Source organism: Manihot esculenta, chromosome 9 (assembly GCF_001659605.2).
Source record: "Manihot esculenta cultivar AM560-2 chromosome 9, M.esculenta_v8, whole genome shotgun sequence".
NCBI lineage: Eukaryota > Viridiplantae > Streptophyta > Magnoliopsida > Malpighiales > Euphorbiaceae > Manihot > Manihot esculenta.
Genome location: NC_035169.2, coordinates 28,291,175 through 28,362,891, shown reverse-complemented (window position 1 = coordinate 28,362,891; position 71,717 = coordinate 28,291,175). Strand labels below are relative to the sequence as shown.

Here is a 71,717-nt window from a genome sequence, read left to right as displayed (position 1 = left end):
CTGCTCAAATTCAATCATTTTCAGCTCCCTGGAACTGTCAGGGAAAGCCCATCCTGCAAACTCATTTGCAAACTCCTCCCATGATAGGCTGTCCAACCTCGGGTTCACATAATTCTTGAACCACTCTCGGGCCTTCTTGCATTTTAGTGTGAACCCAGCCATCTGAATGGCTCTACTGTCATCAGCTCCTATCTCATCTGTAATTGTTTTGACCCTCTCATGGTACACAAATGGGTCATCACCGGTTTCAAACTGGGGAGCACCCAGCTTCATGTAGTCGGTCATCTTGACATTGCTCCCTCCAGATGAGCTAGGTTTAGGCATTTGGGTTTCTGGGACAGTAGGTGCTGTTGGTGGTGGAGGAGGTGCAGCATCCCCCGGGGTAGGGTTTACTGTACCTGGATAGAAGGATGGGGGTGGATACATGGGGTACTGTGGGTACGGTGGGTAGAAAGGTGGGTATGGCATCTGAGAGTGATAAGGGTTAAAACAGGGGTAATCCGATGTACCTCCCATCGAATACCCGGGATTATGTGAAAAGGGTGGGTAATAAGGTGGCTGAACAAATCCCGAGGCCTGAGTGCCTCCTTGGGACTCTCCCATTCCCTCTTCCGACATACTTACTCCGAGGCTACCATCCCTCCTCTGATCCACATCCATCTGATCTCCCCCATCCTCTGACATTTCCCCTTGCACTGTCCCCCTCACTGATCTACTTCTACCCAGATCCAAAGACCTTCTAGGGTCTCTTACTCCTCTTTCTCTGCTAGACCTACTTGACATTGCCCTAGGCAATGCAGGAGGACGGGCATCAGTGCCCTCGTCTTGGGGTGGTACTCCAGTCAATCGCGCAGATCGACGAGTTCCTCTCATCCTGTTTACTGAAAAACAGCACACATCACATAAACATTAACATCAAATGGTTCATGTGCAAACACATGAACCCGCATCACATACATCACATACATAGCATATCATTAATGCACATGCATATAATCATGGCATTTCACATCATCATTCAAGACAGGACTCCACATCCTATCCTAGTGGACATGATCTTCCTATTGTGCTTGACCTTCTATAACCTCTATGAGCCCGACACTCTAGGTCCGACCATATGAACCTAGGGCTCTGATACCAATCTGTAACGACCCGGAAATTGGACCGCTACCGGCGCTAGAATCCAGATCGGCTTAAGGCCGCCGGGACCCGTAGCAAGCCAAACATACATCCTGTGAACCTGTTTAATCCCATACATGATCAACAACATACATAAAAATTTTGAACTTTTCTTTCATTCATTCATTCATTCACCAAACTCAACCTGTCCATGCACTACACATAACATAACCATAAACATTGACCCCTCTTTGGGATCCTATCAATGCCCCACTGGGTGACATAACATGTATTGAATTGGTTTACATAAACATCATAAAACATCTAAGATCATGTATTAAAAGGGATAACAACATTCTATGGTCAAGCACACCTCTAACATCCATGAACATCATTACATTACTTTTCTATACTGTACTTACACATGACTGTACTAAACATAACATCTTAACATTATTCATGTCCACACTATCTATTACATAACCAAGACTTCATTACTCTTGCTGACCTCCTGGTCTACCCTGTACCTACAAACCTGGGGGTTAAGGGAGAGGGGTGAGCTACTAGAGCCCAGTGAGCATAATGATAAAACATTTTATTTAAACATTTGGTATCATGGAATGCATCACATCACAACTAATCACATCAAGGATGAATTTGTCACCCATAGCCCTCTAAGTGGTCCAACTGTGCCAGGGGCGTAGAATGGGCCTCACTGGTCTTTCTCTTACATAACATATCATAACATAACATTCCAACTGTGCCAGGGGCATAGAATGGGCCTCGCTGGCCTTTCTCTCACATAGTGCCAGGGGCGTAGAATGGGCCTCACTAGTCTTCCGTACCGTATCATATCATACCATATCATATCATGGGAGGGCTAAAGGATCATTCAACATTCATCCACATCATCAACATATTATGCAATGCAACATATTCATGAATTCTAATGCAAACAACCTAATATATCTCATGGCATTCATGATGTGTGAATCATGTTAAGAATTAATTTATTTACTTAAAAACATAAAGAGTTTATTCCACTCACCTCTGGTTAGCTCTGACAGACACAGAAGCAGCTGAACTCACTGCTGGGGTCCTCGGTTCCTCGGGTCTGGACCTACACAGGTGGACTCAAATGAGGGACCTAACAAACATAAACATGACTCTAAAATACTCCCCAAAAATCCCCTAAAAACACCTCAAAACATCCATGGAAAACATGCAAAGGAAGGCTGAACAGGGCACTTTCGGCGGTAGGTTCAGCGGCCGAAAGTCCCTCCAGAGCCGAAAGTCAGGCAGGTTCGGCGGCCGAAACTCCCAGACAGAGACGAAACTCATGCATGTTCGGCGGCACTTTCGGCGGCCGAAACTGCCCTCCAAAGACGAAAGTCCTCTTTCGGGGGCAAGCTTCGGCAGCGGAAGGCTGCCTCCACAAGCGGGTTCGGCGGCCGAAAGTCCATTCGGCGGCCGAATCTGAGTTTCTCCAAAGTGGCAGAAACTCAACTCCAACATGCACAAACGCCTCCCAAACCTTTCAAACATGCATAAACCTGATCTACAACATGCATACTCAAGCATACAAGCTCCTAGGGGCTTCAAACTATCTTAAACCCCAACTACAACACATCAAGCAACCACAAACATCATACATTGCTCAAAAACTTAACATAACCCATAAAACCAACCAAAACCTAAACATGCATTTCTACCCCATAGATCAACTTAAAACTTGTTTAAAACATACAGTGAGCTCAAAATTGGCCCTTACCTCTTGAAGATCGAGAGGAAAACGACCCTAGCTCGGAGATGGGAGAGATTGAGTTTCTTGAACTTCAAAAGCTCCAAAACTTGCTTTATACTCAAAAATCTTCAAAACAAAGTGAAAACCTGTGAAAATCGTGAAAGATTTGAAGGAAGAAACTCAAGAATTGGTGAGGGACGATGGAGAGCTCACCTTGGCCGAAAATGGGGAGAAAAGTTTGCCCATTTCGGCTAAGGGACCCCTTTATAGATGGCTGGCCAGGCCACATTCGAGAGTCGAACGTGCCTCCGCATGCATGCCATGTTCAGCGGCCGAACCTGGTTTCCCTCACTTATGCCTTCGGGGGCCTAAGGCACACCCGAAACACATGCATGTTCGGCGGCCGAACCTGCATCTTCCTCCAAGGCTATTTTCATGCAAAAACTCATTTCTTATTTGATTAAAACCATAAAATACATTAAAACATTTTATGAAAACATGGTTTTACCCTTCTAAAGGTCTCCGACACCCGAGATTCCACCGGACGGTAGGAATTCCGGTTTCGGAGTCTAGCCAGGTATTACAACCTGGATCACTTTGTTATTGTGTTCATAGATGATATCTTAGTGTATTCCAGGAATGCAGAGGAGCATGCCCATCATCTGAGGTTAGTTCTGCAGACCTTGAGGGAACACGGCTTGTATGTCAAGTTCTCCAAGTGTGAGTTCTGGCTGAGGAGCATTTCATTCTTGGGGCATGTTGTGTCAGAAAATGGAATCGAAGTGGACCCCAAGAAGGTGGAAGCCGTAGCTAACTGGCCTAGACCCACTACAATGACAGAGATTAAGAGCTTCTTGGGTTTGGCAGGTTACTACAGGAGGTTCGTTCAGGACTTCTCTAAGATTACAGCTCCTATGACCAGACTGACTAAGAAGAACCAGAAGTTTGTATGGACTGACCAGTGTGAAGAGAGCTTTGAAGAGCTAAAGAAGAGGTTGACGTCGGCACCAGTGTTAGCTCTGCCAACTAGTAATGAAGACTTCACGGTTTTCTGTGATGCGTCTCGTGTGGGACTGGGTTGTGTGCTGATGCAGAATGAAAGGGTGATTGCTTATGCTTCTAGGCAGCTGAAGAAGCATGAGTTGAATTACCCTACACATGACCTAGAAATGGCAGTTGTAATCTTTGCACTGAAGATGTGGAGGCACTACCTTTATGGGGTAAAATGTTAGATCTTCACAGATCATAAGAGCCTACAGTACATCCTGAGTCAGAGAGAGCTGAATTTGAGGCAGAGAAGATGGGTAGAACTGCTTATTCACTATGATTGCAAGATCCAGTACCATCCGGGTAAGGCGAATATTGTGGCAGACGCCTTAAGCCGGAAATCACTTGGCAGTTTGTCCCATATTTCAACAGAGAGAAGACCAGTGGTGAGGCAGTTCTTCGAGCTCATTAATGAAGGTCTACAGTTAGAGTTGTTTGGTACAGGTGCTTTGATAGCCCAGATGAGAGTGGCACCCGTGTTTCTGGAGCAGGTGGCTCAAAAACAGCACGAGGACCCAGAGTTAGTGAAAATTGCTAGGACTGTTCAGTCAGACAAGAATGAAGAGTTCAAATTTGACAGCAAGGGGATCCTCCGCTATGGGAATAGATTGTGTGTACCAGATGACGTGGGTTTAAAAGGAGACATTATGAGGGAGGCTCATAATGCCAGATACAGTGTTCACCCTGGAGCCACCAAAATGTATCAAGATCTGAAGAGAGTGTATTGGTGGCCAGCTATGAAAAGAGAAGTGGCACAGTTCGTGTCAGCCTGCGAAATATGTCAGAGGGTGAAGCTGGAACATCAGAAGCCGGTTGGAATGCTTAACCCACTACCTATTCCAGAGTGGAAATGGGAGAATATAGCTATGGACTTCGTGGTGGGGCTACTGGCGGCGTCCAACAGATTGGACTCCATATGGGTGATTATGGACAGATTGGACTCCATATGGGTGATTGTGGACAGATTGACCAAATCTGCTCACTTCATCCCTGTCAGGAGTGGCTATTCTGTGGACAAGTTGGCGCAGGTATATGTTGATGAGATCGTCAGGTTGCTTGGGGTTCCTGTTTCAATAGTGTCGGATAGAGGGCCCCAATTCACCTCCAGGTTTTAGCGGAGTCTGTAGAACGCTATGGGTACCAGGTTGGATTTCAGCACTGCTTTCCATCCACAAACTGACGGACAGTCAAAGAGGACCATCCAGACTATAGAAGATATGCTCAGAATGTGTGTGCTAGATTTTGGCAGTTCTTGGAGGCAGCATCTACCTTTGGTGGAGTTTGCTTACATTAACAGCCATCATGCTAGCATAGGGATGGCTCCATATGAGGCTTTGTATGGAAGGAAGTGCAGGTCGCCTGTCTGTTGGGAAGAAGTTGGAGAAAAGGCCTTAGCAGGGCCTGAGCTAGTAGAGATCACCAGCAGAGTGGTGCCCATAATCAGAGAAAGGATCAAGACTGCTGTGAGCAGGCAAAAGAGTTATGCAGATATCCGCAGAAGGCAAGTAGAGTTTCAGGAGGGGGATTTGGTATTGCTCAAAGTGTCTCCAATGAAAGGGGTGATTCGGTTCGGGAAGAAAGGTAAGCTAGCTCCACGGTACATCGGCCCCTTTGAAATCTTGCAAAAGATCGGGAATGTATCGTACAAGTTGGACTTACCTGCTTCAATGGAGAGAATCCATCCGGTTTTTCGTGTTTTTATGTTGAGAAATTCGTGTCAAATCTGGGCAAGGTTCTTGGTAAACCTGATGTGGAGATCCAAGGAGATCTCACCTATGTTGAGCAGCCAGTGTGGATCATAGACACCCAGATCAGAAAGCTAAGGAACAAGGAAATCCAGATGGTGAAAGTCCTTTGGAATCACCACAACATCGAAGAGTGTACCTGGGAGACACGGGTGTAATACCCGGCTAGATTTCGGCATCGAAATCCCTATCTTCCGGCGGAATCTCCGTTGAAATCTGGAATTCTGAAGATGCCAGAGTCTTCTAGAGGGGTAAAATGTGTTTCTAAAATGTTTTCATATGGTTTCATAGTTTTAAATGGAAAAGAAATGAATTTTGAAAAGAAAAGACCAAGGAGGCATTTGCCAGGTTCGGCCGCCGAAAGCGAAGTTCGGCAGCCGCACATGGGAAGGTTTTGGGAGCGCTTTTGGCCTTCAAAAGCTTTGTTTGAACGAACCAAGGTTCGGCCACTGAACCTCAAGTTCGGCCGTCGAACATGCATGAGTTTAGAGGGCACGTTAGGCTGCCGAAGGTCGTTGACCAGGCCACCTATAAAGAGCCCTCAGATCGGAAATGGGCGAGTTTTCTCCCCATTCTCAAGCTCAGGTGAGTTTATACTCTCCTTTGGTCGTTTTCATGCTTTCTCTACCCATCCCTCAAGTTTTCATGAGTTCTATCCTTGTTTTGAAGTTTTGAAGCTTAAATAGGAGTTTTGGGAGCTTGGAGGCTTTTGGAGCTTGGATCCTCCACACCTCCGAGTTAGAGATCGCACCAACCCTCGATCTTCAAGAGGTAAGTGTAGATCTTTGCTTCCTTTGTGTTTTAATGAAGTTTTAAGTAAGTTTAATGATGTTTTGTTGGTTGAGTATGGGTAGATATGCATGTTAGGGTTGATGTGGGTTTTATGCCCAATGTATGTTATGTGATGTTTGTGTTGAGGAATTTATGTTAGTTTATGCTCCTTTATGCATGTGGGAGAGTGTATGCATGATTCGGAGAGAGCAAGTGAGATTTTGAGTAGTTTTGATGGATTTGGCTTATATGGGCCATAAGCTATTTATGTATGCTTTATGATGTTCTTTGTTGGAGTTTAAGCTTGTTTAAGCTCCTTTGTGCATGGTTAAGGGTTTATGCATGTTTTTAAAAGGTTGGGTGCTTGTTTGGGGTGTTTGGTAAGGTTTTGGAGGCTGGTATGCACGAGAGGCTGAGTTCTGATGAACTCAGGTTCGATCGCCGAACCTGCCTGTGGATGCATGGTTTGGCCGCCTAACCTTGCCCCCGAAAGTTGTGTTTCGGATCTGGAGCAGACTTTCGGCCGCCGAAGGTGATGTTCGGCCGCCAAAGGTGATGTTCGGCCGCCGAAGGTGATGTTCGGCCGCCGAAGGTCCTTGACTTTCAGATCTGGAGTGAGGCTTCGGCCGCCGAACCTGCATGGCTTTCGGTTCTGGAAGGGACCTTCGGCCGCCGAAAGTACCGCCGAAAATGCCCTGTCCAGCCCTTTCATGGGCATTTTCTATGCATGCTTTGAGGTTGTTTTAAGGGGTTTTTGGGGAGTTGCTTATGAGTTGTTTAGAGTGTGTTTGGCACCTCATTAGAGTCCACCTGTATAGGATTGGACCCGAGGGATCGAGGAGGCCATCAGTGTTAGCTGTTGCAGAGTCAGTCCAGCGTCTGCCAGAGGTGAGTAGAACTAAACTTAATCTTTTATTTTACGAAATCAAATGCCTAAAGCATGTTCATGCATCATGTTTATATGTAATAGGTTGATTGCACTAGTTACACGAATATGACGCATTGCATTATTTACTGTTGATGTGGATGGACCAAGGCGACCCCAATAGCCCTAGATATGTTATGTTAATGAAGTCCTGAGGAGCCTGAAGGGCCGGGCATAATGAAGTCCTGAGGAGCCCGAAGGGCCGGGCATAATGAAGTCCTGAGGAGCCCGAAGGGCCGGGCATAATGAAGTCCTGAGGAGCCCGAAGGGCCGGGCATAATGAAGTCCTGAGGAGCCCGAAGGGCCGGGCACTATGATATGTTACAGACAGAGGGAGTTTTGGTGGTCATGTCCATCCGTTATGTGAAATGTTTGTGCTGTGACGCATTTCATGAAAGCATATAATTAATGAACTGTTTTTCTGTTTCTACTCACTGGGCTTTTTAGCTCACCCCTCTCCCCTAACCCCAGTTTTGCAGGTCAGAGGTAGTCCAGGAAGACGTAACGACCCGAAAACCGGACCGCTATAAGCGCTAGGATCCAGATCGGCTTAAGGCCGCCGGGACCCGTAGCAAGCCTGACATTCATCCTGTAAACCTGTTTAATCCCATACATGATCAATGTAATACCCGGCTAGACTCCGATATCGGAATTCCTACCGTCCGGTGGAATCTCGGGTGTCGGAGACCTCTAGAAGGGGTAAAACCATGTTTTTATAAAATGTTTTAAGGTGTTTTATGTTTTTAATCAAGAAAGAAATGAGTTTTTGCATGAAAATAGCCTTGGAGGAAAACTCAGGTTCGGCCGCCGAACCTCAAGTTCGGCCGCCGAACATGCATGCCTTCGGGAGCGCTTTTAGGCCCCCAAAAGCATAAGTGAGGGAAGTCCAGGTTCGGCTGCCGAACCTCATGTTCGGCCGCCGAACATGGCATGCATGCGGAGGCACGTTCGGCTCCCGAATGTGGCCTGGCCAGCCACCTATAAAGGGGTCCCTTAGCCGAAAACGGGTGAGCTTTTTCCCCATTTTCGGCCAAGGTGAGCTCTCCACCGCCCCTCACCGATCTTGAGTTTCTTTCTTCAAATCTTTCACGATTTTCACTAGTTTTCACCTTGTTTTGAAGATTTTTGAGCAAAAGGACAAGTTTTGATCTTGGAGACCCAAGGAGCTAAAATCTCTCCCAACTCCAAGTTAGATCGCCTCTACTCTCGATCTTCAAGAGGTAAGATTCGATGTCTAGCTTATGTTGTGTTTTAAACAAGTTTTATACAAGTTTACGAAGTAGAAATGCATGTTTAGGTTGTTTTGAGTTTATGGGTTTAATGTGTGTTCATGAGCAATGTGGGTATGTTTGATGTGTTGTAGTGGGGTTTAGGCTAGTTTGAGACCCCTATGAACTTGTATGCTTGATTGAGTATTGATTGAGAGTGTTGTAGAATAGGTTTATGCATGTTTGAAAGGTTTGGGAGGCATTTGTGCATGTTGGAGCTGAGTTTCTGCCACTTTGGAGAAACTCAGGTTCGGCCGCCGAAGGAACTTTTGGCCGCCGAACCCGCTTATGGAGGCAGCCTTCGGCTACCGAAGCCTGCCCCTGAAAGAGGACTTTCGTCTCTAGATGGCAGTTTCAGCCGCCGAAAGTGCCGCCGAAGATGCATGAGTTTCGTCTCAGTCTGGGAGTTTCGGCCGCCAAACCTGCCTGACTTTCGGCTCTGGAGGGACTTTCGGCCGCCGAACCTGCCGCCGAAAGTGCCCTGTCTAGCCTTCCTTTGCATGTTTTTCTATGATTATTTCATGATGTTTTAGGGGGTTTTTGGAGAGTAGTTTAGAGTTATGTTCATGTATGTTTGGTCCCTCATTTGAGTCCACCTGTGTAGGTTCGGACCTGAGGAACCGAGGACCACAGCAGTGAGTCAACTGCTCCAGTGTCTGGTCAGAGCTATCCAGAGGTGAGTGGAAAAACTTATTACGTTTTAAAGCAAATAACGGACATTTCAGCATGATTCACGCATCATTTATGCCATGAGAAATACTAGGTTGTTTGCATTAGAATTCACGAATATGTTGCATTGCATACTTTGTTGTTGATGTGGATGAACGTTGGATGATCCATAGCCCTCGATCTATGATGTGACGATGTGATATGTACGGTATGGAATGTAAGACCAGTGGGACCCATTCTACGTTCGCTGGCACTATGTAAGAGAAAGACCAGGACCCATTCTACGTTCTGGCACTACTGGATATGTAGAGGGCTACTGGTGACAAGTTCATGTTTAATGTGATATGTTTGTGATGTGATGCATTCCATGAGAGCATGAAATGTTAATATAATGTTTTTTTTATTATTCTGCTCACTGGGCTTTATAGCTCACCCCTCTCCCTTAACCCCCAGGCTTGCAGGTACCGGGTAGACCAGGAGGTCAGCAAGAGTAATGAAGTCTTGGTTATGTAATAGATAGCGTGGACATGAAAAATGTTGAGATGTGATGTATAAGTACAGTATGGAAATGTAATGTAATGATGTTTATGGATGTTAGAGGTGTGCTTGACCATAGAGTATTGTTATCCCTTTAAATACATGATCTCAGATGTTTATGATGTTTATGTAAACCAACTCAACACGTGTTATGTCACCCATTGGGGCATTGATGAGATCCCAAAGAGGGGTCAATGTTTATGGTTACGTTTATGTTTAGTGCATGCACAGGTTGAATTTGGTGTATGAGAGAATGAATGAAAGAAAAGTTTTAATTTTTTTATGTATGTTGTTGATCATGTATGGGATTAAACAGGTTCACAGGATGTATGCTAGGCTTGCTACGGGTCCCGGCAGCCTTAAGCCGATCTGGATCCTAGCGCCGGTAGTGGTCCAGTTTTTGGGTTGTTACAGAATGGTATCAGAGCCCTAGGTTCATATGGTCGGACCTAGAGTGTCGGGCTCATAGATGTTATAGAAGGTCAAGCACAATAGGAAGATCATGTCCACTAGGATAGGATGTTGAGTCCTGTCTTGTATGATGATGTGAAATGCCAGGAGTGCGTGCATGAGCATTAATGCTATGATATGTATGCTATGTATGTGATGCGGGTTCATGTGTTTCCACATGAACCATATGATGCTGATGTTTTTAGTATTGTGTACTGTTTTTCAGAAAACAGGATGAGAGGAACTCGTCGATCTGCACGATTGACTGGAGTGCCACCTAAGGATGAGGGCACGAGCGCCCGTCCCCCTGCATTGCCTAGGGCAATGTCATGTAGATCAAGCAGAGAAAGAGTGTCAAGGGACCCTAGAAGATCTTTTGATGCTAGCAGATGGGGGACAGATAGAGGAGGAAGTTCTTCAGATGTGAGGGAGGTTATAGAAGAGGACCAGAGGAGGGATGAGAATCTGGATGTCAGCATGTCGGAAGAAGGGACAGGGGAGTCACAGGGAGGCGCTCAGGCCTCGGGGTACGGTTTTCCACCCCATTATCCACCCTTCCCACAGGATTCAGGGTATCCGATGGGAGGCACATCGGATTACTCTAGCTTTAACCCCTACCCTACCTACATGCCTTATCCACCTTTCTATCCATCTTACCCGCAGTACCCAACTTATCCACCCTCACCCTTCTATCCTACCCCGGCAAACCCCACCTCGGGGAATGCTGCACCCCCACCTCCACCACCTACAGAACCAGCAGCCCCAGTTACTCAACCTTCTAGACCTAGCTCAGCCGGTGGGAGTAAAGTGAAGATGACAGATTACCTTAAGCTGGATGCTCCCAAATACAAGTCAGGGGATGACCCCTTTGAGTACCTGAGGGTAGTGAAGACGATAACTGATGAGCTAGGGGCAGATGACAGCAGGGCCATTCAGATGGCAGGGTTCACTTTAAAGTGCAAAAAGGCACGGGAATGGTTCAAGTGTTATGTGGACCCAAGACTAGACGGCATGACATGGGAGGAATTTGCAAATGAGTTTGCTGGATGGGCTTTTCCAGACAGTTCCAGAGAACTGAAGATGATCGAGTTTGAGCAGCTGAGGCAGACAGAACACATGAGTATAGAGGAGTACACGGATAAATTCTTGGAGCTATTGCCTTTTTCAGGGCAAGCTCTAGATACAGACTCGAAGAAAGCCAAGAGATATGTTATGAAACTGCATTCTAGGTACTCCTCTTTGATTCAGTCAGTTGAGAGGGAAAGTTTCCACACTGTGGTGGATATGGCTAGAAGGATGGAGGCGAGTGCTATAGTTGAGGGGTCAGTGAAGCAGTCAGTGACCCAGTCTTCAGGAGTTAAGACTCCAGGCAGAGGAGGGCCAGGTCCCTCTTCTTAGAGCTCAGGTAGCAAGAGGTGGAGTAACACCACCAAGAAGCCGAAGAAGAACAAGTTCTGGAGTAAGTTGAAATCCGGTCTGGGATTAGGCGGTGGCTCGAGCTCAGGCTCAGATGGTACAGAATGCCTAAGGTGTGGGAAGCCACACAAGGGAGTGTGTCAGGCTGGGACTAATGCATGTTTCAGATGTGGACAGGAGGGACACGTGGCTCGGGAGTGTCCTAGAGCACCTTTTATGGGCCAGCCCCAACAGACAGCTTCTGGTAGTGTGGCACAGCCAGCGGCTCCAGCCACAACTCAGGGCAGTGGCAGAGGTAGAGGGAGAGGGGCAGCCTCTTCTTCTGGTTCCCGAGGTGAAGGTCCGTCAGCTCTAGCCAGGATCTTCACCATGACACAGCAGGAGGCTAACACATCCAACACCGTGGTGTCAGGTAATCTCATCATTGGGTGTTCTGATGTGTATGCATTAATGGACCCGGGTGCATCTCATTCTTTTATTGTTCCGAGAGTCGTTGAGAGGTTAGGTCTGATGGTCTCTGGGTTAGAGTGTCCCCTATGGGTCAGTGGACCCAAGTGTGACCCGTCAGTGGCAGAGTCAGTCTGCCAGTACAGTCCAGTTTTTGTTGAGGGAAGATGCCTCTCCGCCGACCTTGTGGTTCTAGATTTGACAGACTTTGACGTCATTCTAGGAATGGATTGGCTATCTACCCATGGTGCTACTTTGGACTGCAGAGACAAGGTAGTCAGGTTCAGAGATCAGAACGGGTCAGAGGTCGTCTTCAGAGGAGACAAGAGGGGTACACCTAGAGGTCTGATATCAGCTCTTCAGGCTCGTAGGTTGCTTAGGAAGGGATGTCAGGGGTATTTGGCTCATGTGAGAGAGCTAGATAGTCAGGTCAGGGAGCCGGCCTCAGTGCCAATTGTCAGAGAATTTCAGGATGTTTTGCCAGAGGAGCTTCCAGGACTACCACCTGCTAGGGAGATAGAGTTTGAAATCGAATTGATGCTTGGAACTAGACCGATCTCTATTCCTCCCTACAGGATGGCTCCAGTTGAGTTGAAGGAATTGAAAGAATAATTGCAAAAACTGGTAGAAAAGGGTTTCATCCGACAGAGTACCTCACCTTGGGGTGCTCCAATCTTGTTTGTGAAAAAGAAGGATGGATCCCTTAGACTTTGTATCGACTACAGGCAGTTGAACAAAGTCACTACCAAGAACAGGTACCCTCTGCCAAGGATCGATGATCTATTCGACCAGCTAGCAGGAGTGGGTTGTATCTCCAAAATAGATCTGAGATCTGGGTACCATCAGCTGAGGATAAGAGAGGCAGACGTGCCAAAGACAGCTTTCAGGACCAGATATGGGCATTTTGAGTTCCTTGTAATGTCGTTCGGGTTAACCAATGCCCCTGCAGCATTCATGGATCTCATGAACAGAGTGTTTAGCCAATACCTGGATCACTTTGTTATTGTCTTCATAGATGATATCTTAGTGTATTCCAGGAACGCAGAGGAGCATGCCCATCATCTGAGGTTGGTTCTGCAGACCTTGAGGGAACATGGCTTGTATGCTAAGTTCTCCAAGTGTGAGTTCTGGCTAAGGAGCATTTCATTCTTGGGGCATGTAGTGTTAGAGGATGGGATAGAGGTGGACCCCAAGAAGATAGAAGCTGTGGCTAACTGGCCTAGACCCACTTCAGTGATAGAGATTAGAAGTTTCTTGGGTTTGGCAGGTTACTACAGGAGGTTCGTTCAGGACTTTTTGAAAATTGCAGCTCCTCTGACCAGACTAACCAGGAAGAATCAGAAGTTTGTGTGGACTGACCAGTGCGAAGGGAGTTTTGAAGAGCTTAAGAAGAGGTTAACGTCAGCACCAGTGTTAGCTTTGCCAGCTAACAGTGAGGATTTCACAGTTTTCTGTGATGCATCCCGAGTGGGTTTGGGTTGTGTGTTAATGCAGAATGAAAGGGTGATTGCTTATGCTTCTAGACAGCTGAAGAAGCATGAGTTGAATTACCCCACACATGACCTGGAAATGGCAGCAGTAATCTTTGCACTCAAAATGAGGAGGCACTACCTCTATGGGGTTAAATGTGAGATCTTCACAGATCATAAAAGCCTACAGTACATCCTGAGTCAAAGAGATTTGAACTTGAGACAGAGAAGATGGGTAGAGCTACTGAGTGACTATGATTGCAAAATACAGTACCATCCGGGTAAGGCGAATGTCGTGGCAGACGCTTTAAGCTGGAAATCACTTGGCAGTTTATCCCACATATCAACAGAGAGGAGGCCAGTAGTAAGGGAGTTCTTCGAGCTCATGAATGAAGGTCTACAGTTGGAGTTGTCTGGTACAGGTGCTTTGGTAGCCCAGATGAGAGTGGCACCCGTGTTTCTGGAGCAGGTGGCTCAGAAACAGCAGGAGGACCCAGAGTTAGTGAAGATTGTCAGGACTGTTCAGTCAGGCAAAGATAGTGAGTTCAGATTCGACAACAAGGGGATCCTCTGCTATGGGAGCAGACTATGTGTACCAGATGACACAGGGCTAAAGGGAGACATTATGAGAGAGGCTCATAATGCAAGATACATCGTTCACCCCGGAGCCACCAAAATGTATCAAGATTTGAAGAAGGTCTATTGGTGGCCAGCTATGAAGAGAGAAGTGGCACAGTTCGTGTCAGCCTGCGAAGTGTGTCAGAGGGTGAAGCTGGAACATCAGAAGCCGGCTGGAATGCTTAACCCGCTACCTATTCTAGAGTGGAAATGGGAGAATATAGCTATGGACTTCGTAGTGGGGTTACCGGCGACGTCCAACAGATTGGACTCCATATGGGTGATTGTGGACAGACTCACCAAATCTGCTCACTTCATCCCTGTTAGGAGTGGCTATTCTGTGGACAAGTTGGCGCAGGTGTATGTTGAGGAGATCGTCAGGCTGCATGGGGTTCCTGTCTCAATAGTATCCGATAGAGGACCCCAGTTCACCTCCAGATTTTGGCGGAGTCTGCAGAATGCCATGGGTACCAGGTTGGATTTTAGCACTGCTTTCCATCCACAGACGGACGGACAATCAGAAAGGACCATCCAGACAATAGAGGATATGCTCAGAATGTGTGTGCTGGACTTTGGCGGTTCTTGGAGGCAACATCTACCTTTGGTGGAGTTCGCCTACAATAACAGCCATCATGCTAGCATCGGGATGGCTCCATATGAAGCTTTGTATGGGAGGAAGTGCAGATCACCTGTTTGCTGGGAAGAAGTTGGAGAAAAGGCCTTGGCAGGGCCTGAGCTAGTAGAGATCACCAGTAGGGTGGTACCCATAATCAGAAAAAGGATCAAGACTGCTGCAAGCAGACAGAAGAGTTATGCAGACATCTGCAGAAGGCAAGTAGAGTTTCAGGAAGGGGATCTAGTATTGCTCAAGGTGTCTCCTATGAAAGGAGTGGTTCGCTTTGGGAAGAAAGGTAAACTAGCCCCACGATACATCGGACCCTTTGAAATCTTGCAAAAGATTGGGAATGTGTCGTACAAGCTGGATTTACCTGCTTCAATGGAAAGAATCCATCCGGTTTTCCATGTTTCCATGTTGAGGAAGTTTGTGTCAGATCCAGGCAAGGTTCTTAGTGAGCCTGATATGGAGATCCAAGAAGATCTCACTTATGTTGAGCAGCCAGTACGGATCATAGACACCCAGATCAGGAAGCTGAGAAACAAGGAAATCCCGATGGTGAAAGTCCTGTGGAACCACCACAATTTGGAAGAATGCACTTGGGAGACACGGGAGTCCATGCTCCAGCAGTACCCTTATCTCTTCTGAGGTTAGTTTTATGTGTGTTTTATATGTATGTTATGTTGTGTGCCTTGCATGTGCTAGTTGAGGAACATTCGGGGACGAATGTTCTTAAGAGGGGGAGAATGTAATACCCGGCTAGACTCCGCTATCGGAATTCCTACCGTCCGGTGGAATCTCGAGTGTCGGAGACCTCTAGAAGGGATAAAACCATGTTTTTATAAAATGTTTTAAGGTGTTTTATGTTTTTAATCAAGAAAGAAATGAGTTTTTGCATGAAAATAGCCTTGGAGGAAAACTCAGGTTTGGCCTCCGAACCTCAAGTTCGGCCGCCGAACATGCATGCCTTCGGGAGCGCTTTTAGGCCCCCGAAAGCATAAGTGAGGGAAGTCCAGGTTCGGCCGCCGAACCTCATGTTCGGCCGCCGAACATGGCATGCATGCGGAGGCACGTTCGGCTCCCGAATGTGGCCTGGCCAGCCACCTATAAAGGGGTCCCTTAGCCGAAAATGGGCGAGCTTTTTCCCCATTTTCGGCCAAGGTGAGTCTCCGCCTCCACTCACCGATCTTGAGTTTCTTTCTTCAAATCTTTCACGATTTTCACTAGTTTTCACCTTGTTTTGAAGATTTTTGAGCAAAAGGACAAGTTTTGAGCTTGGAGACCCAAGGAGCTAAAATCTCTCCCAACTCCAAGTTAGATCGCCTCTACTCTCGATCTTCAAGAGATAAGAGTCGATCTCTAGCTTATGTTGTGTTTTAAACAAGTTTTATACAAGTTTATGAAGTAGAAATGCATGTTTAGGTTGTTTTGAGTTTATGGGTTTAATGTGTGTTCATGAGCAATGTGGGTATGTTTGATGTGTTGTAGTGGGGTTTAGGCTAGTTTGAGACCCCTATGAACTTGTATGCTTGATTGAGTATTGATTGAGAGTGTTGTAGAATAGGTTTATGCATGTTTGAAAGGTTTGGGAGGCATTTGTGCATGTTGGAGCTGAGTTTCTGCCACTTTGGAGAAACTCAGGTTCGGCCGCCGAAGGAACTTTCGGCCGCCGAACCCGCTTGTGGAGGCAGCCTTCGGCTGCCGAAGCCTGCCCTCGAAAGAGGACTTTCGTCTCTAGAGGGCAGTTTCGGCCGCCGAAAGTGCCGCCGAACATGCATGAGTTTCGTCTCTGTCTGGGAGTTTCGGCCGCCGAAGGTGCCGCCGAACCTGCCTGACTTTATGCTCTGGAGGGACTTTCGGCTGCCGAACCTGCCGCCGAAAGTGCCCTGTCCAGCCTTCCTTTGCATGTTTTTCTATGATTATTTCATGATGTTTTAGGGGATTTTTGGGGAGTAGTTTAGAGTTATGTTCATGTATGTTTGGTCCCTCATTTGAGTCCACCTGTGTAGGTTCGGACTTGAGGAACCGAGGACCACAGCAGTGAGTCAGCTGCTCCAGTGTCTGGTTAGAGCTATCCAGAGGTGAGTGGAATAACTTATTACATTTTAAAGCAAATAACAGACATTTTAGCATGATTCACGCATCATTTATGCCATGAGAAATACTAGGTTGTTTGCATTAGAATTCACAAATATGTTGCATTGCATACTTTGTTGTTGATGTGGATGAACGTTGGATGATCCATAGCCCTCGATCTATGATGTGACGATGTGATATGTACGGTATGGAATGTAAGACCAGTGGGACCCATTCTACGTTCGCTGGCACTATGTAAGAGAAAGACCAAGACCTATTCTACGTTATGGCACATTGGAATGTTATGTTATGCTATGTAAGAGAAAGACCAGGACCCATTCTACGTTCTGGCACTATTGGATATGTAGAGGGCTACTGGTGACAAGTTCATCCTTAATGTGATATGTTTGTGATGTGATGCATTCCATGAGAGCATGAAATGTTAATATTATGTTTTTTTTTTATTATTCTGCTCACTGGGCTTTATAGCTCACCCCTCTCCCTTAACCCCCAGGCTTGCAGGTACCGGGTAGACCAGGAGGTCAGCAAGAGTAATGAAGTCTTGGTTATGTAATAGATAGCGTGGACATGAAAAATGTTGAGATGTTATGTATAAGTACAGTATAGAAATATAATGTAATGATGTTTATGGATGTTAGAGGTGTGCTTGACCATAGAGTATTGTTATCCCTTTAAATACATGATCTCAGATGTTTATGATGTTTATGTAAACCAACTCAACACATGTTATGTCACCCATTGGGGCATTGATGAGATCCCAAAGAGGGGTCAATGTTTATGGTTACGTTTATGTTTAGTGCATGCACAGGTTGAATTTGGTGTATGAGAGAATGAATGAAAGAAAAGTTTTAATTTTTTTTTTTATGTATGTTGTTGATCATGTATGGGATTAAACAGGTTCACAGGCCTTAAGCCGATCTGGATCCTAGCGCCGGTAGCGGTCCGGTTTCCGGGTCGTTACAATCAACAATTACAAAAAAAAATTTTAAAACTTTCTCATTTGGTCATTCATTGATTCATGCTTTCATTGATTCATGCTTTCATTCATTCATTCCTTCATCAAGCTTAACCTGTGCATGCACAAATCATAACATAAAACTCCCGACTGGAGTCCTCATCAATTACTCCAATGGGGTAACATAACATATATTAAGCTTGGTTTACGATAATCATCATTTAACATTTAAGATCATGTACCACAAGGGGATTAACAATCATATTATGGTAAAGCACAACTCTAAACTTCCGTAAGCAACATTACATTACATTTCTATACTATACTTTTACATTTCATCATATTCATGTCCACAACTAGCTATTACAATAACATAACTTTACTCCTGCTGACCTCCTGGTCTACCCTGTACCTGCAAACCTGGGGGGTTAAGGGAGAGGGGTGAGCTATAAAGCCCAGTGAGCAGAATAATAACATATTCAATTATATTTTATGCTTTCATGAAATGCAACACAGCACAAACAAATCACATCAAGGATGGACTTGTCACCAATAGTCCTCTATATAGTCCAATCGTGCCAGGGGCGTAGAATGGGCCTCACTGGTATTTCTCTTAACATAACATAACATAACATAACATTCCATAGTGCCAGGGGCGTAGAATGGGCCTCACTGGTCTTTCTCTTAACATGGTGCCAGGGGCGTAGAATGGGCCTCACTAGTCTTCCGTACCGTATCATCATCATACCATAACATACGAGGACTAAAGGATCATTCAACATCCATCCACATCATCATCAAGTTATGCAATGCAACATATTCGTGAATTCTAATGCAAACAACCTAATATATCTCATGGCATACGTGATGCATGTATCATGCTCAAAATTTATTTATTTATTTGCTTTGAAACGTAATAAGTTATTCCACTCACCTCTGGCTGAAGCTCTAATGACTCTGAAGCAGCTATCTCACTGCTGAGGTCCTCGGTTCCTCGGGTCCGAACCTACACAGGTGGACTCAAATGAGGGACCAAACATCCATGAACATGACTCTAAAATACTCCCCAAAAACCCCCTAAAACACCTTAAAACAATCATAGAAATCATGCAAAGGAGGGCTGAACAGGGCACTTTCGGCGGCAGGTTCGGTGGCCGAAAGGCCCTCCAAAGCCGAAAGTCATGCACCTTCGGCGGCACTTTCGGCGGCCGAAGGTTCCCTCCAGAGACGAAACTCATGCATGTTCGACGGCACCTTCGGCGGCCGAAACTCCCTTCCAGAGTCGAAAGTCCTCTTTCGGTGGCAGGGTTCGGCAGCCAAAAGTTGGCCTCCACAGGTAGGTTCGGCGGCCGAAAGTCTCTTCGGCTGCCGAATCTGAGTTCTTCCCAAAGGGCAGAAACTCAGCTCCAACATGCACAAAAGCCTCCCATCTCAATCAAACATGCATTTACCTACTCTACAACATGCATACTCAAGCACACAAGCTCCTAGGGGATTCAAACTATCTTAAACCCCAACTACAACACATCAAACATACATATTCAACATACATTGCTCAAAACTCAACATAAAAACTCATAAACTCAAAATAACCTAAACATGCATCTCTACCCCATAGATCATCATGAAACTCAACTAAAACATGAAAAGAAGTATGGATCTACTCTTACCTCTTGAAGAACGAGAGGAGAGACGATCTAACTCGGAGATGGGGGAGATCTCACTCCTTGGGTCTCCTAGTTCCAAACTTGCTCTTTTGTTCAAATATCTTCAAAACAAAGGTGAAAACTCGTGAAAATCATGAAAACTCGAAGGAAGAAGCTCGAAAACAACAAGGGACGGCGGAGAGCTCACCTTGGCCGAAAATGGGGAGAAAAGCTCGCCCGTTTCGGACAAGGGACCCCTTTATAGGTGGCTGGCCAGGCCACTTTCGGGGGCCTAACGTGCCTCTGCATGCATGCCATGTTCGGCGGCCAAACATAAGGTTCGAAGGCCGAACCTGGACTTCCCTCACTTATGCCTTCGGGGGCCTAAAGCACACCCGAAGCGCATGCATGTTCGGCAGCCGAACTTGAGGTTCGGCGGCCGAACCCGAGTCTTCTTCACAAGGCTATTTTCATTAAAAACTTAATTTCTTTCTTGCTTAAAACCATAAAATACATTAAAACATTTTATGAAAACATGATTTTATCCTTCTAGGGGTTTCCGACATCCGAGATTCCACCGGACGGTACGAATTCCGATATTGGAGTATAGCCGGGTATTACCACCGAAAGTGCCCTGTCCAGCCCTTTCATAGGCATTTTCTATGCATGCTTTGAGGTTGTTTTAAGGGGTTTTTGGGGAGTTGCTTATGAGTTGTTTAGAGTGTGTTTGGCACCTCATTCGAGTCCACCTGTGTAGGATTGGACCCGAGGGACCGAGGAGGCCATCAGTGTTAGCTGTTGCAGAGTCAGTCCAGCGTCTGCCAGAGGTGAGTAGAACTAAACTTAATCTTTTATTTTACGAAATCAAATGCCTAAAGCATGTTCATGCATCATGTTTATATGTAATAGGTTGATTGCACTAGTTACATGAATATGACGCATTGCATTATTTACTGTTGATGTGGATGGACCAAGGCGACCCCAATAGCCCTAGATATGTTATGTTAATGAAGTCCTGAGGAGCCCGAAGGGCTAGGCATAATGAAGTCCTAAGAGCCCGAAGGGCCGGGCATAATGAAGTCCTGAGGAGCCCGAAGGGCCGGGCACTATGATATGTTACAGACAGAGGGAGTTTTGGTGGTCATGTCCATCCGTTATGTGAAATGTTTATGCTGTGACGCATTTCATGAAAGCATATAATTAATGAACTGTTTTTCTGTTTCTACTCACTGGGCTTTTTAGCTCACCCCTCTCCCCTAACCCCAGTTTTGCATGTCAGAGGTAGTCCAGGAAGATGTCAAGGGTAAAAGTCTTGTTAATGTAATAGATTAGTACTTTTAGTGTGGACATGTATTGTAAATTGATATAATGTATTGTAAGATAATGAAATGTAATGCAATGCAAGTATAGTAGAGTTGTGTTATGGATTAGTGTTGTGCTTGGCCCTAAGACTTGGTTAGTCCCTGTTTAGTACATGATGTATGTTATGGTTTAATGTTGAGTTGTGTTTGAACTAAACTTGTGGCATGTGTTGTTTTCCACGCTAGAGTATTTGATGAGGACTCTAGTGGAGGTCTTATGTTTGTGGTTTGATGGATGCACAGGTTAGGTTCTAGTTCTTTGGATGTGATCCAAGCTTGATGTATGTAATGTTGACCCAGCTAGAGTTTTGATGAGGGCTCTAGTAGGGGGTTCTTTATGTTTCCAGTTATGTCGCATACAGGTCAAGCTCGATCTATACATCATATGTTACAGTTTTTATGTTAATGTTTTGATCATGTATGGGATTTGACCAGGTGATAGGATGTATGTTAGGCTTGCTACGGGTCCCGGCGGCCTTAAGCCGATCTGGATCCTAGCGCCGGTAGCGGTTCGGGCCGTTACAGAGGGATATCGGTTTCCGGGTCATTACAGAGTGGTATCAGAGCCCCAGGTTCACATGGTCGGACCTATAGGGTATGGAGAGCCCTAGGTTCATATGGTCGGACCTATAGTGTGTCGGGCTCATAGAGGTCATAGAAGGGCAAGCACAATAGGCAAAATCATGTCCACTAGGATAGGATGTAGAGTCTTGTCTTGTATGATGATGATGTGAAATGCCATGATTTTATGCATGTGCATTAATGTTATGCTATGTATACTATGTATGTGATGAATGTATGTTGCAGGTTCATGTGTTTTCATATGAACCGTATGATGCTAATGATTGTTTGTTTGATTGTGTGTTGTTCTTCAGAGGAGCCAGAATGTGAGGTGCCCGTCGATCTGTGGAATCGACTGGAGTTCCATCTGAGAGGGAAGGTATGGATACCTTTCCCCCTGCTCTGCCAAGAGCGCAGTCATGGGGAGTCAGCAGATGGGGAACATCAAGGGACCCTGGAAGGTCTTTTGATTTAAGCAGAGAAAGAATGGCTCTAAGAAGGATGTCAGCTAGTGTGAGGGAAGTAGAGTTGGAGGTTCAGAGAAGAGATGTCAGTTTAGGAGTCAGAGTGCCAGAAGAAGGTATGGGAGTTTTTCTGGAGGATGCTCAGACTCAGGATTCCAGAATTTCAGGTTCAGGAGGGATTGATCCCTCCACTCTGAGTATAGCCTCCACGAAAAGTAAGAGGTGGGGCAGAACCCTGAGAGGGAAGAGAAAGAAGTTCTGGAAGAATTTGAAGTCTAGTCTGGGATTAGGTGGTGGTTTGAGCTCTGGCTCAGGCAGTTCAAGATGCTTGAGGTGCGGTAGGCTGCACAAGGGAGTCTGTCTGGTGGGGACAATGGCATGTTTCAGATGCAGGCAGGAGGGGCACATAGCATGTGAGTGTCCTACTGCGCCTGGGTGGCTCATCCCCAGCGAACAGCTTCAGGTAGAGCGGCTCAGCCAGCAGCTCCAGCCCTGTTGCAGGACAGTGGTCGAGGCAGAGGGAGAGGGTCAGCCTTTCTTTCTGAAGGTTCCCGTGGAGAAGGTCCGTCAACTCCAGCTCGGATCTTCACCCAAGCTCAGCAGGAGGCAAACATATTGAACATGGTGGTGTCAGGTACGCTCACTTTTGAATGTTCTGATGTGTATGTTTTGTGAACCCTGGTGTTTCTCTTTCTTTAGTTGCTCTAGGAGCCGTCGAGAGGTTGAGTTGATAACTTCTGGGCTAGAGTGTCCTTTTTGGGTTAGTAGACCTGAGTGTGATCCACCTGTGGCAGAGTCAGTCTGCCGGTTCAGTTCAGTATTAGTTGAGGGTAGATGCCTTCCACCCGACCTTAAGGTCCTAGACTTGACTGTCCGGACGTCAATCGAGGGATGGATTGGTTTTTCTACTCATGGTACTACCTGGGTCTGCAGAGACAAGGTAGTCAGATTCTGAGGACGGGATGGGCCAGAGGTGGTCTTCTGAGGGGACAGTAGGGATGCCTAGAGTTTTGATATCAGCCTGTCAGGTTCGTAGGGTGCGTAGGAGGGGTTGTCAGAGGGTTCTAGCTCTTGTTTGAGAGTTTAGTAGTCGGGTGGGGGAACCAGCCTCAGTGCCAGTTGTTAGAGAGAGGTAGTAGTCAGAGTAGGGGCGAGACTTGGTAGACAAGGGGTTTTATCCGACCTAGTACCTCACCCTGGATTATTCCAGTGTGGTGGTGGGAAAAGAAGGATGAATCCTTGAGACTTTGTAGCGACTGTAAGCGGTTAAACAAGGTCACTACCAAGGGTAGGTATTCTCATGCAGGATTGATGATCTATTGGACCAGCTCTTAGGAGCCGGTTGTTTTCCAAGATAGATCTGAGATCCGGGTACTACCCGTCGAGGGTTAGGAATGAAGTCAGTTAGTAGAGAAGAGAAAGGGGAAAGGATCAGAGAAGCGCAGCGGAAGACCCGGGAGTTCTTACTCCAGCAGTGCCTGTGTCTCTCTTTAGAGAGAGGTTTTTAGGCTTTGCTTGCTTGTTTGCTTGCTTGTTTATGTATGATTGATGCTATGATTTTCTGAATGCCTGTTTGTTGTGGAACATTCGAGGATGAATGTTCTTAAAGGGGGGAAGAATGTAATATCCGGCTAGATTTCGGCATCGGAATCCCTACCTTCCGGTGGAATCTCCGTTGGAATCTGGAATTCTGAAGATGCCAGAGTCTTCTAGAGGGGTAAAATGTGTTTCTAAAATGTTTTCACATGATTTCATGGTTTTAAATGGAAAAGAAATGAATTTTGAAAAGAAAAGACCAAGGAGGCATTTACCAGGTTCGGCCGCCCAACATGGGAAGGTTTTGGGAGCGCTTTTGGCCTCCGAAAGCTTTGTTTGAACGAACCAAGGTTCGCCCGCCGAACATGCATGAGTTTAGAGGGCACGTTAGGCTGCCGAAGGTCGTTGACCAGGCCACCTATAAAGAGCCCTCAGATCGGAAATGGGCGAGTTTTCTCCCTATTCTCGAGCTCAGGTGAGTTTATACTCTCCTTTGGTCGTTTTCATGCTTTCTCTACCCATCCCTCAAGTTTTCATGAGTTCTACCCTTGTTTTGAAGTTTTGAAGCTTAAATAGGAGTTTTGGGAGCTTGGAGGCTTTTGGAGCTTGGATCCTCCACACCTCCGACTTAGAGATCGCACCAACCCTCGATCTTCAAGAGGTAAGTGTAGATCTTTGCTTCCTTTGTGTTTTAATGAAGTTTTAAGTAAGTTTAATGATGTTTTGTTGGTTGAGTATGGGTAGATATGCATGTTAGGGTTGATGTGGGTTTTATGCCCAATGTATGTTATGTGATGTTTGTGTTGAGGAGTTTATGTTAGTTTATGCTCCTTTATGCATGTGGGAGAGTGTATGCATGATTGGGAGAGAGCAAGTGAGATTTTGAGTAGTTTTGATGGGTTTGGCTTATGTGGGTCATAAGCTATTTATGTATGCTTTATGATGTTCTTTGTTGGAGTTTAAGCTCCTTTGTGCATGGTTAAGGGTTTATGCATGTTTTTAAAAGGTTGGGTGCTTGTTTGGGGTGTTTGGTAAGGTTTTGGAGGATGGTATGCACGAGAGGCTGAGTTCTGATGAACTCAGGTTCGGCCGCCAAAGGTAGTTTCGGTCGCCGAACCTGCCTGTGGATGCATGGTTTGGCCGCCTAACCTTGCCCCCGAAAGTTGTGTTTCGGATCTGGAGCAAACTTTCGGCTGCCAAAGGTGATGTTCGGCCGCCGAAGGTGCTTGACTTTCGAATCTGAAGTGAGGCTTCGGCCGCCGAACCTGCATGGCTTTTGGTTCTGGAAGGGACCTTCGGTCGCCGAAAGTGCCGCCGAAAGTGCCCTGTCCAGCCCTTTCATGGGCATTTTCTATGCATGCTTTGAGGTTGTTTTAAGGGGATTTTAGGGAGTTGCTTATGAGTTGTTTAGAGTGTGTTTGGCACCTCATTCGAGTCCACCTGTGTAGGATTGGACCCGATGGACCGAGGAGGCCATCAGTGTTAGCTGTTGCAGAGTCAGTCCAGCGTCTGCCAGAGGTGAGTAGAACTAAACTTAATCTTTTATTTTATGAAATCAAATGCCTAAAGCATGTTCATGCATCATGTTTATATGTAATAGGTTGATTGCACTAGTTACACGAATATGACGCATTACATTATTTACTGTTGATGTGGATGGACCAAAGTGACCCCAATAGCCCTAGATATGTTATGTAAATGAAGTCCTGAGGAGCCCAAAGGGCCGGGCATAATGAAGTCCTGAGGAGCCCGAAGGGCAGGGCATAATGAAGTCCTGAGGAGCCCGAAGGGCCGGGCACTATGATATGTTACAGACAGAGGGAGTTTTGGTGGTCATGTCCATCCGTTATGTGAAATGTTTGTACTGTGACGCATTTCATGAAAGCATATAATTAATTAACTGTTTTTCTGTTTCTACTCACTGGGCTTTTTAGCTCACCCCTCTCCCCTAACCCCAGTTTTGCAGATCAGAGGTAGTCCAGGAATACGTCAAGGGTAAAAGTCTTGTTAATGTAATAGATTAGTACTTTTAGTGTGGACATGTATTGTAAATTGATATATGTATTGTAAGATAATGAAATGTAATGTAATGCAAGTATAGTAGAGTTGTGTTATGGATTAGTGCTGTGCTTGGCCCTAAGACTTGGTTAGTCCCTGTTTAGTTCATGATGTATGTTATGGTTTAATGTTGAGTTGTGTTTGAACTAAACTTGTGGCATGTGTTGTTTACCACGCTAGAGTATTTGATGAGGACTCTAGTGGAGGTCTTATGCTTGTGGTTTGATGCATGCACAGGTTAGGTTCTAGTTCTTTGGATGTGATCCAAGCTTGATGTATGTAATGTTGACCCAGCTAGAGTTTTAATGAGGGCTCTAGTAGGGGGTTCTTTATGTTTCCAGTTATGTCGCATACAGGTCAAGCTCGGTCTATACATCATATGTTACAATTTTTATGTTAATGTTTTGATCATGTATGGGATTTGACTAGGTGATAGGATGTATGTTAGGCTTGCTACGGGTCCCGGCGGCCTTAAGCCGATCTGGATCCTAGCACCGGTAGTGGTTTGGGCCGTTACAGAGGGATATCGGTTTCCGGGTCGTTACAACGGGAGTCCATGCTCCAGCAATATCCTCATCTCTTCTAAGGTGAGTGTTTTGTGTGTTTGGTATGTATGTTCATGTTTTATGTTATGCATGTAATAGTTTGAGGAATATTCGGGGACGAATGTTCTTAAGGGGGGAGAATGTAATACCCGGCTAGACTCCAGTATCGGAATTCCTACCGTCCGGTGGAATCTCGGATGTCGGAGACCTCTAGAAGGGTAAAATCATATTTTCATAAAATGTTTTAATGTATTTTATGTTTTTAAGCAAGAAAGAAATTGAGTTTTGAATGAAAAAGACTATAGAGGCATTTCCAGGTTCGGCCGCCGAACATTGGATGGTTTAGGGGGGCAAGTTAGGCTTCCGAAAGAGGCAAAGGTTCGGCCGCCGAACTTACATGAGTTTTGGAGGCACTTTAGGCTGCCGAAGGGTGGTCTGGCCAGCCCCTATATAAGGGCTCCATGGCTGAAACGGGCGAGTTTTCTCCCCATCTTCGGCCAACGGTGAGTCCATGCTCTCCCATTGTTATTTTTGATGTCTTTCCTCCAATCTTTCATGTTTTAACAAGTTTTATTTTGGTTTGAAGATATTTGAACAAAAAGAGTGAAGTTTTAGAGCTTGGAGGTTCAAAGAGCTAGATCTCTCCCATCTCCGAGCTGGATCGTCTTCCCTCTCGATCTTCAAGAGGTAAGAGTAGATCCATACTTCCTTTCATGTTTTAGTTGAGTTTCATGAAGTTTCTTGGGACAGAAATGCATGTATAGCTTTATGTTGTGTTTATGAGCAATGTGGGTTGTTTATGGATGTTTGATGTGTTGTAGTTGGGGTTTAGGATAGTTTGAAACCCCTAGGAGCTTATGTATGGGTATATGCATGTTGTAGAAGTGTGGTGTTTGAGTTGAATGGCTTGGGAGGCTTTGTGCATGTTAAAGGCTGGGTTCTGCCACTTTGGGAGGACCCAGGTTCGGCAGCCGAAGCCCCTTTCGGCCGCCGAACCTGCTTGTGGTAGCATGAATTGGCTGCCGGACCCTGCCCCCGAAAGTGGACTTTTAGCTCTGGAAGGGAGTTTCGGCCGCCGAAGGTGCCGCCGAACATGCATGAGTTTCGTTTCTGAAGGGAACCTTCGGCCGCCGAAAGTGCCGCCGAAGGTGCATGACTTTCGGCTCTGGAGGGACTTTCGGCCGCCGAATCTGCCGCCGAAAGTGCTCTGTTCAGCCTTCCTTTGCATGTTTTCTATGATTGTTTTAAGTTGTTTTAGGGGATTTTTGGGGAGTATTTTAGAGTCATGTTCTTGAGTGTTTGGTCCCTCATTTGAGTCCACCTGTGTAGGTTCGGACCCGAGGAACCGAGGACCCCAGCAGTGAGCTAGCAGCTTTAGAGTCAGCCAGAGGTGAGTAGAATAAACCTTTATGTTTTAACTTAATGAAAGTTTTAGCATGATTCACGCATCATGAATACCATGTGATATGTATATATTAGGTTGTTGCATTAGAATTCACGAATATGTTGCATTGTATAATTTGTTGTTGATGTTGATGAATATTGAATGATCTTTTAGCCCTCATATGGAATGATATGATATGATGATGATACGGTATGGAAGTCTAGGAAGACCCATTCTACGTCCCTGGCACCTTGGAATGTTATGATATGTTATGTAAGAGAAAGACCAGGACCCATTCTACGTTCTAGCACTAATGGAAATGTAGAGGGCTATTGGTGATAAGTTCATCCTTAATGTGATTTGGTTGTGATGTGATGCATTCCATTATAGCATATGATTTAAATGTTTTATTATTCTGCTCACTGGGCTCTAGTAGCTCACCCCATTTCCCTAATCCCCCAGGTATGCAGGTACAGAATAGGCCAGGAAGTCAAGAAGAGTAAAGTTAAGTCTATGTAATAGTTAGATGTGGACATGATATATTGTAAAGTATTAAACAGTTATGTAATGTAATGATGAGTATTGAGGTTTAGAATTGTGCTTGACCCTAGTATGTTGTTAATCCATTTTTGGTTACATGATCTTTTAATGAAATGTTTTATGATGTTTAAGTTTAACCAAACTTTTATGATATTATGTTACCCCATTGGAGCATTGATGAGGACTCCAATGTGGGGTTGATGACTATGATCATTAGTTGTGCATGCACAGGTTAAGTTGGTAATTGAATGAGAAAAGTTCAAATTTTTACGTATATGTTAATCATGTATGGGGTTAAACAGGTTTACAGATTGTATGTTTGGCTTGCTACGGGTCCCGGCGGCCTTAAGCCGATCTGGATCCTAGAGCCGGTAGCGGTCCGATTTTCGGGTCGTTACATCTTCTTTTTTATAGATTAACCAATCTGTCTCAACTCCATTTCAGCCACATTATCTGGTTCCGTTGTTGTTTGATTAAAATCGATCTTCTATTCACTTTCTTTTAAAAAAGACACTTTTTTTCTTCGATTCTCTAAATGGCTGATAGTTCAAGAGCTATTGCTAAGACTGCTACCAACAAAGGGACCACTATTTCTTACACCCCTAACAATGGATAAAACACACCCTCTATGATCAATGAAACAGATCTCAACAATCTGAATAATGAATAAATGCTCCAGTACATCAAAAGGCTGCAGGCCACTCTCGAGCAATATAAGTCTCGTGAGGAGGCCTTATTTATGGCTCCTAAGATAAGGGAGGAAGCCTCCATTGAGACCCCAAGAACTCGGATGGAAGCAATCCAAATGCAATCCAAAGGGAAGGCCAAGCTAAAGGATGAGAAATCATCAAACGAGGCTTCAAAGGATGTTGATTGGAAGCTGGTCTGAGCTGTGCAAAGGTACTAGAAGGAGCGGGAGGAGGATTATGGCCTGGACGATGCTTTGCCCCTGTCATAAGAGATCCTAGTAGAAACTTACCCTACCAAGTTCAAACTGCAAAGCTTGGACAAATATGAGTGAACAGTAGACTTCAAGAGTCACTTAGTGATCTTCAGAACAACGATGCAACTTCAAGGTGTCAACAACTTTATGCTGTGTCGAGTGTTTCCGTCCACACTAATAGGTTTGGCTTAGAAATGATACCAACATCTGAGCCTAGGTTCTATTCAAAGCTTTACTCAATTTGCTATGATGTTTAAGTCTAGATTTATCACCTGCATACCTCCTAAACAGCTCTTCTCTGACTTGAGGAAGATCCATCAATAAGAGGGTGAGTCTTTAAGGAGTTTTATCTCATGTTTCAATGTTGAAGCGATACAGGTGGAAGAGTTAAATCACGAAATAGCGTGTGAGGCATTGAAAAAGGGAATTCGCAGTATTAAGTTCATGGACTCTTTGATCAAGAATCTTGCCGCTAGTTATTAGCAGCTAATGGATACAAGAGGACGAGTCAAAAGTAAACACAAAAGCCAGAGAGGTGAGGGCATGAAGGAGACTATAGGAACTATCCAATGTCCCAAGGAAGGGACGACCGAGGTAAGTTCAGAAACTATACCCCACTATATGACTCATAAACATACATACTTATGTGGACCAGAAAAAATAGCAAAGAGGTCAAATGGCCCGCCAAGCTTAACCCGGACAAATCAGGCATGCAAGACAGAACAAAGTATTGCCAATTTCATGAGGATACACACTGTAGAAGAATGTCGACAGCTAAAAGATAAAATTGAGAGACTAATAAGGGAGGCACACTTTGAAAGTTTACTATAAAAATAGAGAAGAAAAGAGGTCACGACCTGAGGTAAGAGCACTAGTCAATCCTGATGAAAATGAACCCATAGGGGTTATTTACGTAATTATAGGAGAATCAAGTGGCAATAAGGGTCTATAAAAAGATTTCACAGATATTCAACTCCTTAGTCAAAGTCTGAGTTTTGAAATTGGTCAAGTTAGATGACCAAATCTTTTAATTATTCTTGAAAGAATATTTGTAATTTATAGAAATATTATCAATAAAACTATGATTTATTCTTCAAAATTTTTTGGTATTTAAATCAGAAATATTAGATGGATGAAAGCATGGAGATAAGAAAAAGGCCACAAGGCGGGTAACCACCAGACAAGCTACAAGGTGGGTATTCAACAGGCTTATGATCGGGTGTTAGTCCTGTTAAATTAAGGTATTTTATACAAAGGCTACAAGACGGGTATTTGCCAAACTGATGACCGGGTGTTAGTCCCATTAGCTAAGGCATTTTATGCCAAGGTCACAAGGCGGGTATCCACCAGGCCGATGCCCAGGTATTAGTCCCGTTAAATTAAGACATTTTATATCAAGACCACAAGGCGAGTATTCGCTAGACTGATGGCCAGGTGTTAGTCCCCTATAATAAAAAAATTCTAAGGCATTTTTATACCAAGGCCGTAAGGCGGGTATCTGCCAGGCCCATAATCAAGTGTTAGTCCCATTTAATAAAAATTTTTCTATGGCATTTTTATGCTAAGACCGCAAGGCGGGTATCTGCCAGGGCCATAATCCAGTGATAGTTCCATATAATAAGAATTTTTCTAAGACATTTTTATGCCAAGGCCACAAAGCAGGTATCCGCCAGGCCCATAACCGAATGATAGTCTGATTTAATAAAATCTTTAAACTCTATTTTCATGACCATGTGTTAAGTCTAGTTGAAAAACTTTTTAAGGTATTTTATGCTAAGGCCACAAGACGAATATTCACTAGGCTGATGGCCGGGTGTTAAGTTCTGCTAATAATTTCATTTAAGTTATCTTATGACAAAATGCATATACTACCAGGTATTTGACTGGGTGTTAACTCCGCTTAGCAATTTTTTCCAAGTTATTTAAGTCTTATTTGGAGATAATTGGAGAAGGGTTATGGTCGAGTACCGATCCTACAAACTTGATAAAAATAAAGATAAGATGAAAATATTTTTTTTATTGAGAAAATATTACAAGGCAAGAGGGATGTCATCAGTCGCCTCCTCCCGAGCTTCTATTACATCTTTATCTATAAATATTATATTAGAAGCCAAGTTAGAGAGATTGTCTTCGGTTGGCCTTTCCTCGTCTTGCCCATCTTCGTCCTCGTCCTCATCGTCCTCCTCCTTTGGGAAGATGTCATCAATCTAAGCGAAGTCCTCAGTAGGAAAGCGCTTTACTAACTCCTTCTTCACTGAGTCTTGTCCTTCAATGAACATCTCTCCTCTTCAAGCCACTGTCTTTTGAAGTTCGGCTTCCAACTGAGCAATCCTATTAGATGTAATACCCGGCTAGACTCCGGTACCGGAATTCCTACCGTCCGGTGGAATCTCAGGTGTCAGAGACCTCTAGAAGGGTAAAATCATGTTTGTATAAAATGTTTTAATGTGTTTTATGTTTTTAATCAAGAAAGAAATGAGTTTTTGCATGAAAACAACCTTGGAGGAAAACTCGGGTTCGGCCACCGAACCTCAAGTTCGGCAGCCGAACATGCATGCGTTTCGGGTGTGCCTTAGGCCCCCGAAAGCATAAGTGAGGGAAACCAGGTTCGGCCGCCGAACCTTATGTTCGGCCACCAAACATGGCATGCATGCGGAGGCACTTTCGGCTCCCGAACGTGGCCTGGCCAGCCACCTATAAAGGGGTCCCTTAGCCGAAAACGGGCGAGCTTTTCTCTCCATTTTCGGCCAAGGTGAGCTCTCTGCCATCCCTCGCCGGTTTTGAGTTCCTTCCTTCAAATCTTTCTCGATTTTCATTAGTTTTACCCTTGTTTTGAAGATTTTGAGCATTTGAGCAAGTTTTGGAGCTTGGAGGTTCAAGGAACTCTCTCTCTCCCATTTTCCGAGCTAGGGTCGTTCTCCTCTCGATCTTCAAGAGGTAAGGGCTGATCTTGAGCTTGTGGCATGTTTTAAGCAAGTTTTAAGTAGATCTATGGGGTAGAATGCATGTTTAGCTTATGGTTAGGTTTATGGGTTTATGTTATGTTTTTGGACAATGTGGATGTTTGATGTGTTGTAGATGGGGTTTATGATAGTTTGAAGCCCCTAGGAACTTGTATGCTTGAGTATGTATGTTGTAGATTAGGAAAAATGCATGTTGGAATGGTTTTGGGGAGGCAAATGTGCATGAGGAACCAAGTTTCTGCCCTTTGGCAGAAACCAGGTTCGGCAGCCGAAGGACTTTCGGCCGCCGAACCTGCCTGGGAGGCCAGCCTTTCGGCTGCCGAAGCCTGCCCCCGAAAGAGGACTTTCGTCTCTGGAGGGCAGTTTCGGCCGTCGAAAGTGCCACCGAACATGCATGAGTTTCGTCTCTGTCTGGGAGTTTCGGCCGCCGAAGGTGCCGCCGAACCTGCCTGACTTTCGGCTCTGGAGGGACTTTCGGCCGCCGAACCTGCCACCGAAAGTGCCCTATCCAGCCTTCCTTTGCATGTTTTTCTTTGGTTGTTTCATGATGTTCTAGGGGGTTTTTGGGGAGTAGTTTAGAGTTATGTTCATGTATGTTTGGTCCCTCATTTGAGTCCACCTGTGTAGGTTCGGACCCGAGGAACCGAGGACCCCAGCAGTGAGTCAGCTGCTCCAGTGTCTGGTCAGAGCTACCCAGAGGTGAGTGGAATAACTCATTACGTTTTTAAAGCAAATAAATGGACATTTTAGCATGATTCACGCATCATTAATGCCATGAGATATACTAGGTGGTTGCATTAGAATTCACGAATATGTTGCATTGCATACTCTACTGTTGTTGCTTGTGGATGAATGTTGGATGATCCATAGCCCTCGATCTATGATGTGATGATGTGATAGGTACGGTACGGAATGTAAGACCAGTGGGACCCATTCTACGTTCGCTGGCACTATGTAAGAGAAAGACCAGGACCCATTCTACATTCTGGCACATTGGAATGTTATGTTATGCCATGTAAGAGAAAGACCAGGACCCATTCTACGTTCTGGCACAGTTGGACTATGTAGAGGGCTATTGGTGACAACTTCATCCTTGATGTGATATGATTGTGATGTGATGCATTCCACGTTATCATATGTTTTAAATGTTTTATTATTCTGCTCACTGGGCTCTAGTAGCTCACCCCTCTCCCTAATCCCCCAGGTTTGCAGGTACAGGGTAGACCAGGAGGTCAGCAAGAGTAATGAAGTCATTTGTATGTAATAGATAGAATGTGGACATGATAAATTGTAAAATTATGAATAGTTATGTAATGTAATGATATTGAGGATTAGAGGTTGTGCTTGACCTATGTGTAAGGTATCCCTTTTAATACATGATCCTAGATCTTTTATGATGTTTATGTAAACCAACTCAACATATGTTGTATCGCCCATTGGGGCATTGATGAGATCCCACAGAGGGGTCATGGTTATGATTATGATTATGTTTTGTGCATGCACAGGTTGAGTTTGGTGTATGAATGAAAGGAAAAGTTTTAATTTTTATGTATATTGTTGATCATGTATGGGATTAAATAGGTTTACAGGTTGCATGTCAGGCTTGCTACGGGTCTCGGCTGCCTTAAGCCGACCTGGATCCTAGCGCCGGTAGCGGTCCGATTTTTGGGTCATTACAGAATGGTATCAGAGCCCTAGGTTCATAGGATTGGACCTAGAGTGTCGGGCTCATAGATGTTCTAGAAGGTCAAGCACAATAGGGAAGATCATGTCCACTAGGATAGGATGTGGAGTCCTGTCTTGTATGATGATGTGAAATGCCATGATTATATACATGTGCATTGATGCTATGATATAAATGATATGTATGTGATGCGGGTTCATGTGTGCTCACATGAACCATATGATGCTAATGTTTATGTGATGTGTACTGTTTTTCAGAAAATAGGATGAGAGGAACCCGTCGATCTGCAAGATTGACTGGAGTACCACCTGAGGATGAGGGCACAAGCGCCCGTCCTCCTGCATTGCCTAGGGCAATGTCATGTAGATCAAGCAGAGAAAGAGCGTCAAGGGACCCTAGAAGGTCTTTTGATGCTAGCAGAAGGGGGACAGATAGAGGAGGAAGTTCTTCAGATGTGAGGGAGGTTATGGAAGAGGATCAGAGGAGGGATGGGAATCTGGATGTCAGCATGGCAGAAGAAGGGACAGGGAAGTCACAGGGAGGCGCTCAAGCCTCGGGATACGATTTTCTACCCCATTATCCACCCTTCCCACAGGGTTTAGGGTATCCAATGGGAGGCACATCGGATTACTCCAGGTTTAACCCCTACCCTACCTACATGCCTTATCCACCTTTCTATACACCTTACACTCAGTACCCAGCTTATCCACCCTCACCCTTCTATCCTAACCCGGCAAACCCCACCTCGGGGAATGCTGCACCCCCACCTCCACCACCTACAGAACCAGCAGCCCCAGTTGCTCAACCTTCTAGACCTAGTTCAGCCGATGGGAGCAAAGTGAAGATGACAGATTACCTTAAGCTGGATGCTCCCAAATACAAGTCAGGGGATGATCCCTTTGAGTACCTGAGAGTAGTGAAGACGATAACTGATGAACTAGGGGCAGATGACAGCAGGGCCATCCAGATGGCAGGGTTCACTTTAAAGTGCAAGAAGGCACGGGAATGGTTCAAGTGTTATGTGGACCCAAGAATAGACGGCATGACATGGGAGGAATTTGCAAATGAGTTCGCTGGATGGGCTTTTCCAGACAGTTCTAGAGAACTGAAGATGATTGAGTTTGAGCAGCTGAGGCAGACAGAGCACATGAGTATAGAGGAGTACACGGATAAATTCTTGGAGCTATTGCCTTTTTCAGGGCAAGCTCTAGATACAGATTCGAAGAAAGCCAAGAGATATGTTATGAATCTGCATTCTAGGTACTCCTCTTTGATTCAGTCAGTTGAGAGGGAAAGTTTCCACACTGTGGTGGATATGGCTCGAAGAATGGAGGCGAGTGCTATAGTTGAGGGGTCAATGAAGCAGTCAGTGACCCAGTCTTCAGGGGTTAAGACCCCAGGCAGAGGGCCAGGTCCCTCTTCTCAGAGCTCAGGTAGCAAGAGGTGGAATAACACCACCAAGAAGCCGAAGAAGAACAAGTTCTGGAGTAAGTTGAAATCCGGTCTGGGATTAGGCGGTGGCTCGAGCTCAGGCTCAGACGGTACAGAATGCCTACGGTGTGGGAGGCCACACAAGGGAGTGTGTCGAGCTGGGACTAATGTATGCTTCAGATGTGGACAGGAGGGACACATGGCTCGGGAGTGTCCTAGAGCACCTTTTTTGGGCCAGCCCCAGCAGACAGCTTCTAGTAGTGTGGCACAGCCAGCAGCTCCAGCCACAACTCAGGGCAGTGGCAGAGGTAGATGGAGAGGGGCAGCCTCTTCTTCTGTTCCCGAGGTGAAGGTCCATCAGCTCTAGCCAGGATCTTCACCATGACACAGCAGGAGGCTAACACATCCAACACCGTGGTGTCAGGTAATCTCATCATTGGGTGTTATGATGTGTATGCATTAATGGACCCGGGTGCATCTCATTCATTTATTGCTCCGAGAGCCATTGAGAGGTTGGGTCTGATAGTCTCTGGGTTAGAGTGTCCCCTATGGGTCAGTGGACCCAAGTGTGACCCGTCAGTGGCAGAGTCAGTCTGCCAGTACAGTCCAGTTTTTGTTGAGGGAAGATGCCTCTCCGCCGATCTTGTGGTTCTAGATTTGATAGACTTTGACGTCATTCTAGGGATGGATTGGCTATCTACCCATGGTGCTACCTTGGACTGCAGAGACAAGGTAGTCAGGTTCAGAGATCAGAACGGGTCAGAGGTCGTCTTCAGAGGAGACAAGAGGGGTACACCTAGAGGTCTGATATGAGCTCTTCAGGCTCGTAGGTTGCTTAGGAAGGGATGTCAGGGGTTTTTGGCTCATGTGAGAGAGCTTAGTAGTCAGGTTAGGGAGCCAGCCTCAGTGCCAGTTGTCAGAGAATTTCAAGATGTTTTTCCAGACGAGCTTCCAGGTTTACCACCTGCTAGGGAGATAGAGTTCGAGATAAAGTTGATGCCTGGAACTAGACCGATCTCTATCCCTCCCTACAGGATGGCTCCAGCCGAGTTGAAGAAGTTGAAAGAGCAGTTACAAGAGCTGGTAGAAAAGGGCTTCATCCGACCGAGTACCTCACCTTGGGGTGCTCCAGTCTTGTTTGTGAGAAAGAAGGATGGATCCCTCAGACTTTGTATCGACTACAGGCAGTTGAACAAAGTCACTACCAAGAACAGGTACCCTCTGCCAAGGATCGATGATCTATTCGACCAGCTAGCAGGAGCGGGTTGTTTCTCTAAAATAGATCTGAGATCGGGGTACCATCAGCTAAGGATAAGGGAGGAAGACGTGCCAAAGACAGCTTTCAGGACCAGATATGGGCATTTTGAGTTCCTTGTAATGCCGTTCGGGTTAACCAACGCCCCTACAGCATTCATGGATCTCATGAATAGAGTGTTTAGCCAATACCTGGATCACTTTGTTATTATCTTCATAGATGATATCTTGGTGTATTCCAGGAACGCAGAGGAGCATGCCCATCATCTGAGGTTGGTTCTGCAGACCTTGAGGGAACATGGCTTGTATGCCAAGTTCTCTAAGTGTGAATTCTGGCTGAGGAGCATTTCATTCTTGGGGCATGTAGTGTCAGAAAATGGAATAGAGGTGGACCCCAAGAAGGTAGAAGCTGTGGCTAACTGGCCTAGACCCACTTCAGTGACAGAAATCAGGAGTTTCTTGGGTTTGGCAGGTTACTACAGGAGGTTTGTATAGGATTTCTCAAAGATTGCAGCTCCTCTAACTAGGTTAACCAGGAAGAATCAGAAGTTTGTGTGGACCGACCAGTGCGAAGAGAGTTATGAAGAGCTTAAGAGGAGGTTGACTTCAGCACCAGTGTTAGCCCTGTCATTTAGCAATGAAGACTTCTTAGTGTATTGTAATGCGTCCCGTGTGGGACTGGGTTGTGTGTTAATGCAGAATGAAAGGGTGATTGCTTATGCTTCTAGACAGCTGAAGAAGCATGAGTTGAATTACCCCACACATGACCTGGAGATGGCAGTAGTAATCTTTACACTCAAGATGTGGAGGCACTACCTCTATGGGGTTAAATGTGAGATCTTTACAGATCATAAGAGCTTGCAGTACATCCTGAGTCAAAGATATTTGAACTTGAGACAGAGAAGGTGGGTGGAGCTGCTGAGTGACTATGATTGCAAGATTCAGTACCATCCGGGTAAGGCGAATGTTGTGGCAGACGCCTTAAGCCGGAAATCGCTTGGCAGTCTATCCCACATATCGACAGAGAGGAGGCCAGTGGTGAAGGAGTTTTACAAGCTCATTGAGGAAGGTCTACAGTTGGAGTTGTCTGGTACAGGTGCTTTGGTAGCCCAGATGAGAGTGGCGCCCGTGTTTCTGGAGCAAGTGGCTCAGAAACAGCATGAGGACCCAGAATTAGTAAAGATTGCCAGGACTGTTCAGTCAGGCAAAGATAGTGAGTTTAGATTCGACAGCAAGGGGATCCTCCGCTATGGGAGCAGACTATGTGTACCAGATGACATAGGGCTAAAAGGAGACATTATGAGAGAGGCTCATAATGTAAGATACAGCGTTCACCCCGGAGCCACCAAGATGTATCAAGATTTGAAGAAAGTTTATTGGTGGCCAGCTATGAAGAAAGAAGTGGCACAGTTTGTGTCAGCCTGCGAAGTGTGTCAGAGGGTAAAGCTGGAACATCAGAAGCCGGCTGGAATGCTTAACCCGCTACCTATTCCAGAGTGGAAATGGGAGAATATAGCTATGGACTTCGTAGTGGGGTTACCGGCGATGTCCAACAGATTGGACTCCATATGGGTGATTGTGGACAGACTCACCAAATCTGCTCACTTCATCCCTGTCAGGAGTGGCTATTCTGTAGACAAGTTGGCGCAGGTGTATGTTGATGAGATCGTCAGGCTGCATGGGGTTCCTATTTCAATAGTGTCTGATAGAGGGCCCCAGTTCACCTCCAGGTTTTGGCGGAGTTTGCAGAATGCCATGGGTACCAGGTTGGATTTTAGCACTGCTTTCCATCCACAGACGGACGGACAATCAGAAAGGACCATCCAGACGATAGAGGATATGCTTAGAATGGCGGTTCTTGGAGGCAGCATCTACCCTTGGTGGAGTTTGCCTACAATAACAGCCATCATGCTAGCATCGGGATGGCTCCATATGAGGCTTTGTATGGGAGGAAGTGCAGATCACCTGTTTGCTGGGAAGAGGTTGGAGAAAAGGCCTTGGCAGGGCCTGAGCTAGTAGAGATCACCAGCAGGGTGGTACCCATAATCAGAGAAAGGATCAAGACGGCTGCAAGCAGACAGAAGAGTTATGCAGACATCCGCAGAAGGCAAGTAGACTTTCAGGAGGGGGATCTGGTATTGCTCAAGGTGTCTCCTATGAAAGGAGTGGTTCGCTTTGGAAAGAAAGGTAAACTAGCCCCACGATACATCGGACCCTTTGAAATCTTGCAAAGGATTGGGAATGTATCGTAAAAGCTGGATTTACCTGCTTCAATGGAAAGAATCCATCCGGTTTTCCATGTTTCCATGTTGAGGAAGTTTGTGTCAGATCCGGGCAAGGTTCTTAGTGAGCCTGATGTGGAGATCCAAGAAGATCTCACTTATGTTGAGCAGCCAGTACGGATCATAGACACCCAGATCAGGAAGCTGAGAAACAAGGAAATCTCGATGGTGAAAGTCCTGTGGAACCACCACAATTTGGAAGAATGCACTTGGGAGACACGGGAGTCCATGCTCCAGCAATACCCTTATCTTTTCTAAGGTTAGTCTCTTATGTGTTTTATGTGTATGTTATGTTGTATGCCTTGCATGTATTAGTTGAGGAACATTCGAGGACGAATGTTCTTAAGGGGGGCGAGAATGTAATACTCGGTAGACTCCGGTACCGGAATTCCTACCGTCCGGTGGAATCTCGGGTGTCGGAGACCTCTAGAAGGGTAAAATCATGTTTGTATAAAATGTTTTAATGTGTTTTATGTTTTTAATCAAGAAAGAAATGAGTTTTTGCATGAAAACAACCTTCGAGGAAAACTCAGGTTCGGCCGCCGAACATGCATGCGTTTCAGGTGTGCCTTAGGCCCCCGAAAGCATAAGTGAGGGAAACCAGGTTCGGCCGCCGAACCTTATGTTCGGCCGCCGAACATGGCATGCATGCGGAGGCACTTTCGGCTCCCGAACGTGGCCTGGCCAGCCACTTATAAAGGGGTCCCTTAGCCGAAAACGGGCGAGCTTTTCTCCCCATTTTCGGCCAAGGTGAGCTCTCCGCCATCCCTCGCCAGTTTTGAGTTCCTTCCTTCAAATCTTTCTCGATTTTCATTAGTTTTACCCTTGTTTTGAAGATTTTGAGCATTTGAGCAAGTTTTGGAGCTTGGAGGTTCAAGGAACTCTCTCTCTCCCATTTTCCGAGCTAGGGTCGTTCTCCTCTCGATCTTCAAGAGGTAAGGGCCGATCTTGAGCTTGTTGCATGTTTTAAGCAAGTTTTAAGTAGATCTATGGGGTAGAATGCATGTTTAGCTTATGGTTAGGTTTATGGGTTTATGTTATGTTTTTGGACAATGTGGATGTTTGATGTGTTGTAGATGGGGTTTATGATAGTTTGAAGCCCCTAGGAACTTGTATGCTTGAGTATGTATGTTGTAGATTAGGAAAAATGCATGTTGGAATGGTTTTGGGGAGGCAAATGTGCATGAGGAACCAAGTTTCTTCCCTTTGGCAGAAACCAGGTTCGGCAGCCAAAGGACTTTTGGCCGCCGAACCTGCCTGGGAGGCTAGCCTTTCGGCTGCCGAAGCCTGCCCCCGAAAGAGGACTTTCGTCTCTGGAGGGCAGTTTCAGCCGCCGAAAGTGCTGCCGAACATGCATGAGTTTCGTCTCTGTCTGGGAGTTTCGGCCGCCGAACCTGCCTGACTTTCGGCTCTAGAGGGACTTTCGGCCGCCGAACCTGCCACCGAAAGTGCCCTGTCCAGCCTTCCTTTGCATGTTTTTCTATGGTTGTTTCATGATGTTCTAGGGGGTTTTTGGGGAGTAGTTTAGAGTTATGTTCATGTATGTTTGGTCCCTCATTTGAGTCCACCTGTGTAGGTTCGGACCCGAGGAACCGAGGACCCCAGCAGTGAGTCAGCTGCTCCAGTGTCTGGTCAGAGCTACCCAGAGGTGAGTGGAATAATTCATTACGTTTTTAAAGCAAATAAATGGACATTTTAGCATGATTCACGCATCATTAATGCCATGAGATATACTAGGTGGTTGCATTAGAATTCACGAATATGTTGCATTGCATACTCTACTGTTGTTGCTTGTGGATGAATGTTGGATGATCCATAGCCCTCGATCTATGATGTGACGATGTGATAGGTACGGTACGGAATGTAAGACCAGTGGGACCCATTCTACGTTTGCTGGCACTATGTAAGAGAAAGACCAGGACCCATTCTACGTTCTGGCACATTGGAATGTTATGTTATGCCATGTAAGAGAAAGACCAGGACCCATTCTACGTTCTGGCACAGTTGGACTATGTAGAGGGCTATTGGTGACAACTTCATCCTTGATGTGATATGATTATGATGTGATGCATTCCACGTTATCATATGTTTTAAATGTTTTATTATTCTGCTCACTGGGCTCTAGTAGCTCACCCCTCTCCCTAATCCCCCAGGTTTGCAGGTACATGGTAGACCAGGAGGTCAGCAAGAGTAATGAAGTCATTTGTATGTAATAGATAGAATGTGGACATGATAAATTGTAAAATTATGAATAGTTATGTAATGTAATGATATTGAGGATTAGAGGTTGTGCTTGACCTATGTGTAAGGTATCCCTTTTAATACATGATCCTAGATCTTTTATGATGTTTATGTAAACCAACTCAACATATGTTGTATCGCCCATTGGGGCATTGATGAGATCCCACAGAGGGGTCATGGTTATGATTATGATTATGTTTTGTGCATGCACAGGTTGAGTTTGGTGTATGAATGAAAGGAAAAGTTTTAATTTTTATGTATGTTGTTGATCATGTATGGGATTAAACAGGTTTACAGGTTGCATGTCAGGCTTGCTACGGGTCCCGGCGGCCTTAAGCCGACCTGGATCCTAGCGCTGGCAGCGGTTCAATTTTCGGGTCATTACAGAGGTGGTCTGATTCTCCTGCGCCTGAGCCTAAAGCTCCTGGACTTGGAACTGAAGTATGGCCATTCGGTCCTTGGCAACTTTTGCTTGATTCTCAAGGGCGGACTTTGAAGTGTTAGCCTCGTCCAGGTCTGTCTGGAGTTTATCAATGGACTCTAGTGTCTCCTTTATAATGTTCTCTACCTTTTTAACCCGAGCCTTTAGTCTCGAGCATTCCTCCTATAGGAGACTTTTTTCTGTCTCCTTTGCCTTGAAGTCTTGCCTTAGAGCTTTGTTACGCTTCTTGGCCATGTAAGCACAGAGGGTACTCTCCATTGCGGAATGGATGATATTGTCATAGAGTTCGTCTGTCTCAACCTCATTCAAGCAATGAAGGTTCCCAGGCCTCAGAGCAATCTTTACAATGAGGACTGATAGGTGAGGCTCCTCGAGAAAGGAGGTCGCCCGAGTTAGCACCAAGGCTAAATGTTAGATGCCTCGAGGCCATACGGCTCCAGCACTAGCCTTTTCCTGTTGAGGATCAGCTTTAACAAGGACTGCTATAGGACGGCCCTATAAAGAAAACTCAGGCTAAGTAGAGGTGGTATCCTCGGTTGCAGGTGGAGGAGGGAGAGAAGGAAGCATGATAATCTCCTCTGCCCGGCGAGCTCATTTTAGAGGTAGACTGGTGGTTCCAGCAATAACTTTGCCCTTACAGGTAGCGTGTGCCGCCTCAGCAAATTTGTTCCTTGTTTTGACCATATCTAGATAGAATAAAAGGTGAGTAAGTAAGGCAGTTTTAAAAGTGAGAGGAGTTAGAAAGAAAAATACCCTGCTCACTAGCATGGGATATGTTTTCCTAAAGGTTTAGAAGGCGAGGCAGGTGAGGAGTCCAAGCTTGGTCCGCCTGAATATGGCTCTGCCAGGACAAAATGGCATTCCTCACTACCACAGTGATATCAATCCTGTGTTTAGGCCATCATCTAGAGGAGGTCCAAAGACTCTTCCTCATCCCGTTGTGGTTGGATCCCATTTTTTCGAAGCTCTACATATGCATTTCAGTCAGGCTAGAGCCTGCCAAAATCCTTGAATACCGTGTGATGCAGGATGAAGAATTTATTCTTCTAACGTTTGAGGGAAGAAGGTATCCCACTAAAGAACTAAAATTCTTCATTCTTCTCGGTACCTAGCTGGTACAGTTGAGAGAACAACGCAATACTCGACTCGATATTGTTATTGAAGCAGAGGAAACAGAAAGCCACTAGAATCCTCTAACTGTTGAGATGTAGTTGGGTGACTACAAGCTTGTGAAAACAGAGGACTTCAGCAAAGAACAAATCCATAGGAAACCGAAGATTTGCCTTCAGTTGCTCTTCGTAAATGATTATTGTGTCTTTCGCAGGAATTTGATTGTCCACTCGAACACGCGAGTTGTAGGCGTAAACCTGGAAGATCTCTCGAGAGATTTGGTAGTAATCGTGAAGGCAGTCTACATCCTTCTTGGTTAGCACAGAAGGAATTTCATTCATCAGGATGCTTTCGTTGTCGTGGACCACTCTCAGCAAGACGATGGGAGTAGAAGTGCAAATAAGGCTACCGGAGGAGGAGTTTGAGGTTGGACTTCCACCAGAGAAAGAGGAAGAGGAAGAAGAGGAAGAGTTCCTATTCATTTTTATGTGAGAAAGCATGATTAGGAATTACCTTGAATAAAGAAAAGTGGGAATAAAAAGTTGAGTGATCGAGTCTTTTTTAAAGTATAGAGATAAGTTGTGAGCAAAAGTGTGAATCGAAGGAGAAGAAGGATTTTTTATATTATGATTTCGATGATAGATTTTGAATGCGGTTCGAGAAACAAAGCAATCATCATTTATGACTAAGAACAGAAGAAGCGACACGAGTATAGAAAGTCAATCCAGATATGCCACGTATCCAAGATCGTGAAGACAATTATAATTTTCGAATATAAAGAATCGAAAACCAGTTGGGAACCTCTGATGCGACATAATAATCACCCAAAATAAATCATGAGCTGTCATTATAAGACAGAGCTATGTGGCAAAGGTATATGCAGTCCCACCCATAGAAAGAAAAATTCGGACACTGTAGCGCTCGGTTCTTCACAAAACCTACCCTCTCTTAAATAGGACGAAACTTCACGGAAAGTTATCATTAGTGGACACAATCCAACAGAGCTCCATTATACCTATAATCACGGGATCTTTATCTACTAATTGGTGCCAGTTGAATTTTCAGGAGATTTGATAACCAACTCCACCTTCTTACAGTATAAAAATCAATGTGCATAGAGATCAAAATATGCATTCTTACACAACCATTCTAAGTTCTAAGCAATTTATTACATTCGTCCATTTTGCCAATTTACTTACTTGAGCGTCGGAGTGATTGCCGTAGGTGCCAACCACCTCATGTCTTTATTTTTTTTTTTTATATAGATTGATCAATTACAGCTCAACTCCATTTCAGCCACATCAATTATATTATTCACAAATAAGCTCAGAAATTTTTATTAAAAATTAAATATTATAAATATTTAAGAATACATCTTTACAATTTTTCAAATTTACCCCTAAATATTATAGTTATTTATAAATAGCCATTATATTTTATAAATTGATCCCTTAAATATTATGATTATTTTTTTAAGATCCTTTAGCATTGTATGAACATGTGTCCAATATAAGATTTTGTTTGTAAATAATTATAATATATAAGATTAGTTTGTAAAATTATAAGGATTATTTGTAAATAATTAAAAGATGTAGTAATTAATTTGTAAAATATATGGATCAATTTGCAGTCTTATTCATAAATAGTTATAATATGAGGATTAATTTGTAAAATTATAGAAATTGCTTGTTAATAATTAAATTTTGTAGAATTAATTTATAAAATATAAGGACTTACTTGTAAATATATATTATTTAGGATCAGTTTGTAAAATTCTTGGTACTTATTTGTAAATTATTAAAATATTTCAGAATAATTTAGAAAAGCATAAGGGCATATTTGTAAATAAATATTTTATCAACTTGTAAAATTATAATTCTTATTTATAAATAGTAAAATATTTACGGTTAAATTTATAATAATATTAAAATAAATTAAAAAATACCAAATTTAAATTAAGAGACTACACCTATAAATTTAATTAAATTTGAGGAATTTTATTATTTTAAATGAAAATATATACTAGAGTACATTTTGTTATGTTAAATAAATTTAACAATAAATTGCTTTAATTTTGACGGTAAGAATGAAATTATAAGTTTTTTTAAATATAAAAAATTTAGTTGTAAAATTTTAAAAATATAAAAACTAAGTTTCTTGGTCCTTTTGTGCCTCCATACTCTTACCTTTTACTCTTTTTTAAACCTAATTTCTTTTTTTTTCATTTTTTATGAAAAACGATCTGCGTCAATTGACTATCAATGAAGAAGAAGATATTGTTGTCCCTATTAAGAGCTCCAAAGATATTCTGATCGTCACTTATGATTTATGTATGGTAGGGATGTTTTTCACATACAATCCAATCAATTTTTAGAATATGCATATCTCTTGGCAAATTTATGACATCCTTTCGATGGGTATCTATTATGGAATTAGAGGTAAAAAGATATTTGTTCTCTTCCTTAAACCTAATTTCTTCTTTCCTTTTTTTCATAAAAGATGATTTGCTTCAATTGACTATCGATGAAGAAGAAGATGTTGTTGTCCCTATTAAAAGCTCCAAAAATATTCCGATTGTCACTTATGATTTCTGTATGGTAGGGATGTTTTTCATATATAATCCAAATAATTTTCAGAATATGAATATCTCTTTGGCAAATTTATAGCATCCTTTAGAGAGGTATCTATTGTGGAATTAGAGGTAAAAAGATATATGTTTCGGTTTTTTAATAATGTTGATTTTGAAAATATAGTGAATTGGCCCCTTGATTGTACAATCGATTTCTGCTTGTTTGGAAGGAGATACAAGGTAATGAAAATCCTCTCCATATCCCTCTAACTCATTCTGATTTTTGGGTTCTGATTAAAGACCTCCCTTCTGTTATTATAACGAGACGTTTGCTAAATTGGTTGGGGATTTTGAGCTTGATGAGAAGAGTGCAGTCCGAATAAATGATAGATGCTAAAAAAAGGCCAAGAAACACTAAATATAACATTGTTACAGGTTTTCCTTTCTCTCAACAAGATGTCTCTAACAACACCCCTACGAATGTTAATTTGACAAGCAACAGTGAAGCGGTCCATCCCGTCAAAGGTCGAGATAGCTGAAAGTAATGATCGTCCTGTGTTGGAACTGCCGAGAACTCGGCAATTCTCGGACAGTTAATGGATTAAAGGATTTGATTACTAGTTATAAGCCGGACATTTTATTTTTGATGAAAACAAAAACTCTTAGTTCTCGTATGAAATTTTTTTGTAATTTTTTACATTTTGATGGTTGCTTCTCAATCAATAGACAAGGATTGGGAGGAGGCCTTTCGTTAATGTGGAAGAGTTATGTGTCTGTTTCTGGGGTTGGCTTTTCTTCAAATTTTATTGATTTGGTTGTTTCGGAATGTAATGTTCAATTGAGGTTTACTGGTGGTTTCCGGAATCGCAACGATGACGTCAATCTTGGAATCTTATTCGAACTTTATCTTGTACAAACTCTTTTCCGTGACTTTGTTCGGGAGACTTTAATGATTTATACTCGAGAGATGAGAAATAAGGAGGAGCATATTTGCCAAATTATTTTATGTAAGGGTTTAGACAGACACTTGAGTAGCATATTTGTCAAATTATCTTATGCAGGGGTTTGATTTTAAATGATTATAAATCTTTGTTGGACTTTAGAACTGATATTTTTGTTAGATGTATTCGTCGCAATGCTATTCTAGTTGCTCATACTTTAGCTAGAGAATCTATTAAGTATAATCGTCTTTCTATTTGGGATGATATCTCTCTTTATTTGATGAAATTTTATTAATACAATCAGTAGTTTTGTTTTAAAAACTAAATTTTACATTTTACTAAAATATGATGACTAAATTATAGTTTATTTTTTAAAAAAGTACTATAAATATATTTTTTTTATACACAAAAACCGAGTACTTCTACAAATCAGAGTTGGTTTTCTCTCTTCTTGTCACAAGAAGGAAATATCTCACAAGAGATAGAAAACTCAAACTTAAAAACTCACTCACTCCCCCCACTTAATGATTATTAATTTTAAAAATTAATAATCGTAATAAATTTGAATTCAAATTTAAATTTTATAAATAAAATATATATTATTCAAATTTAATATATAAATAATTAATTTAATATAAAATATATTTTATAATAATACTTACAAATTTTGTATAAGTTCTCATTTAAAAATTAATTTAAATATTTTGTATAAATATTAATTTTAAAATAAAAATTATTAATAAAAATATATTTTTATATAAATTATAAATTAAAATATATAAAATTAAATGAGGTATTTTTATGATGATAATGATTGGGTTTGAAACGGATTTAATAGTTTAGAATAAATCAGACTTTAATTATATCATTCGGATTTGAAGTATGGTAAATTTTGTAAGTATATTTGAAACAAAAATTTTTATAATAATTTAATTTAATTAATTTTTTTTATTAATTTTCTTATTGAAAATTCAGTTTTTTCACTTAAAAAATATTTATTTAAAAAAAATAAAATTATGTATAACTTTACAATTATTCATTTAATTTTTTTTTATAAAATGAATGGTATTAAAAAAAAATAATTATAACTCTAAATCTCAGTAGTATGAGGAGAGACATTTTTTTCTAATTAGAATGGAATAAATATTGTGGAAGATATTTTCTAAATAATGTAAATCTCATATTTATTTAATTTTTAAATTAAATGAGATTTTTAATTAAATTAAAATTGAGATAACTAACTCTATAAATACTAGTATCTTTATTAGCATTAAAACTATAAAATTTTATGTGTTTTGACAATTTAATCTAATTTTTAAAATTTTAGAACAATAACCAGATTTTCAAAATTGGTTATAATTCTACCCAATTTTGAAACTCAATTTGGGGAAGTGTATATAGCCCCACATATTACTCTGCTACTAATTTTTAATCTTCATGGATTCAACATGACATGTTAGCTTTTTTTTTCCATATAAAAAATAAGGAATTTATGGTAAAATTAAGGATTTTTTTTTCATTTACAATAACAATATTTAGTTAATTAGATTATAGGTTCAATTTTGTAAGAAATAAGTCCATGTGTCAAATTGGATCAATGTATAAAAAATAAAAAATATCAAGGGATTATACAATTTGAATAAAATTATAATAAAATATTATATTTTAGGGTTAACACTATTTAATTTGAATTAAAAACACCGACTGAATTAATTTTATTTAATAATTTAATTAATTTTAAAATTAAATTAATTAAATTTCATTAAGTTCGATTTAATTTAAAAAAAATATTCCGATTTAACTGAATCCACCAAATTCTCCCTAAACTTTGCATTTTGTATTAGGTTAAAACATATTATTTTTTCAATTTCAACTTCAAACTTCTACCGCACTCCCAACCAATTCCCAACTCTCTCACCCACCTAGTCAGCCAGTTTTCAGTCGCCAGTCTTCTCCTGTTGCTCGCGTCTCTTTCTCACCCACTCCTCACCCTCGTCGCTCGCGATTTTCTCTCTCGCGTCTCATCTCGTTGTCGTCGCCTTTGATCTCATCGTCGATGCTATCGTGTCCCGTCTCTTTGCCATCGCGTCTTTACCCCTCTCGCTCTCAGTTTCTCGATGAGTAAAACTGCAGAGATCCTCTTCTCTCCTATTGAGTTTTCTGTCAGCCAGCCACTCGCCTCAATCACCTTTTGATCTCTCACGAAAATGTCCAAAATCTATTTCGAACAGAATTAATTAATCTAGTTCGATTCGATTCGATTCAATCTCCTTACAATTTACATTAGTTGTTATATTTATCAAATTCACCGATACTTAATCTTATATATCAGATTAAAGAATTTGATAAATTGCTAAAACATGCAAAGATTTATTTTTAAATTAAGATAGATCAATTAAGTAGTACACATGAGTTTTAATGATGAGGATGAACCAAGTAAATATTATCATTGTAGTTTTTTTATTTTTTTATTTCACTTACACACAGAATGCACAACATAATTGAATAATTAATAATACCATAATTTATTATACTTGTTTGTTAATTTGAGTTATTAAAATATTTTTTTATATTAATATCTTATCCCTATTATCATCATTGTTATGATTATTATTATTATTATTATTATATAAGAAAAAGTATACAAAATTTATTTAATTATTAAAATCTAATTGTTTTAAAAAATTAATTATAAAATTACTAAATTTATATTAGTAATTATAAATGTATTAAAATCTTAATTATAATAAATCATTACTATCAATTAATTAGATAATATTTATTTAATAATATATCAATTATAATCCAATTGAACTTTAAATTCTTAGTATTCGATCTTATCGACTAATGACCAAGTGAAATTTAAAAATACCGTGGATTATACTTTTGATTTGGAAAAATATATAAAAATATTTTTATTCATAAGAGTTAAGCATTAAAAATTAAATTTTAGTTCACAGTTATTGAGTTTGAATTCAATTTGAGTGCATTTGAATTTTATTATATATATATATTTTATTTTATTTGAATTTATTTTTCACACAAACTAGATATGAGCCACCGAAGAAAATTATATTTAATATTTAAAAATGAATTTAAAATTAAGTGAATTTTGGTTATTTTAACTTTATATTTCCATTTTCTCTTATTTTTATTGGGCGTGTTACCACCCAGTATCTTTCTGCTATATTCAACAATTTGTATATATATACAACGATTATTTAATTTTTTTCAGTACTATTTGAATACGATTCTTATTATTATTATTATGAGCTTTGTTTTTATATGGAGGCTAATGGGTATTCGAATCTAAATTGATCCGAATTCATTAGGGTTTATCTAATATGTAAGGCCATTCCTAAATTAATCTGAGGCGGTTTTCTTATAGCGTTTTTAGGTCTGGATTTAAGTTTGCTCAATTTTTTTTTCTTGAAGCTTGTTAGACTCAATTGTCTGAAGTTTAGTAGTGATTAATATTTTTATTTTTTTAAATTTTATTAATATATTATTATTATTTTTCTGTAATGATTGATTAGTTTTATTATTATGATCGAAGTTAGTTAGATGCTTTGGTAGGTAATTTAGGTAGGATTGTTGGATGCATGCATGCAACCTATCCTCCGTTGTTGGCGGTTTGATGTTTGGCATTCTCAGTTTTATAACATTTCATTTGCATCCATCGTGGGAACCTCAATTTTCCACGATTTCTCACTTTTTATTATTATTATTTTTTTATAGAATTTGCCATTGAAATATATTTCAAAACCTCATATGGTTTCATTCTTTTAAAAAAATAATTATAATGTACTATAAAATAAATTTAAAAAAAATTGTATTTTAGACTTCACTCATTTATAAAAAATAATTTGTTTTCAAAAAATATTTTCATAATTTTTTTAAAAAGTGTTTTTCATACTTTTTACATTTATTGTCCATTATTAGTTGTAATTTAGAAAATAAAAAAATTAATAAATTTATATACAGTTAACAAAATTTTCAAAATTTAGAAAATAACTTTTTATAAGATAAATTTATTTTTTTGAAATAAATTATTTTTTAATATAAATTTTTAAAATAAACTATTTTTTTAAAACCTCACATGGATAGTAATAATAAATAATTTGACTAGAATATCAAATTACAATTAAAGTGAAAATAAATTTTATTTTTCATTTTAAATTTAACTATTATTAAAAATTAAATAAAACAATCACTTGTAATAATTTAGTAATATTATATTTAGTCTATTTTATATTTTATATTTTATTTTTTAATTATTATTGGAGGTAGTTGCCTTGTTGGCCTAAGTTTATACAAGTCAGCATAATTGTCTTCCTCCTCATCAAATCCCTATTAAATTAATCACTATGACGTGTAGATTCGTTTTTCATACTTTTTTATTTTAATTAAAAAACGTGTTATATTTAAATCTTTAATTTTTTTTATCATTAAGCTATAAGTGGATGGAAATTTTATTAATTAATATCTTTAATTATTTAATTTTTTATATAAAAAATATATTAATTATTTTATATATTCTTATTTTCTCTACTTTTTAATATTTTCGTCTAATTTAAATCAAAATGTTCAAATGAGATAAATTATCATTATAAAAAAAATTCAAGATTTTAAAAAAATTGATAATATAGTTTTATTTTAAAATTATAGGTTTTAAATAAATTTTAAACTAACACCTAAAATAATTAGAGAATTAAGGAGTAAATAAAAAAATTACAGAGTAATTAATATATTTTTTAAAATAGAAAACTAAATAATTAATTTCATTAAATAATATTTGTTTTCTAAATTCACTAGCTCAGATTCTAATATTTATTTGAATTATTAAATAATTTTTTTCGCAATTTACTATCCATTAAATTAAATAGTAGTTTTTTTTAGATAAACCAATTAATAAATTGATAATTAATTTTATTATTACATTTTAATAAATGTTTAAATTTATTTCTTTACTATTTTATTTCATACATTAATAATTTTGAAGCCAAATTATAAAAAATTGTCTTAATATTTATAAGGGTGTAAACGAATAAAACTGTTCGTGTGAGCTTGGTGTTGAATATGCATTTATAATAAAATAAAATTAAAATTGAAGTCACCACATTTTAATGGAAAGCTTTTAATTTTTTATTAATATTAAAACAAATATTTCATTAGTTTCATAATTTTTATTTATATTTTATTTTTTAATTTTTTTTAAATTATTATCTATTTTTTAAACTATAAATTAATCTATTTTATTTATTTTATTTTTAAAAAATCTCTTAAAATATTTATTAATATTTAATTAAAATTAATATATTTAATATAAATATAATTAAAAAATTAATAAAAAATTATATTTCTTAATACGAGTGAAAATTCAAAATGAATAAAAATTATAAAACGAATACTCTCTCCGTTCACATATATTAAAAAAATAATTTTTTTTATTTGCTTTTTAACTATACAATTTTAAAAATATTAAATTTTATTAAGTATTAAGAAATATTTTAAGAAATCTTTTTAAAATAAAATAAAATAAAATAAAATTATAACAATCAATTTATATATTATTATAATATAAAAAATAACAATAATTTTAGAATATAAAAAAATAATAAAAATTATAAAATCAAAATGTGTAATTATAAAAAAAAAAATTTATAATTGCATATACTGAACCGAAGAGATCCATATTAAATTATCTATTTTTAAATAAAAAATTAGTAAAATTAGGTTAATACATAAATTCTACTAATCAATTGGTTTAATAATAATGAAAGGCTAGAAGAAATTAAATTTAAAAATTCTAAAATTCTATCTTTTCTCTTTAAGTTGTAAGGGATTAATGAACTTGATAGTACTGAGATTTAAACAATAAATTCTAACACTATTCAATATGGGCAAATAAAAAATTTAAAATATTTAACAAGTTTAGGATATCTATTTTATTTAAATTGTTCAGTAGGCCACATGGTATTTGAATTTTATACTCATTTTTTTTTTAATTTTTTATTAAAAAAATAATTATGGCATTTTAAAAGAGAAATTACTATTAGACGCTGAATTTTTCAAAAATTTATTAATTTACTCTTATTTTAAAATCTAGAAAAATTAAATAGTATAAATGTTTAAAATTTTATTAATTAAATAATTTATACAATTAAAAGTATATAGTTTAAACAATTCAAATATTCATAGTAGCTTGATCAAAATTAAAAAAAATAATAATTTATAAAATAGAATAAAATAAAAATATATAAATAAAATTTCTGAAAATAGAGGATTTGTTAATAATTCGCAACTATTTTAAAAGAACATGTGTGATGGTTGATGGTTGTCTGGTGGCTTGCTGGAGAGTGAAAAAGGACAAAAAAGCTCAAAAAAGCGAGTCAACCGTGTATGGCTGGCGAGGGGTCCAAAAAGGCTATCAAAAAATAAACAAAACCTCACAGCCTCCTTTTTCTTGCTTCCTGCAATGCCATCTCTCTCTCATTTCCAATACAAAAATTATTCATGTCCTCTCTAATTATTACCTGTTAATTTTGCTCTAGCTGGTCTTTTTCTTCTTCTATTTGCATCCCATCTTTTAATAGGAAAAGGGATTTTTTTCTTTTTTATACAAAGATCTGAGCTTTGTCTTTGTTTGATTTGAGTTTGGCTTTTGCAATTGTAATATTCAAGTTCTGAAGCGTCTACTCTTTGATGGGACTCTGCTTTAGCAATCGAGTCAAGGCTTATACTCCTTCTAATACAGGTTTGGTTGGTGATCTGTCTCTCTCTGTGTGTCTCCCAATTTCTCAATTAGCTGCTATCGATTTTGCTTGATCAAGAACTTTATTATCTATGGATGCTTGAGCTCTTCTTTTCATTGTTTCTCATAAATTTCCCCAAGTATTGTCTATTGAAGATGTTGTCTAAAATCCGTACTTGTAAATTTTTATCATTTTCTTTCAGTTTTTTAAATTTTTTTTTTTTTTGTTATGTATATGTTGATGAATCTAATTTAGAAATTGGGCAATGAAAAGAATAACAGTTTTGGGTTTTATTGCAAACTACTTCTAATGAATTTAATGTAGTTGTTTATTTATTATTTAGGCCTGAATTCAAAAACTTCCAGCAGAACTGGAAAGAATTTGAGTGGCTTGAGTAGCAAGGTCTCATCAACTTCTGTACCCCAAACACCTCGAAGTGAAGGTGAGATCCTGCAGGCAGAAAATTTAAAGAACTTCAGCTTCAATGAGCTGAAGACTGCCACTAGAAATTTTCGACCAGATAGTGTACTAGGAGAAGGTGGCTTTGGATCAGTTTTCAAAGGGTGGATCGATGAGCATTCGCTTACGCCTACAAGGCCCGGTTCTGGCATAGTGATTGCTGTCAAGAGGCTTAACCAAGAAGGGTTCCAGGGTCATAGAGAATGGCTGGTCAGTAATATGATTTCAGTTTCTTGAGTGCTTATGCAAGTTTTTCTTGATCTTGTTCACTTTCCCATTTATTGTCATGTCTCATTATTCTTTTACTTTGGAAAGGGGTCCTGTCCTTGATTGCATACTTCTCTCCTAGTTAGAAAGAATTTGGGAATAGAAATTTATCTGGATATACAACTGATCAATCCCATATCCATAGCTGCAAGGATTTTCAAACAAATCCTGCTAAATATCAGTTGAATGATGATATTATATTTATCTTTTCATGACTGGATTGTTTGGTAGATTGTTATGGCTTGAACAGTTTTTTTTTTTTTTTGTTCATTCAAATTACAGGCGGAGATCAATTACCTTGGGCAACTGCAGCATCCTAATCTTGTTAAGTTGGTTGGTTACTGCTTTGAGGATGACCATCGACTTTTGGTTTATGAATTCATGCCCCGTGGCAGTATGGAGAATCATCTATTCAGGAGTGAGTTCCTGATGATATTTGAATTAGCTGCTACTTTCAGTTTGTTGCTTACATGAAGAGTAGGGCTCAGTGTCACACTCAGCAACTCCGAAATTTATATTTGTTTAACTAAAGCATTAAGCAAAATTTGAAACAGGAGGGTCACACTTCCAGCCTCTTTCTTGGAACATTCGCATGAAAGTGGCCCTTGGTGCTGCTAGGGGGCTTGCATTTCTACATAGAGCTGAAACAAAAGTCATATATCGGGATTTTAAGACTTCTAATATACTACTTGATTCAGTATGTAATTTTTTAACATTGGTTGATCACTTTCTTTTTTCTTGTGATTTATCTTAATTTGGGGATTAAGGCTTATTTATGAATATCTAAATTTGGTGAGCTACCCTGCTGATTGTTGCCCCGTATTTGCAGAACTACAATGCAAAGCTTTCTGATTTTGGTTTAGCCAGGGATGGACCAACTGGGGATAAGAGTCATGTATCTACTAGAGTCATGGGAACTTACGGATATGCCGCACCAGAATATTTGGCCACAGGTACCGTTTCTCTATGTGGTTTCTTGCAACTATCAACTGATTTGAACGTCTTTTACATGCTCCAATCTTCTGAATCGATAATATTTTCTCCATGTTATCCAAAGTTTTGGTTGAGAAAAGTTCAGTTTTCACTTGTTGGACCATTAGAGGCATTAAGCGGATCCTTATATGTAGGACATTGTGTGTTTGCATCTATCTATGCGTATATGCATGTTCACATGCGAGGGTGAGGGGAGAAAGAAAAGGCGAGACCAAGTGAAAGCTACCACTGGGAGAGATTGTGAATGAAAATTTCCAAATTGTTAGTTCCTTTTGAGTAGTTTTATCCAAATGTATGCAAGGCAAGCCTATTTCAACAACTTGTGTTTTGTTAACTGTTCTCCAAGTGCCAAAGCATAGTTCAATATTTTTAACATAGGATTTGCATGGATGCTATTAATGCAATGTGTTGGGTTCGAGCTTCACTTTTGTATATTTGCTATGTATGATGCAACAATAAATAGAAGTGTATTTTGAGTTTTGATCATTGATTGTATTCTGACATTGAGCAGGCCATTTGACTGCAAAGAGTGATGTATACAGTTTCGGTGTTGTACTTCTAGAAATGTTATCTGGCCGACGAGCTATAGACAAGAATAGGCCACTGGGGCAACATAACCTGGTGGAGTGGGCGAAACCTTACCTGGCAAGCAAACGCAGAATTTTCCGTGTACTAGATGCTCGTCTAAATGGCCAGTACTCCCTCAGTCAGGCTCAAAAGGTGGCTAACCTTGCACTTCAATGCTTGGACGAACCTAAGTTCAGACCAGACATGGATGAGGTGGTAAAAACATTAGTGCAGCTTCAAGAATCAAATAAAAAAGAGAACAATCCAATTACTCATGGGGAGAAGAAGAATGGTGGATGCGTTGCATATCCACGACCTTCTGCATCCCTGTTTATGCATAAGCAAGCATGAGTTAGATTTTTTTTTTTTTTTTTGTTAATATAATGGATTTCTTGGATGTGAAGCAGGTTCAGGAGTTGAGGCATATGCTAGAGGCATGTGTTTATTGGAGTAGTGTACAGTTTGTGGTTTGTTTGTATGTTTATGCCTCCATATTGGATGTTTCCAGTTCTCCATCAGAATGGTGGAGCACAAATTTATCTGGATTACTGCAATATTTTGTACTTGAAAACAGCCACTGAAAAGCCAAGTTTTTATGTGAGCATAATTGAGCTTATTTGAATATGCTTTTTGGAATTGATGGGCATGCTATTAGGTGTTAAGGAAAAGTGAAAAAGAAAAAAGAAAAAGAAATGCATGTAATTTGTAACTTTCTTGTAAATGAAAATCTGAATTTTAAAGAAACATCAAATATAAGACTTTGCATTCTAGCACAGGCTGTGAAGGTGATGCCTTTGTAGGGGGTAGCGGGCGGCAATCAAAGAGCCTGTGTAGTCTAAAACATTTTGTTGTTGATGCCCATTATTTGTATTTGGTGTTGGATGCCCATTTTTGCATCCGACATGAAACTTAGCTACTGTAAGTACATTCCCCGGGTAGGAAGAAACTACCTTGTCCCAAATGTTGTGGCAGTGGATCCCTTATAAGGTTCTAGGCATATTCTTGAACCAGTTAGAATTAGCTAATGGAATCTGAGTTAAACTCAACCCATTTCATAAAGCCTTTCCATTCAATATTGAGTCTAAGTTTTTCGTGTTCCAACATTTGGTATTGAGTGAGAAAAGAACCACATTGATTTGAAATAGGATAATATACCCTATAAGGCTTTAGGCATTTCTTCTGGGATGAGTTGAGCCTACCCATTTTCTTAAGACAAACTAACATAAACTTGTTCCAGCAACTCAATTCTTTAACCATAACAAAAAGATAATTGAGCTATTTCTAAACAAATAACACTTCCCAATTGCATAAGATTGAAATTAGCAAATATAGCAAAGGAAGGTTATACAAACAGAAATATCCACGGCAAGTACACAAAATGAAAACGAGAAAACAATTACTGGAAATCAGAAGACCTCTAGAAGTTTATCGCCCCAACAAAGCAACTCGGTCTTTCTGTATCGCCTGTGTTAGGTTGATGTCAAAGAGTTCGCATCTTATAGGCATCTCCATTTCATAGAAAGGGTTCTTTAAAACATAATCTGTGTACAATTCATATATGACTTTTAAGAGACCCTCCATGTGCGATGTCCCAGGTTCACATACCACAAAGAACTTTGTCCCTGAAGGGGAAAAACAAGGAACCAAATGAGAATTAGAAGTTGTAGCATGATATGCTTCAGAATAATTTATTTCATTTTTCCAATTTGAGCAATAAATCTATTTTTTCATTTTTCTCTATTGAAATTAAATTTGGAATGCTTCAATATATTTAAACTCCTACACAATTTGAGTTTTCCTACTTGTAAAGACACGTTCCTCCACATAAATAGAGGCCGCCATATTAAAGCTCTAGAAGGAACCCCACACTTTTTTTAAAGACCAACTTCAACATTATCCAGAAAAGACAGGAAAATTATCCATAGAAATTCAATGCTAGAAAAACATGACCTTTAGATACAATACAGAAGAAAATAAATTGCCATAACAATACTTTATGCAACCAACAAAAAAGTCAATTTAGCAGTAAAACTAGGAAGCCCATATGGTAAGCAATATCCACCATACAAGAATGAGAAACTGAAAAATGTGAATGTGAGCATGCATGCATGGTAATCTACCCTTTCTACTGGTCGAATTTCAACAAATATCAACTAATACCCGCTTATAAAAATGTCAATACACTCACATCATTATCTGTGTAATCATTTAATGATATACTTGACTTGCTGATTAAAAAAATCAGCTGTTTCTTGATACATTTTTACATGATTTAAGGCTTTTTACCAAACTGTAAAAATTTGTATGGTTCTTAACTAAGCTAATGTATCAAATTGGAAAAAATCAATTCATTCCTAAGAAGAATACAAATATATAAACATATAGTAATTAACTGCATTTTGCTTTAAAAAAATCTATCATTAATATTTATCAGTTACAGCAAAAAAAAAAAAATGTTAAGCTGACATTTTCATCATGTGGAATCCATTTCGTTTATCCCTTTTAGTTTATTTAGTTATCTGTGCAAGTGAAAAATGAAGATTTCTCGCACCAGTAAGAGATTGAAAACAATGGAGGTCAAATGTATCAGCTTCAAGGAGTTCAATGCCTGAACAACCTACAGTTGGTGATAGCTGCTGGGAGATGGCATGCATTGAATGCCATAAACTAGCTACTCGTAAGCTATCATTTGTGTCCATCCGTCCAGCAGATCCATAATCCTAATACTCATAATAGAATAAGTGAAAGATCATCAAACAAGCCCAATAAGAAGCAATAATAATAACAAGGACTCCAGCGGTTCTTATCAATTTAAGAAATTTCCCTACCATGGTTTGTAAAGTAAATGCCAAGGAATTGACCCACTGTATCCTTGTTGGTTAATGCTATCATGCCGAAATTTTTTTTTCATTTTTTTTTGTTATCTTGTTAAATAAATGCATGAGGCGAAAATGATTAAGAAAAAAAAAAAGAAGAAAAAGAATAATAAGAAAGGAGCAGTTAAGGGAGTAGTGTGAATATACAAATACAATGTGCCAAAACAGATCTTATTGCAGTTTCCCCGACTACCTTCACAGGAAAGAAAAATTCATTTACCAGTATATTTAACAATTTTAATTACCAATGGTAACAGTTCCACAATTTAGTCCATCATTTCCCTTCTTTCATTAACCTAAAACATACAGGGGTAGCTCATAAATTCCATTCGTCTCATCGTGCTTTCCCTCCAATAACCTCATTTGTTTGATTGTAACTAAATTGCCTAATGTACCATATTATCAGAGGACGAATTTCTGTATTACATCGTAGGTGACCTAATATTGCCAATATGATCGCTGAGCAAATAGGAAAATAGTTTGAACCAATGCTACTTAGTTTATTAGCTTGAAACTATAAGAATTGCAAATATTTCTTCCACCCAATAATATTTATCAATTCTTACTGAGATTCAATAAGAACAAAAGGATTTCCAGGTCTGAATACAATTGAACGTGCCTCTAAATAAGTCTCCAAGAAACTAGTACCTTTTGTCCCTATTCTATTTTCTCATCAATCAAACAATAAGGGTTACTTTCATATTGATTCGTCATTATATGATTGCTTCAGTATAATCTTTTCTCCAAATGCTGAATCGAATCTGCAACGTCTAATCTTTGCTTGCTGATTCTCGGCTTAAATAACTTCAAAATTAACAAAAAAAGAATCATAGAACTCCATTTTTAACATAATTACTAATTAATCTACAATTTATCCAAAATAAACAAATACATAAAACCTATCAGAAGCAATTTCAACGGAAACAAATGCATGACAATTGAAGGAGAGCGATACCTTGTAGAAGATCAAACCACCTGATTTATTGATAATGTATAAGCTATAAATCGCAGCCATTTCCAGTCACTTCCTCGGAATCCGAACGAAAAGAAGAAGAAATAAAACTCAAAAGACCTAAAAATGATCGCAATGTTTGCAGTAGGACACAGGTACGAAAGCCACTCACCTCCTGAGCGAAAATCTCACGCAGATGATTTTTCTCTCACTCTCAAGTCCCGGTCAAGTGGAAGCCGGTTTCGTACAAATTACAATCACTTCAGAGTTCCATGAGGCCCATATCTGGTCAATTTTGGCTATCAGTAATTTATTTGGAGAACTTAATCAGCTGGCCGTCTTAGCTCAGAGGTAGAGCGCATGGCTTTTAACCATGTGGTCGTGGGTTCGATCCCCACAGACGGCGTATTGGATTTTTTTGTACTCATCGCAACAGTTAATTTTATCCCCACAGACGGCGTGTTGGCTATTTAATTTTTGTATTATTAAAAAATTTATTAATTAATTCATTAATTTTAAAAAATAAATTATAACATTCATCTATTTTTTAATTATCTCTTATATAGAAAAATTAATTAATAAATTTTTAAAATATTTAAAAAATTAATTAATAAAATTTTTATTAAAAAATTCACTAATTAATCTCTAATTTTTTATAAATACATTAGAACGTTCTTCCATTTATCTTAGTTAAATATTATAAAAATAAAATTTAGAATTAGACATATATCGAAAAAATGACTTTCAATATCCATTTATCTTTCGAAATTATATTTATACATTCGCTCATGATTATAGTTTAAATAAATTTATTTTGTTGAAAAATGTAGGTTATGACAACATTTCATTTAGGTCATAATTATGAGAATTGAATAAGTTGTAATAATTGAATAAAAAATTCATAAATTCTAAATAAAAATGAATCAATGAAAGCTTTATCGGAAACTTGAGTAAGAAGTAGTTTTTTTGGGGGGTTTTATTGATTTTAACAACTCTAAAACACATATGATATGAAGAGGTTAATTATTAAATTTTTTAAATAAAATTTTTAAAATTAATTAACCGTCTTAGCTCAAAGGTAGAGCGCATGGCTTTTAATTATATAGTCGTAAGTTTGATCCCACAGACCGTGTTGCCTTTTATTTTCACTGTTTTTATTTCAGCAGTTAATTTAATTTTTTAAGAGAAAAAAATTACTATTTAATTCTTATAATATTAAAAAACTCACTAATTGGTATCTCAATTTTGAAAAATACGTTAAAACGTCTCTGATATTTTAAAAAGTTTACTAATTAGTCTCTTTATTTGTTTTAACTGTTAAGTATGTAAAAAACTCTAAAATGACTATAATATGAATAGACTAATTAATAATTTTTTTAAAGATTTAAAAGATCATTTAATAAAATTTTTAAAATTTTGTCTTAGCTAAGAGACGGAATAACCACGTTTAGGGGTGAGCATTCGGTCGGTTCGGTTCAAAACCGAACCGAACAGAATAAACCGAAAACCGAAATTTTAGTTTTTATGAAAACCGAACCGAACCGATTTTGGTCAGAAACCGAATCGAACCGAACCGGTCTGATTCGGTTCGATTCGGTTCGGTTTGATCGGTTTCGATTTTTAATATTTTTTTAATTTTTTACACTTTATTTTTAGTATTTTAAAATTTAATTAAAATATTTTAATTTTAATATAATTTAATTTCTCTATATTATTGAAAAAACATATTATTATCCCTAATCGGTTCGGTTCGGTTTTTTCGGTTTTTTTCTGATCAAAACCGAACCGAACCGAAATAACCAAAATTTCTGAAATTTAAAACCGAACCGAACCGAAATATATAAAAAACCGAACCAAATTTTCAAATCGATTCGGTTCGGTCGGTTTTTTCGGTTTGAACCGGATTCTGCTCAGCCCTAACCACGTTGACGTGGGTTCAATTCCCACAAATGATATTACTTTTTATTTTCATTACCATCATTTCAGTAATTAATTTTATTTTTTTAAAAAAAATTACTATTTAGTTGGTTCAATTCCCACAAATGATATTACTTTTTATTTTCACTACCATCATTTCAGCAATTAATTTTATTTTTTTAGAAAAAAAATTATTTGTTCCCTTCATTTTAAAAAATACAGTAAAATGTACTTCACATTTCAAAAAATTTACTAATTAGTCATTCTATTAGTTTTAACTGTAAATTTACTAATTAATCCTTTTATTAGTTTTAACTGTTAAGTATTATAAAAAATCTAAAATATCTTTGATACGGAGATACTAATTAGTAAATCTTTAAACATCCGAAGAACCAACTAATAAAATTTTTAAAACAAATTAGCAATCTTAGCTCAAAGGTAGAATGCATGGCTTTTAACCATGTGGTCGTGGATTTGATCCCCACAGACAACATTACCTTTTATTTTCACAGCCTTCCTTTCAGAAGTTAATTTTATTTTTTTAAAGAGAAAAAAGTACTGTTTAGTCCTTATAAAATTGAAAAATCCACTAATTGGTCCCTTCATTTTGAAAAATACATTAAAATATCCTTAACGTTTTAAAAAGTCTACTAGTTATTCACTCCGTTAATTTTAGCCGTTAAATATTATAAAAAAATCTAAAATATATCTGATATAGAGGGATTAATTAGTAAATTTTTTTAAAATATGAATGACCAATTAATACAACTTTTAAAACTAATTAATCGTCTTAACTCAAAGTTAGAGTGCGTGGCTTTTAACAATGTGGTCGCAGGTTTGATCCCTACAAATGGCGCTGCCTTTTATTTTTACTGCTTTCATCTCAGAGGTTAATTTTATTTTTTAAGAGAAAAAATTACTATTTGATCCTTATAGTATTGAAAAACTCACTAGTTGGTCACTCTATTTTAAAAAATACATTAAAACGTCTCTAACATTTTAAAAAATCTACTAGTTAGTCCCTCCGTTAGTTTTAACTGTTAAGTATTATAAAAAAATCTAAAATATCTCTGATACGGAGGGACTAATTAGTAAATTTTTTAAAAATCTGAGGAATCAACTAATAAAATTTTTAAAACAAATTAGTCGTCTTAGCTTAGAGATAGAGCGTATGGTTTTTAACCATGTGGTCGTGCGTTCGATTTCCACAAACGGTGTTGCTTTTTATTTTTGTTGTTAATTTCATCTTTTTAAAGAGAAAAAATTATTATTTAGTCCTTATAGTCTTCAGAGGTAGAGCGCATGGCTTTTAACCATGTGGTATGGTCATGGGTTCGATCCCCACAGACAGTGTTGCCTTTTATTTTCACTGCCTTCATCTTAGCGGTTAATTTTATTTTCTGTAAGGAAAAAATTACTATTTAGTCCTTATAGTATTGAAAAACTCACTAGTTGGTCCTTGATACGAAGGAATTAATTAGTAAATTTTTTAAAAATCTTAAGGACCAAGTAATAAAACTTTTAAAACTAATTAGCCATCTTAGCTCAGAGGTAGAGCGCATGGCTTTTAACCATGTGGTCATAGGTTTGATCCCCATAGACAATTTCAGCGGTTAATTTCATCTTTTTTAAGAGAAAAAATTATTATTTAGTCCTTATAGTCTTTAGAGGTAGAGCGCATGGCTTTTAACCATGTGGTATGGTCGTGAGTTCGATCCCCACAGACGGTGTTGCCTTTTATTTTCACTGCCTTCATCTTAGAGGTTAATTTTATTTTCTTTAGGGAAAAAATTACTATTTAGTCCTTATAGTATTGAAAAACTCACTAGTTGATCCTTGATACAAATGGATTAATTAGTAAAATTTTTAAAAATCTTAAAGACCAAGTAATAAAACTTTTAAAACTAATTAGCCATCTTAGCTCAGAGGTAGAGCGCATGGCTTTTAACTATGTGGTCGTGGGTTTGATCCCATAGACAATGTTGCCTTTTTATTTTCACCACCTTCTACTCAGCAGTTAATTTTATTTTTTTAAAGAAGGAATAATTGCTATTTAGTGCTTATAGTATTAAAAGACTCACTAGTTGGTCCCTCTATTTTGAAAAATACATTAAAACATCCCTAACGGTTTTAAAAAAAGTCTACTAGTTCGTCCATCCGTTAGTTTTAGCCGTTAAGTATTATAAAAAATATCTAAAATACCTCTTATACAGAAGAACTAATTAGTAAATTTTTTAAATATTTGAACAACCTACAAATAAAAATTTTAAATTAATTAGCCGTCTTAGCTCAGAGGTAGAGCGCATGGCTTTTAACCATGTGGTCATGGGTTCGATTTCCATAAACAGTGTTGCCTTTTTATTTTCACTGCCTTCATCTCAGCGGTTAATTTTATTTTCTTAAAAAAAAATAATTACTATTTAGTGCTTATAATATTAAAAAATTAACTAGTTGGTCCCTCTATTTTAAAAATACATTAAAACATCCCTAACATTTTAAAAAAGTCTACTAGTTAGTCCCTCCATTTGTTTTAGCCGTTAAGTATTATAAAAAAATCTAAAATACCTCTGATATAGAGGGACTAATTAGTAAATTTTTTAAACATCTGAATAACCAACAAATAAAATTTTTTAAACTAATTAGTCGTCTTAGCTCAGAGATAGTGCGTATAGCTTTTAACCATGTGGTCGTGGGCTTGATCCCAAAAACGACATTACCTTTTATTTTCACTACCTTCATTTCAGCGGTTAATTTTATTTTTTTAAGAGAAAAAAATTATTATTTAGTCCTTATAGTATTGAAAAACTCACTAATTGTTACCTCCATTTTGAAAAATACAGTACCTAAAATTTAAAAAAATCTACTAATTAGTAATTCTATTAGTTTTAACCGTTAAATATTATAAAAAAATCTAAAATATCTCTAATATGTAAGGACTAATTAGTAAATTTTTTAAATATACGAAGAATTAACTAATAAAATTTTTAAAGAGGAAAAATTACTATTTAGTTAAAATTACTATTTAGACCTTATGATATTAAAAACTCACTAATTGGTCTCTCAATTTTTAAAAATACATTAAAATGTGTCTAGTATTTTAAAAGGTCTATTAGTTAGACTCTCCGTATGTTTTAGCCGTTAAGTATTGTAAAAAACTCTAAAATACCTCTAATACAGATGTACTAATTAGTAAATTTTTTCAACATCTGAAGGACTAACTAGTAAAATTTTTAAAACTAATTAGCTGTCTTAACTTAGAGGTAGAGTGCATGGCTTTTAACCATGTGGTCGTGAGTTTGATCTCCATAGACGGCTTTACCTTTTATTTTCACTGTCTTCATTTCAGCGGTTAATTTTATTTTTTTTAAAAGAAAAAAAATTACTATTTAGCCTTTATAGTGTTAAAAAATTCATTAATTGGTACTTCAATTTTGAAAAATATATTAAAACGTGTCTAACGTTTTAAAAAGTCTACTAGTTAGTTTCTCTGCTTTTTTAACCATTAAGTATCATAAAAAAACACTAAAATGCCTCTGATACGGATGAACTAAGTTTTTTAAACAGACCAAGTATTAAAATTTTTTAAACTAATTAATTAGTTGTCTCAGCTCAGAGGTAAAATGCATGGTTTTAAACCATGTGTTCTCGGGTCCGAACTCCACAAATGACATTACTTTTTATTTTCACTACCTTCATTTCAACAGTTAATTTTATTTTTTAAGAAAAAATTACTATTTAATTCTTATAATATTGAAAAACTCACTAGTTCGTCCATTCATTTTAAAAAATACATTAAAACATCTCTAACATTTTAAAAAAGTCTACTAGTTAGTCCCTCCATTAGTTTTAATTGTTAAGTGTTATAAAAAAAATCTAAAATACCTCTGATATGGTGGGATTAATTAGTAAATTTTTTCAATATTTGAAGGACCAACCAATAAATTTTTTAAAACTAATTAGACAACTTATAGTATTGAAAAACTCACTAGTTAGTCCCTCCATTTTGAAAAATACATTAAAATATCTCTAGCATTTTTAAAAAAATCTACTAGTTAACCCCTCAATTAGTTTTAATTGTTAAGGGTTATAAAAAAAAATGTAGAATACCTCTAATACGGTGGGATTAACTAGTAAATTTTTTCAATATTTAAAGGACCAAATAATAAAATTCTTAAAACGAATTAGCCATCTTAGCTCAGAGGTAGAGTGCATGGGCTTTTAACCATGTGGTTGTGGGTTTGATCTCCACAGACAACCTTATCTTTTATTTTCACTGTCTTCATTTCAGCAGCTAATTTTATTTTTTTAAGATAAAAAATTGCTATATAGTCTTTATAATATTGAAAAACTTACTAGTTGGTCCTTCCATTTTGAAAAATTTATTAAAATGTCCCTAACGTTTTAAAAAGTCTACTAATTAGTCCCTCCATTAGTTTTAGCCGTTAAATATTAGAAAAAAAAATCTAAAATATCTATGGTATAGAGGGATTAATTAGTAATTTTTTTAAAAATTTGAAGGACCAATTAATAAAATTTTTAAAACTAATTAATCGTGTTAGCTCAGAGGTAGAGTGCATGGTTTTTAACAATGTGGTCACGTGTTTGATCCCTACAAACGGCGTTGCCTTTCATTTTTATTATTTTCATCTCAAAGGTTAATTTTATTTTTTTAAGAGAAAAAAATTCCTATTTAATCCTTAAAATATTAAAAAAGTCACTAGTTGGTCTCTCCATTTTGAAAAATACATTAAAACATCCATAACGTTTTAAAAAAGTATACTAGTTAGTCTCTCCATTGGTTTTAGCCACTAAGTAATATAAAAAAAATCAATAATATCTCTGATACAGAGGGACTAATTAGTAAATTTTTTAAACATCTGAAGGACCGGCTAATAAAATTTTTAAAAATAATTAGTCGTCTTAGCTCAGAGGTAGAGCATATGGTTTTTAACCATGTGGTCACGGGTTCGATTTCCACAGACGACGTTGCCTTTTATTTTTGTTGTCTTCATTTCAACGGTTAATTTCATCTTTTTAAGAGAAAATTATAATTTAGTCCTTATAGTATTGAAAAACTCACTGGTTGATCTCTGATACGGAGGGACTAAATAATAAATTTTTTAAAAATTTGAAGGACCAACTAATAAAATTTTTAAAACTAATTAGTTGTCTTCAGAGGTAGAGCACATGGCTTTTAACCATGTGGTCTGATTGTGGGTTTGATCTCCATAGACGATGTTGCCTTTTATTTTCACGACCTTCATCTTAGCGGATAATTTTATTTTTTTAAGAGAAAAAATTGCTATTTAGTCCTTATAATATTGAAAAACTCACTAGTTAGTCCTTGATATGGAGGGACTAATAAGTAAATTTTTTAAAAATCTAAAGGACCAAGTAATAAAATTTTTAAAACTAACTAGCCGTCTTAGCTCAGAGGTAGAGCGCATGGCTTTTAACCATGTGGTCGTGGGTTCGATCCCCACAGACGGCGTTGCCTTTCTATTTTCACTTCTTCATCTCAGTAGTTAACTTAGAATACCTCTCATACAATGGGATTAATTTAGTAAATTTTTTAAATATTTGAAGGACCAACTAATAAAATTTTTAAGCAGAGGTAGAGTGCATGGCTTTTAACCATTTTCACTTCTTCATCTTAGTAGTTAACTTAGAATACCTCTCATACAATGGGATTAATTTAGTAAATTTTTTAAATATTTGAAGGACCAACTAATAAAATTTTTAAGCAGAGGTAGAGTGCATGGCTTTTAACCATGTAGTTGTGGGTTGATCCCCACAGACAGCGTTATCTTTCATTTTCACCGCCTTCATTTTAGCAGTTAATTTTATTTTTTTAAGAGAAAAATTACTATTTAATCCTTATAGTATTGAAAAACTCACTAGTTGATCACTCTATTTGAAAAATACATTAAAACGTCCCTAATGTTTTAAAAAAGTCTACTAGTTAATCCCTCCGTTAGTTTTAATCATTAAGTATTATAAAAAAATCTAAAATATTTCTAATACAAAGGGACTAATTAGTAAATTTTCTAAACATCTAAAGGACCAACTAATAAAATTTTTAAAACTAATTAGTTGTCTTAGCTCAGAGGTAGAGCATATGGTTTTTAACCACGTGGTGGTGGGTTCGAATTCCACAGACTTAATAAATTTTTTAAAAATTTGAAGGACCAACTAATAAAATTTTTAAAACTAAATAGTTGTTTTCAGAGGTAAAGCGCATGGCTTTTAACCATGTGGTCTGATAATGGGTTCGATCCCCACAGACGGTATTGCCTTTTATTTTCACTGCCTTCATCTTAGCGATTAATTTTATTTTCTTTAAGAGAAAAAATAACTATTTAGTTCTTATAGTATTGAAAAACTCACTAATTGGTCCTTGATACAGATGGACTAATTAATAAATTTTTTTAAAAATATGAAAGACCAAGTAAGAAAATTTTTAAAACTAATTAGCTGTTTTAGCTCAGCGCACGACATTTATCCATGTTGTTTGTGGTTCCATCCCCACAGACAGCGTTGCCTTTTTATTTTCACCACCTTCATCTCAGCGGTTAATTTTTTTTTAAAAAAATAATTATTATTTAGTACTTATAGTATTAAAAAACTCATTAGTTAGTCTCTTTATTTTCAAAAATACATTAAAACAACTCTGACATTTTCAAAAGTTTACTAGTTAGTCTATTTATTTGTTTTAAATGTTAAGAATTGTAAAAAAACTCTAGAATACCTCTGATACGGTGGGATTAATTAGTGAATTTTTTAAACATTTGAAGTACCAACTAATAAAATTTTTAAAATTAATTAGTCGTCTTAGCACAGAGGTAGAGCGTATAGTTTTTAACCATGTGGTTGTGGGTTCGATTTCCACAGATAGCATTATCTTTTATTTTCATCGCCTTCATTTCAGTAGTTAATTTTATCTTTTTTAAGAGAAAAACTTATTATTTAGTTCTTATCGTATTAAAAAACTCACTAGTTAATTCCTGATACGGAGGGACTAATGAATAAATTTTTTAAAAATTTGAAGGATCAACTAATAAAATTTTTAAAATTAATTAGCTGTTGTCTTCAGAGGTAGAGCGCAGTGCTTTTAACCATGTGGTCATGAGTTTGATCCTCACCCACAGTGTTGCCTTTTATTTTCACTGCCTTCATCTTAGTGGTTAATTTTATTTCCTTTAAGAGAAAAAAATTAATATTTAGTCCTTATAGTATTGAAAAACTCATTAATTAATGATTGATACGGAGGGATTAGTTAGTACATTTTTTAAAAATCTGAAAGACCAAGTAATAAAATTTTTAAAACTAATTAGTTGTTTTGGCTCAGAGATAAAGAGCATGGCTTTTAACCATGTGGTCGTCGATTCAATCCCCATAGACGGTGTTGCCTTTTTTTTTTTTTTTCACCGCCTTCATTTCAGCGGTTAATTTTATTTTTTTTAAACAAATAATTACTATTTAGTTTTTATAGTATTGAAAAACTCACTAGTTGGTCCCTCTATTGTGAAAAATACATTAAAACATCTCTAACATTTTAAAAAAGTATACTAGTTAGTCCCTTAGTTAGTTTTAACCATTAAGTATTATAAAAAAAATCTAAAATACCTCTAATACCCAGTAAATTTTTTAAACATCTGAAGGACCAACTAATAAAAATTTTAAAACTAATTAGTCATCTTAGCTCAGAGGTAGAGCGTATGGCTTTTAATCATGTGGTCATGGGTTCGATTTCCACAAACGACGTTGCCTTTTGTTTTCATCATCTTCATTTCAGCAGTTAATTTTATCTTTTTTAAGAGAAAAACTTACTATTTAGTTCTTGTAGTATTGAAAAACTCACTAGTTGATCCCTGATACGGTGGGACTAATTAATAGATTATGTGTAAACGAACCAAGTCGAGCCGAATTTTGAAGAATTAAAGCTTGGTTCATTAAAATTTTTTCGAGCTCGAGCGAGTATTAAGAAATTCAAGCTTGACTCCTTTAGCAAACGAGCTTAGACGAGTCGAGCTTTTATCGATGTTAGTCTCAAATAGTTCACTAGTAGTTCAATTTATTTACATGTATAATGAGTTTTAGTTTAAAACTAATAAGTTTAAAACTAAAATAATTTTAGTTAAATAAGTATATCTATAAATTAGCTTGTAAACTTATAAAGATGAGCTTTTAAATCTTATTGATCTAAATATATGCAAGTTTAAGAGTGTAATTAAACTATATAGAGCTGAATTTTAAAAAATTTAGGTTTAGCTCATAAAAGTATATGCAGGGTTTAAGTTTATTTCTCTTATGATAATAATTTCAGCTTACTTAACGAGACTGTTCATAAGCCTATTTGCGAGCCTGCTCATGAACTCAGAAACGAGCTGAGCTCATGAGTCTTAACGAGCTGAATACTACGGAGTTCAAGCTTGGTTCGTTTAGAAATCGAGTAGAGTTCGATCGAGCTTTTATCGAACTGAACCTTAAGTAGCTCACAAACGGTTTGGTTTATTTACACCCCTCACTTAGGAGTAGAGTGCATTGCTTTTAACTATGTGGTCGTGGGTGAGTTCGATCCTCACAAACGATGTTGCCTTTTATTTTCTCTGCCTTCATCTTAGCGATTAATTTTATTTTCTTTGAAAAAAATTACTATTTAGTCCTTATAGTATTGAAAAACTCACTAGTTGGTCTTTGATACGGAAGGACTAATTAGTAAATTTTTTAAGAATCTGAATGACTAACTAATAAAATTTTTAAAACTAATTAGCTGTCTTAGCTCAGAGGTAGAGCGCATGGCTTTTAACCATGTGGTCGTGGGTTCGATCCCCACAGATAGCGTTGCTTTTTTACCTGATAAAATAAAATTTTTACTCTTTGTTAATTTTAGCTGTTAAGTATTATAAAAAAAAAAAATGAGTATATGGCTTTTAACCATGTAGTCTAGGATTCAATTTCCACAGATGGTGTTGCATTTTATTTTCATTGTCTTTATTTCAATAGTTAATTTTATCTTTTTTAAGAGAAAAACTTACTATTTAATCTTATAGTATTGTTGAAAAACTCACTAATTGATCTTGATACGGAGAAACTAATTAATAAATTTTTTAAAAATTTGAAGGATAAACTAATAAAATTTTTAAAACTAATAGTTGTCTTAGCTCAGAGGTAGAGTGCATGGCTTTTAACCATGTGGTCATGGGTTTGATCCCCATACACGTTGTTGCCTTTTATTTTCACTGCCTTCATCTTAGTGGTTAATTTTATTTTCTTTAAGAGAAAAAATTATTATTTAGTCTTTATAGTATTGAAAAACTCACTAGTTGGTCCTTATTATGGAGGGACTAATTAGTAAATTTTTAAAAAATCTGAAGGACCAACAAATAAAAATTTTAAAATTAATTAGCCGTCTTAGCTCAGAGGTAGAGCGCATGACTTTTAATCATGTGGTCGTGGGTTTGATCTCTACAGACGGCGTTGCCTTTTTATTTTCACTGCCTTCATCTTAGCGATTAATTTTATTTTTTTGAAAGAAATAATTACTATTTAGTCCTTATAGTATTTAAAAACTCACTAGGTAATCCCTCTATTTAGAAAAATACAATAAAATATCGCTAACATTTTAAAAAAGTTTACTAATTAGTCTCTCCGTTAATTTTAGCCGTTAAGTATTATAAAAAAATCTAAAATATCTCTGATACGGAGGGACTAATTAATAAATTTTTTAAACATTTGAAGGACCAACTAATAAAATTTTTAAAACTAATTAGCCGTCTTAGCTCAGAGGTAGAGGTATGGCTTTTAACTATGTGGTTTAGGGTTCAATTTCCATGGAGAGTGTCGCCTTTTATTTTTGTTGTCTTTATTTCAGCAGTTAATTTTATATTTTTTAAGAGAAAAACTTACTATTTATTTCTTATAATATTGAAAAACTTACTAATTAATTTCTTATATGAAGAGACTAATTAATCAATTTTTAAAAAATTTGAAGGAACAACTAATAAAATTTTTAAAACTAATTAGCTATTTTAGCTCAGAAGTAGATTGTATGGCTTTTAACTACGTGATTATGGGTTTGATCCCCATAGATGGTGTTGTATTTTATTTTCACTGCCTTAATCTTAGTGGTTAATTTTATTTTCTTTAAGAGAAGCAAATTACTCTTTAGTCTTTATAATATTGAAAAACTCACTAGTTAGTCTTTGGAATAGAATGACTAATTAATAATTTTTTTAAAAATATGAAAGACCAACTAATAAAATTTTTAAAACTAATTAGTCATCTTAGCTCAGAGGTAGAGCGTATGTCATGGGTTCAATTCCCATAGACGGTATTGAAAAACTCACTAGTTGGTCCTATATTTTGAAAAATAAATTAAAACATCTTTAAATTTTTAAAAAAGTCTATTAGTTAGTTCCTCCATTAATTTTATTTTTTGAAAAGAATAACTAGTATTTAATTGTTATAATATTGAAAAACTCACTAGTTGGTCTCTTTATTTTAAAAAATTTATTAAAACATCTCTAACATTTTAAAAAAGTCAACTAATTGGTCTCTCCATTAGTTTTAGCGGTTATGTATTATAAAAAAATATAAAATACTTCTGATACGGATGAACTAATTAGTAAATTTTTTAAAAATCTGAAGTACCAAATAATAAAATTTTTAAAATTATAAAAACTAAATAGTAAAATATTTAACAATTAAAACTAACAGAAATAGTAACTAGTAGATTTTTTAAAATTTTAAAAATATTTTAATATACTTTTTAAAATTAAAAAATTAATTAATAAGTTTTCCAATATTAATTTTTCCTTTTTAATATTACATTTTTCTTGTTATAAGTAACTAACTAAAGCTCTTAAAAAGATTTTTTTACAACCGGCAAGTTTTCCTTATAACGAGATAAAAATAATAATTATAATAGTCTGGGGAGATAAAATAGTTTTTTATTTTATTTTTAATTAAAAATTATATAAAAATTCAATTTAATTGAATTATTTTTTTATAAAATTTTTATTTAAAATTAAAAAATTTAAAAAATTTAAAAAATTTTAACTTAAAATTTTTTATCATAAAT

General features: G+C 38.4%; 2 protein-coding genes and 6 non-coding genes across 9 annotated transcripts; 7 read left to right on the top strand and 1 right to left on the bottom strand.

Moving 5' to 3' along the window:
• Window positions 1-52,277: 52,277 nt before the first annotated feature.
• Window positions 52,278-55,513, top strand: LOC110622774 (receptor-like cytoplasmic kinase 176). The gene is made up of 6 exons (XM_021767402.2): window positions 52,278-52,605; window positions 52,947-53,272; window positions 53,612-53,747; window positions 53,884-54,026; window positions 54,159-54,282; window positions 54,834-55,513. Exons 1-6 carry the CDS (start codon window positions 52,554-52,556, stop codon window positions 55,238-55,240), a joined length of 1,188 nt encoding a protein of 395 aa, XP_021623094.1. The 5' UTR covers window positions 52,278-52,553; the 3' UTR covers window positions 55,241-55,513.
• A 658-nt stretch (window positions 55,514-56,171) lies between these two features.
• LOC110622775 (trafficking protein particle complex subunit 4) lies at window positions 56,172-58,956 on the bottom strand. 2 transcript variants are annotated; one of them, XM_043960007.1, is made up of 4 exons: window positions 58,890-58,956; window positions 58,721-58,789; window positions 57,441-57,609; window positions 56,172-56,511 (listed from the first exon to the last, which is right to left on the bottom strand). In XM_043960007.1, the coding sequence occupies exons 2-4, from the start codon at window positions 58,778-58,780 to the stop codon at window positions 56,315-56,317; spliced, it is 426 nt and encodes a 141-aa protein (XP_043815942.1). In that variant the 5' UTR covers window positions 58,781-58,789; window positions 58,890-58,956; the 3' UTR covers window positions 56,172-56,314. The 2 variants fall into 2 exon arrangements, with proteins under 2 accessions (XP_043815942.1, XP_021623097.1); XM_021767405.2 differs by adding an exon at window positions 58,414-58,569 and having other exon boundaries at window positions 58,721-58,939.
• A 95-nt stretch (window positions 58,957-59,051) lies between these two features.
• On the top strand, window positions 59,052-59,123 carry TRNAK-UUU. The gene has a single exon. It is a non-coding gene; the product is annotated as a tRNA-Lys (tRNA).
• Window positions 59,124-62,912: 3,789 nt separating this feature from the next.
• On the top strand, window positions 62,913-62,984 carry TRNAK-UUU. The gene has a single exon. It is a non-coding gene; the product is annotated as a tRNA-Lys (tRNA).
• A 2,564-nt stretch (window positions 62,985-65,548) lies between these two features.
• TRNAK-UUU lies at window positions 65,549-65,620 on the top strand. The gene has a single exon. It is a non-coding gene; the product is annotated as a tRNA-Lys (tRNA).
• Window positions 65,621-66,053: 433 nt separating this feature from the next.
• Window positions 66,054-66,125, top strand: TRNAK-UUU. The gene has a single exon. It is a non-coding gene; the product is annotated as a tRNA-Lys (tRNA).
• Window positions 66,126-69,406: 3,281 nt separating this feature from the next.
• Window positions 69,407-69,478, top strand: TRNAK-UUU. The gene has a single exon. It is a non-coding gene; the product is annotated as a tRNA-Lys (tRNA).
• Window positions 69,479-70,042: 564 nt separating this feature from the next.
• Window positions 70,043-70,114, top strand: TRNAK-UUU. The gene has a single exon. It is a non-coding gene; the product is annotated as a tRNA-Lys (tRNA).
• The last annotated feature ends 1,603 nt before the right edge of the window (window positions 70,115-71,717 follow it).

Excerpts from the sequence above, each read along its gene's own strand:
- LOC110622775 (XM_043960007.1), bottom strand. The coding sequence starts at position 58,780 with ATGGCTGCGATTTATAGCTTATACATTATCAATAAATCAGGTGGTTTG. Across the intron at positions 57,610-58,720 it reads GTGGTTTGATCTTCTACAAG|GATTATGGATCTGCTGGACG; the intron begins GTATCGCTCTCC and ends TATGAGTATTAG. Across the intron at positions 56,512-57,440 it reads TTGTTTTCAATCTCTTACTG|GGACAAAGTTCTTTGTGGTA; the intron begins GTGCGAGAAATC and ends TTTCCCCTTCAG.
- LOC110622774 (XM_021767402.2), top strand. The coding sequence starts at position 52,554 with ATGGGACTCTGCTTTAGCAATCGAGTCAAGGCTTATACTCCTTCTAAT. Across the intron at positions 52,606-52,946 it reads TTATACTCCTTCTAATACAG|GCCTGAATTCAAAAACTTCC; the intron begins GTTTGGTTGGTG and ends TTTATTATTTAG. Across the intron at positions 53,748-53,883 it reads GGAGAATCATCTATTCAGGA|GAGGGTCACACTTCCAGCCT; the intron begins GTGAGTTCCTGA and ends AATTTGAAACAG.